General features: G+C 43.3%; 6 protein-coding genes across 7 annotated transcripts; 5 read left to right on the forward strand and 1 right to left on the reverse strand.

Annotated features, from left to right (window-relative positions):
• The first annotated feature begins 14,465 nt into the window (after positions 1-14,465).
• On the forward strand, positions 14,466-17,947 carry LOC122051669 (molybdate-anion transporter-like). 2 transcript variants are annotated; one of them, XM_042612890.1, is made up of 8 exons: positions 14,466-14,763; positions 14,929-15,073; positions 15,164-15,332; positions 16,189-16,459; positions 16,550-16,815; positions 16,896-17,111; positions 17,322-17,430; positions 17,573-17,947. In XM_042612890.1, the coding sequence occupies exons 1-8, from the start codon at positions 14,613-14,615 to the stop codon at positions 17,632-17,634; spliced, it is 1,389 nt and encodes a 462-aa protein (XP_042468824.1). In that variant the 5' UTR covers positions 14,466-14,612; the 3' UTR covers positions 17,635-17,947. The 2 variants fall into 2 exon arrangements, with proteins under 2 accessions (XP_042468824.1, XP_042468825.1); XM_042612891.1 differs by having other exon boundaries at positions 17,582-17,947.
• A 1,038-nt stretch (positions 17,948-18,985) lies between these two features.
• Positions 18,986-21,807, forward strand: LOC122051674 (protein LEAD-SENSITIVE 1-like). The gene is made up of 2 exons (XM_042612895.1): positions 18,986-19,244; positions 20,949-21,807. The coding sequence occupies exons 1-2, from the start codon at positions 19,085-19,087 to the stop codon at positions 21,665-21,667; spliced, it is 879 nt and encodes a 292-aa protein (XP_042468829.1). The 5' UTR covers positions 18,986-19,084; the 3' UTR covers positions 21,668-21,807.
• A 1,251-nt stretch (positions 21,808-23,058) lies between these two features.
• Positions 23,059-32,820, forward strand: LOC122051673. The gene is made up of 5 exons (XM_042612894.1): positions 23,059-23,407; positions 24,122-24,327; positions 25,396-25,494; positions 31,625-31,698; positions 32,320-32,820. The coding sequence occupies exons 1-5, from the start codon at positions 23,101-23,103 to the stop codon at positions 32,540-32,542; spliced, it is 909 nt and encodes a 302-aa protein (XP_042468828.1). The 5' UTR covers positions 23,059-23,100; the 3' UTR covers positions 32,543-32,820.
• A 24-nt stretch (positions 32,821-32,844) lies between these two features.
• On the reverse strand, positions 32,845-38,025 carry LOC122051671 (cell division protein FtsY homolog, chloroplastic-like). Its single transcript, XM_042612893.1, has 11 exons — positions 37,645-38,025; positions 37,470-37,574; positions 37,309-37,382; positions 37,151-37,209; positions 36,520-36,557; positions 35,977-36,097; positions 35,783-35,851; positions 35,623-35,705; positions 33,889-33,957; positions 33,285-33,347; positions 32,845-33,185 (listed from the first exon to the last, which is right to left on the reverse strand). The coding sequence occupies exons 1-11, from the start codon at positions 38,008-38,010 to the stop codon at positions 33,072-33,074; spliced, it is 1,161 nt and encodes a 386-aa protein (XP_042468827.1). The 5' UTR covers positions 38,011-38,025; the 3' UTR covers positions 32,845-33,071.
• A 97-nt stretch (positions 38,026-38,122) lies between these two features.
• LOC122051670 lies at positions 38,123-39,557 on the forward strand. The gene has a single exon (XM_042612892.1). The coding sequence runs from the start codon at positions 38,166-38,168 to the stop codon at positions 39,450-39,452; it is 1,287 nt and encodes a 428-aa protein (XP_042468826.1). The 5' UTR covers positions 38,123-38,165; the 3' UTR covers positions 39,453-39,557.
• Positions 39,558-46,381: 6,824 nt separating this feature from the next.
• Positions 46,382-47,762, forward strand: LOC122053649 (heat stress transcription factor B-2b-like). The gene is made up of 2 exons (XM_042615653.1): positions 46,382-46,764; positions 46,851-47,762. The coding sequence occupies exons 1-2, from the start codon at positions 46,528-46,530 to the stop codon at positions 47,538-47,540; spliced, it is 927 nt and encodes a 308-aa protein (XP_042471587.1). The 5' UTR covers positions 46,382-46,527; the 3' UTR covers positions 47,541-47,762.
• Positions 47,763-70,491: the final 22,729 nt, after the last annotated feature.

Below are 70,491 nucleotides of genomic sequence, written 5' to 3' on the forward strand. Positions count from 1 at the left end.
AAAGGGGGAGAATGGGAGAAAGTTCTATTCTGTTCAAGGAAGAACATTGGAAAACCTAAGTTAGGTTATCGGTTTAACCTAACTTGATTATGGTTTTGTCAAACATCAAAAAGAGGGAGATTGTTGGTGCAACCTTAGGTCAAGGTTGACCTGGTTGACCTGACTCGAGTTGACCTGACTCGAGTTGTATTTTGATGTTTGACGAGAATAGAAAAGTTCTATTCTGATGTTTGACAAGAATATTGGAAAACTTGGGAGGTTGTCGGTGCAACCCTTGGTCAAGGTTGACCTGGTTGACCCGACTTGAGTTGATCTATTTCGAGAAGTCCAAGCATGGAGCTTGGCACGGGAAAAGTCCAAGTATGGAGACTTGGCACGGGAAAGTCCAAGCAGGGAGCTTGGCGTGGGAAAAGTCCAAGCAGGGACTTGGCACGGAGAAGTCCAAGTATGGAAGCTTGGCATGTGGAAGTCGGAGAGGGCTTGGTAGCTCGTTCTCCGGACTGTGGTCAGAGAGGGTTCGGTAGCTCGTTTTCTGGACCTGATGGAGTCGGAGAGGGCTCGGTAGCTCGTTCTCCGGACTATGGTCAGAGAGGGCTCGGTAGCTCGTTCTCTGGACCGGATGTCGAAGTCGGAGAGGGCTCGGTAGCTCGTTCTCCGGACTAGGTCAGAGAGGGCTCGGTAGCTCGCTCTCTAGACCAGGAAGGCAGATAGAAAATCCTGGTGAGTGAAGCTAGGTGAAAGCCCTGGTGAGTGAAGCCAGGCAGATTGGAAATCCTAGTGAGTGAAGCCAAGTGAAAACCCTAGTGAGTGAAGCTAGGTGAAAGTCCTGGTGAGTGAAGCCGGGCAAGGAAAAATCCAGATGGATCAAGGTGTTGGTGCGGTTAGCACTAACGGTCTAACCCAGGTTTTGATGAATGACAAATCAGGTTAAGTTAGGTTCGTCGTTATCTAACACTCTGATCGAGTGTGCAGGATAAGTCCAGCTAGGTCGACGGGCTGACCGGATAGCTGGCGAGAAGTCTAAGCGGGTCGACGGGCTGACCGGACGCTTGGCGAGAAGTCCAGCTAGGTCGACGGGCTGACCGGATAGCTGGCGAGAAATCCAAGCGGGTCGACGGGCTGACCGGACGCTTGGCAAGAAGTCCAGCTAGGTCGACGGGCTGACCGAATAGCTGGCAAGAAGTCCAGACGGGTCGAAGGGCTGACCGGACGTCTGGCAGGTAAGTGAGGTAAGTCACTGGAGGGGAATGACTGCGAGGACGCGTTCCCTGGAAGGGAACATTAGGCGTCGATCCGGCTTAGAACCATTTCGGATGTCTAAGTCGAGATCGTGACTAGATTCCGATCTCGGAAAGACGGAATCTAAGTCATACTACTTGTGCTAATTCCTACTATGATAAAATGTGCTAACAATATGTTTTGCAGGATATATATTGCCTCGGACTAACTTTGTTTTGTAGGAAAAAGGAGATTTCTGGAACAAGGTGGTACGGGCGCCCGGAGGGGATCCGGGCGCCCGGAAGGCAAATTCTATCCAACCAAGTCGTCGCCACGTGGAGCATCTCGGTTTGAGCAGCTACGTCACATTCCAGGCGCCCGGAGCAGCATATAAAAGAAGCCCCAGGCAGGAGCTTCAGAATCAATAATTAATCTGAGAACTCTTCTACTGCTGGTCTTGCTGCTCGACGTTCAGTGCGACACCAACAACGCTCCGACAAAGTGCTCCTTCGGTTTTTATTTAATTTCCTTGTCGGTATTGCTTTATTTTCACTAGCATTTCCTGTATTCATTCTGTAATCATATTTCGACTTGTTAGTGATTGCCCAACGAAAGTGGTCAAGGACCACGGGCCTTCGAGTAGGAGTCGTCACAGGCTCCAAACAAAGTAAAAAATATTTGTGTCTATTTTACTTTTCTGCTGCGTTTATACTCTAAAATTTCTAATCGATATTCACCCCCCCCTCTATCGAATCTAACGGTCCTACACAAGGATGATCGGACATCTGGTGTTGAGAAGGTCAAGTAGGTCAAGGGAGTGACCGGATACTTGGCACGAAGAGAAAAGTCCAAGTGGGTCAAAGGGATTGACCGGACACTTGGTGGGGAGTCTTAGCAGGTCAAGGGAGTGACCGGATGCTAAGCATAATGTACCAACAGGTCAAGGTTGACCGGATGTTGGTGTGGGAGACTTGGGGGAAAAACCAAGCTCTGGATCGATCTGGGGACCGATCCAGTGATACGGCTGATCGGTCTGGTGACCGATCAGTAACCAAACAGAATGCTTCTGTGGATTATCTGATCGGTCTGAAGACCGATCAGGAAGCAAACAGAAGAGAAGAAGGAGAAAGGCTGATCGGTCCAGGGACCGATCAGGACATCGCCTGATCGGTCCAGCTAGCCTGATCGGTCCCCAAGACCGATCAGGGACAGTGTGGACCGATCAGGTTGGAGCCTGATCGGTCCAGGACTAGCCGCTGTGAGTAACAACGGCTAGATCTCGGTCTTCTGTGTCTTCTTCTGCCTTCACAGGTTTGCAGGTTCAGCTATATAAAGAGTCGAGCGACTCTACAGGGCCTTCTTCTTGCTTCTGCAAGTTCTTCGTGGTTGCTGCTGCGGGCTTTGCTGAGAGCATACGTCTTGAAGCGTCGCGTGGGCTACCCTGCTGCTGGCATCCGTGAAGCTGCTGCTTCATCAACGGATCTCCAGACGAGAAGGCAAGCTTGTTTGTTTTACATTCATATTGTCTTGTGCTTCTTTGTATTTTGTGTACTTCTATCTTGCTGTTTGCAAGAGTTATTGTGGCGAGGTTTCTCCACCCAGAAGGAGTTCATATTAGCCGGTTTTCCGGGGTCTCATCCACCGATGGATTGATAGGCTTCGTCCACCTTACGGACACGCCGAGGAGTAGGAGTTTCATCTCCGAACCTCGTTACATCGCTGTGCTTGAGGTTTGAATTCTCCATTTACGTTTCTGTTGTTATTTTTCCGCTGCGCTAACTTGATTTGTAGAAAGAAACGTAAATTTGGGGTCGGCTATTCACACCCTCCCTCTCTAGCCGCGACCGTCGATCCTAACAGTTGCTTCGTTCGGCGGTTAGTCCTCCTGAAGCGTCTTGGCTCTGATACCACTTGTAGGACCGTTGGGCCGGCTAGAAGGGGGGTTGAATAGCCTAAAAAAAATAAACAGAAAAGACCCTTCTCAAACTTTCAACAGAACACTTGCATAAAGTAAATTAGCAGTAAATAAAAAGCAGAAAGAAGTGGCTCACAACTTGACTTGGTTACAACCAAAGAGGTTGTTAATCCAAGGAATGAACGTGCACTAAAATATCTCCTTCAGGCGGAGAAGCCTCTTATAGCAGTGAAAGCACAAAAGACAGAAGCTAAATTAGAACAGAAGCGCACAAGTGTTTGGAATGTAAATTTCTGAGTTGATTAAAAGCTTCTGGACCAAGGCTATATTTATAGCCTTGGTCGGGGCGCCTGGAAGGGTTCCGGGCGCCCTGGGGGGGATAAATTTTATCCCCCAACGTTCAGATCGAGTTTTGACTCGATCTGGTGAAAATACTGGGTCCGAGCGGTTCCGGGCGCCCCGGAGCCCAAAGTCAACAGCCGTTGACTTTTTCGTCCGGGACCTCTTCTCTGGTTCAGTCTCGCCTCGGTCTGGTTCTTCTCCTCCGGATCCGCTCACTTGGGTGATCTCTGCCATCCGGAAAAGGGCTCACCCGAACCCAACTTCCGGTTTTCTCGAGCGGGCTTCCCTCCGGCTTCTCGTCCCTCAGAATCGCCGCGTGTTTCCTTCTCGTCTGCCGGCGTACTCATCCGCAGTCTTCGTCCCTCAGACTCACCGCGTGCCGTCCTTCTCGCTAGCTGCGTCTCTTGCTACCCGAGCAATCTTCCGCTCCGACTTTCGTCCCTCGGAACCACCGCACGCTTCCTTCTTGTCCACTGGGGTACTCTTCCGCAGCACCTCATCCCTCGGACTGCCGTCCTTCTCGCTAGCTGCGTCTTCCGCTCGACTACCTGTGTTCCTATGCTCCTGCACACTTAGACACAAGGTTAAATACACACAGGACCTAACTTAACTTGTTGATCACACCAAAACAACCTTGGGGTTCCAACAGCTCCCACCGCTGGCTCCGGGAGAGAAGCCTGAGCGGCCGACTCCTGTTGAGTCCCGCTTTCCCCTTCATGTGAGCCGACCGGCTCAATGCCGAGCGCCTCCATCTCTTTGGCCGCCGCGGCCTCGAGCGCCGCCGCCTTTATTTTTAAAATGCCAGCCATCACGGACTCCATGACGATGTCCACTACAAAGGAAAAAGGAGAAAATCAGTTAGCAATCAAAGTGAATGCACAAAGTAAAATTCTTACCAAAGCCGCTCTGAAGGGGGGTCCTGATCGGACTCAGATCGAATATATACATCACCCCTTCAGGCAACAACTTGTTGATGTCAAACCTCAGACCGGCCAGCATGTTTGCGGCATGAAGATAGTCTGGTCGGGTTTTGAACCTTTTGAGCTCTGGTGAGGTTGGTGGTTCGATCTGCCACTGCGTCCGGAAGGGAGCCCGCTCGGGCATACGAAGGTAGAAGTAGAATTCTTTCCAATGCTTATTGGAAGAAGGCAGTTTATTGAAGAAAACTAAACTAGGCCGAGCCTGGAACATATATGTGCCCGGCTCGGACTGCTTAGGGTAATAAAAATAATAGAAAACCTCCGGTCGGAGGGGGATATTGTGGGCTTTGAACAAAACGACCACGCCGCATAAAAGGCGGAAAGTGTTGGGGACTAGGCTTCCGAGCGGAACGCCGAAAAAGTTGCAAACCTCTACGATGAACAGATGGATGGGAAAATGCAGACCGGCGACAAACTGGTCGCGGAAGACACAGAAAGCTCCGTGCGGCGGTTTGTGTGGCCGAGCGGAGGGGGAAGGTAATATAAGTTCAAAATCAGAAGGGATTTCGAAATAGTCCATCAAAATATCGGCGTCGCGCCGATCGAAGCGCGACTCCAGGGTAGTATACCATGGGCCGAGGGTTTGGTCTTGAGGACCGATGTCTATTACATTTTCGACCGATGTCTATGAAGGCGATGTAAAAGGTCTATCATTTTAGATATCGGGTTAAAATCGGTGTAGTATCACTTAACGACATCGGGTGTAAAACCGATGTAATATTATATGTTAATAACACCAGTTTTGGCAGCAGTATACGACCGATGTAATATTAGTTAATGACACCGGTTTTGCAGCGGTGGAAAACCAATGTAATATCAGTATTGTTTAACGACACAAATTCGATTTCCGAAATAGTGAAAAACCAATATTATCACCAAGCAAATGATAAAATTAAGTTAATATTATTAATTCACTAAGAAAATCACAAATAAAAATGCACCGATGTATCTAAACACACCAAGTCAATATCTATATAACCAACACATAAATATTCTTCTTACAACATAAAAAGATAATATATATTGTGCAGATCAAGTCAGTATTCACAAATTACACATAACTATTCTTCCTGAGGGTGATAACTGATTGGTGATTCTTTGTAAAGGAGGCTTCCATCTTAAAGGAGCCACTGGAGGCTTTGGGAACTTTGCAACATCCTTCTTGGTTGTCCTCTCACCATTTAATTGATTCTCTAGTTCTCTTACCTGAATAAAATAAAACAAAATAATCTGTTATAAGGCATCTTAAAGGGTACCATGCCATTTGGTTAAACTCGCACCTTTGGTTCATCAGGAGGATCATATTGGCCAATCCAGTCCTATGGCCAATCAACAAGATGTGGCATTAAGATTAGACAATGTATGAATATAAAAGCAAAGTTTAACTTACCACAGCAGGAATATCAAGTCCACGAGCAGCAACATCAGTGCAGAGCAGTATATACCCTTTTCGGCTTTGCAGAACTCAAAGAATGTACTAGTTCATTTCTGTTGCTTCTGCTTTCCATGGGTATCGAGACAATCGACATGAATGTATCTGAGAAGCTCAAAATGGTACTTGACTGAATTGCATGAGGAGAAGAAGACCATTATCTTCTTCGAAAGGTTCCTCTTAAGAAAAGCATACAAGACCAGAAACCTTTTATTGCTAGGCATGACACAATAGCCCTACTGCAACCCTTCGACGGTCACCTGAGAAAGATGAATTCGTGTCAACCTTGCTATTGACGAAACAATCGAGTAAAAACAATGATAAAATAAATCTGGAGATTACCTTTGACCTTCCATCATTAACACCTACATATACAGGCTTTTCCTTAAATGACAAGTTCGCAAAATCCTCAACCTGCAATTTTTTTTTATAAGTTAAAGAAAATGAAAACCAAAATGATTATGAATAGTAGTTAGAAAGAAATAGAAACCTACTTAGTTTGGGTAGCTATAAATAGAGTAGTTTGCCTTGTCTGCGTATTAAGGAGTGAATGTGATAATTATAAAACATGATGCCGACTTTGCAACACTCCTGTAATAACTATAAACCGAAGGGAACTAAATAGCATACCTTTGGCAGCCGCTTAAATATTTGCTCCATGTCTTCCTCAAAGTTAGCCTCCAATATTCGATCGGCTTCATCGATTATAAGAAACTACATTTGGTGCACCAACACCCAAATATCTCAATGTCAAACAAAGGAACATATGAAAATAATTATTGATCTCGTGGTTAGGATTAAACATGCTAGTAAATAATCATTAGCATGGATATGTGATAAGATGAAACATGCAACTAGTTGAAGAACATAAGTAGAGCTCATTAAAGCAAAAAAGAAAAGAAACAACAGATCATTTAGTAAAAGGAACTCAATGAGTACTGAGGGCATTCAATGGAAAGATATACAATTTCAGTATAGTGATGCACGGTGTATAGTAGATTATTATGATTTTTCTTGGAAAATATAAAATAATTTATTCACACTATCTTCAAAAAGATTCTACTTATATTAACATAATAAATTTTCAAAAGAATAAAATGAAAGATTCTTCCTTCATTCTTAAACCTCATAAATCTAAGCAGCATGGAGGAGGCATGATTATAATTAAACTTCCACATAATCAATAGATGTGAATTCACATTCTGTGATCCGAATGCATTAACACTAATTTATTGAAAGGTTCATTAAACATGAGATTGAAAAGGAACATGAATTCTTCCAAAAAAAATAATACTCCAGCTCAAAGGAGGTGCAAAATGTGGGCTAGAGAGCACCTAGAATCTTGGCCTGCATATTCCTTGACCTCTTAGATATAACTACAATCTTGGTAAAAATTAAACAGAATCAAAGCAAAAGGAATAATATTTATCCAACTCCAAGGCATCAAAAGAAAATCAGAATATCAATAGAAGAAGTAACAAATAACATTTGATCTTCACATACTTCAGAACAAATACTATGACAAATTGCCAAATAAAAACAAATGTCACATAATTGCACAAATAAAATTGAAAAAGAAAACCACCATTTATACAGATAAGACATGTCAATTCCTCACCCAAGTAGAATCCTTTACCACACTTTACCTTAATATTAATAACCATTAAATTGATGAGATAATTGACCAAGATCCTGATACAGATAGTAAAGTGTAATAGCAAAGTGTATAAATACAACCTGATTTAGATTAGGAATACTAAGAGAATGACCAAAATATAGAGAAAATATCAGTGAAATTTGTAAGGTAATCGAGTATAGTATTTTAAGTTCTCTCTACAATCTATCTAAAACTTACAAAAATTATATTAGTAATTTCTTGTTATCAAAGAGGTTGAGATGAGACATGCATAAGACTTATAGAAAACTAGGTGTTATGCAACTTGTATTAGAACAATCTGCCAGCAATGTGTCCTATTCTTCTACAAAACAAAATTGTTATTATCTTCTCAGAAAATGGGATAATATCAAAGAGTACCAAAGAATTAACAAGAGATTAATAGAAGTGAACTGATAAGAGTTAAGACTACTGATTTACGAAGGAAAACATACTCATACAGAGGATCCAAATGCAGAAAAATAGGAATAAGCATTACAATAGAATTCTTACAAACATAGGAAAATAGGAACAATAATTAAAATTGAATTGTTAATCACATCAAAAGGTCCAAACCAATTCAAGTTTATCCAGTACTGCATATAATACAAATAATCATTTAAGTAATCTTCATCGTGAAATCTTTGTAAACATGAATTGCTAAAATTCAATAACCACCTAAATAAAACCAATAGGGAGGAGCTTTAAAAAAAAAGAAAATCTACCAAAACAAAGGAAAATATCTTTGTTTATGCAAAGTAGATACTTTTAATTCCACATTTCTTGCATGCTTGGTTGCTGTCATCTACTGGAAATTGACAAAGCAAAATCAATCAAATGAGAAGGTAAGCAGAAAATATTTTGTAGCAAATAGTTGCTTACATGATCAAGAAGTGGAGATATTGCACAAGCATTCACTGGATGTTCTATCACATACGTCTGCAGAGACAATGAAGACAAGAGGGTGATTTTCAGTCCAGGGAGGTGAGAGTATTTATGTAATTAGCATAGCACACTACAAACAGACAAGACGCTATGGTGTAATTTCTTATTTCACTTTTTTCTTATGAAGTTATAGTCAAAACACATGAATTTATGTTCAATATCCTTAAAAGCATAGCAAAAAATCTACTCCTGGACAAAGAACCCTAATTGTCCCTCCGAAAAAAATGAAGCCGAAGCAAAACCAATCAAAGATTTGCACCTCTGACCTAAGAAGCGAAGTCAAAACCAAGAATAAAAGTAAATACTAAAAAATATTAATAGATCTACACCATCACCTTAATTTAACAAGCTTTAAACCCCTCAAAAGAAAGTCTAGCCATCAAAACAACCAGCGCGAAGAAATTCCAACAAGGAACTCAAAAATCCCAACAGATCTAGCCCAGAGCCGACCGATTTCCTCCAAGAAAACACTAAGAAACAAGCTAAGCATACAAGGATCAACAAGGGATCACCTCTGCATTTGACGAGAGCCGCCATGAGTGCAGACGACGAAGGAGCAGCCCCGAGGAGCCAAATCCGAGCACCAGCAGCGAAAACAACAACGGAATCAAGACGATTTTCGAGGAAAAGGCCGCCGACGAATCAACGGAGAAACCAGAAAGCATGAGGAGAAGAAACCCTAAGAGATGGACCAACCCGCGAGAGGGCAAAGACGGAAGGGAGAGGAGAAGAGAAGGGGAAAGAGGATATGGATGTGGTCGTTTGGGAAAGCGGGGCATTCCGCAGACCTCACAAGGGAGGGAGTCGTGTGTTGATCCTGATCGGGAGAGGAAGGGGTGTCAATCTAGGAAGGGGAAGGACGACGCGATCTAGGAAGAGGAAGGTTTAGGTTTAGAGGGAAGAGTGAAGTGTTGTAAATTTTGGCTAAGTATTGGTGGAAAAATTAAATTATTTTATTTATCATAGACACCGGGTTTTAAAAACCGCTACTAAAATCGGTGTCTATTAACGAAAAAAAGGCGCTCATAGACATCGGCTAAAAAACCGATGTCTATGAGCGAAAATCTACGCTCATAGACATCGGTTTTTGGAAAAACTGGTGTAAAATACTCAAAGACATCGGTTTTTACTTAAAACCATTGTTGTTCCACCGATGTCTATGAGGGTTTTTCTTGTAGTGATTTAATATTTAATTTCCTTATAGTAACCCTAGGTTTAACCAAAAGGAACAATCGAATCACAAGATCGAAAAAAAATAAAAGAACACAAACTCGAATCACAAATTCGAAACCTAGAATCATATGCCTCTTGTGTTTGGTATTTCAAAATCTATACAAAGAAAACTAGTATGATGTGGAATAGAATTACTAGTTTACATTTCTTTGTAAGCAACAACCTCTTGATCTTCTATCGTATTCTTCTTCTTATCTCGGACGTCGTGTGGGCAACGATCTACCGAGACGAGAACCACCCAAGCTTCCTTCTTCTCCAAGTAAGTTTCGGCCACCACAAGAACTCCAAAAAAAGATGAGGTTCGGCCACCACCACCAAGCTCTAAGGGATGCTAGAAACAAAGCTTCCTATCTCTCCTTCTTCCTCTAACAAAATCCGGCCACCAACCAAAACCCTTAAGATGAAGATGTCGCCGGCCAAGGAAGAAGAATAGGAGATGGAGAGGAAGAGAGGGGCTGACCACCAACCAAGGAAGAGAGGAACCAAAGAAGATATCTTGTTATAAGGTGAGGCACCTCTACCCTCTCTTTTATACTCCTTGGTCTTGGAAAATAAGGAAAGTTTTATTAAACCTTCCTTATTCTTTTTGCCAATGAAAGGAAAGTTTAATAAAATTTCCTTTTAACCTATATATGGTTAGCCACCTTAATCCCTCCAAAAAAGGAAAGTTTTAAACACAAAACTACAACTTCTTAATTTGTTTCCGGAAATTTTTAAATTTTTAAATAAAAATTTCCTTCATGGTTGGTCATAAAAGGAAACTTTTATAAATTAAAATCTCTCTATTAAAACATGTGGATGATTTACAAAAAGGAAAGTTTTCTCTAAAATTAAAATCTTCCTTTCAATCTACAAATAAGGAAAGATATCAAATCTTTTCTTAATCTTTTGTAGAAACTATAAAAGGAAAGATTTAATTTTAAAACTATCTTTTAAATCAAAAGGATGGTTACAAAAAAGGAAAGTTTTCTCAAAAATTAAAATCTTCCTTTTAACTACAAATAAAGAAAGATATCAAACCTTTCACTTAATCTTTTGTAGAAAGCTATAAAAGGAAAGATTTAAATTTTAAACTCTCTTTTAAAACCATGGCTTCCACATAAGAAAGATTTTAAAAAATAAAATCCTTTTTAATTTAATGTGGTCGGCCACACCAAGCTTGGGTTCAAGCTAGGGTCGGCCACCTATTAAACCATCTCACCTTGGTTTGGTCGGCCCTAGCTTGGGCTCCAAGCTAGGCTTGGCCGACCACCTTAAGGTGGGTATGAGTGGGTATAAGACTTTATAAATAAGAAGCTACGATAGGCACCGAAAGAAGGAATTGATTTTGGTCTCCCGATGAAATTAAGCTTCCCGTGTTCGCCCTGAACACCCAACTTAATTTCATCAATAATAATTCATACCACTAAAGAATTATTATTGAACTACCGCACCAATCCCAAATTACATTTTGGGTTCCTTCTTATCATGAGTGTATTAGTCTCCCTGTGTTTAAGATATAGAATGTTCACTAATTAAATGAGTTACTGACAACTCACTTAATTAATATCTAGCTCCAAGAGTAGTACCACTCAACCTTATCATCATGTCGAACTAAATCCACCTGCAGAGTTTACATGAAAATCCTTATGAGCTCCTCTTGGGGACATCATCAACCTAGATTACTAGGACACAGTTTCCTTCTATAATCAACAACACACACTATAAATAATATCATTTCCCAACTTACCGGGTTTATTGATTTATCGAACTAAATCGGACCCTTTGATAAGTCAAAGAAATAAATACTAGATATATGTGCTTGTTATTATATCAGGATTAAGAGTACACACTTCCATAATAACAAAGGTTTAGTTCTTTTATTAAGTCAGTATAAAAAGAACTTACCTTAAATGGTCCAACTCAATACACTCTGAGTGTACTATTGTAATTTTATAGTCAAGATAAACTAATACCAAATTACACTACGACTATTCCAATGGTTTGTTCCTATCCATCTTAGTCGTGAGCAACTGTTTATAATTTATAAAGAATTGATAACATGATCTTTTGTGTGTGACACAACACACCATATTATCTACAATATAAATTAATTGAACAACTACACTTGACATATAAATGTAGACATTTTACCAATGTGATTCTTTATTTCAAAATAAGTTTATAAAAAGTTAGGTTTTTAGTATACACTCTAACACTGAGATCCACTGGTATATGCATAAACAGTGGATCACTTAGTGGTGTAGATCTGCGTACCGAGCATCAAGGTGGTTGGAGTTTCGTTGGCGGATCCAGAATCCCATACCAGCCCAAGGCTTGAGGATTCGCTCGAAGGAAAATAGTGTTTCGCCCGACCGTGAGTTGTAAATTCCTCACCCCTTTGATTTTAGTCGTGCATTTTTATACATGTGATTCTAGTGTGCTTGCTATAAGAATTTTCTTTGCATACAGGGGTTCCATCGCGCGGCAAGGGGCGTGACGATAAGGCAAAAGCAATTCCAACTCCCATTCCTAGATTAAAAGATATCTCAGGTTTTCTACCTGGGTTAAGCATTCACGTAGTTTTGGTCAGTGCAACCATAAACAAATTGTCATTCATATAAAAATTGCTTCTTGTTAAAACTAAGACAAGGAATTTATTTTGTCAATCAAATTATACATCCATTAGAGGTAGGGGTGTAAATGAACCAAGTCACTCGTGAGCTATTCGAAGCTCGATTCGATAAAAGCTTGTTTGAGCTCGTTTAACGAGGCTCGTTAAGATAAACAAACTAAGCTCAAGCTTCGTAATATTCGACTCGTTAGCTCGTGAACACATTCGTTAAACTCATTAAGTAACTTTAAAATAAAAAAATAATAGTTTTGATATTGAATTTATAGGTTTTACGATCTATTTATGAAAAATATATACAAATATATTAAATTTATTTATTAGAATAAAATTATAAATTTTAATAATATTATTATAATTTTCTCTAAATATATAATTTAATTTTTAATGAATATTTAAATTTATGATTTATATTTATTAAGCTCGTTTAGGCTCGATAAAAGCTTAAATAAGCTCGTGAGCTATGAATATATTCCTTAAATAAAGCTCGAGCTCGGCTCGATTATAAACGAGCCAAGTTCAAATATTCAAAAGTTCGACTCAGCTCGATTCGATTACATCCCTAATTAGAGGGTTGAATTGAATCTTGCACTATATATAATCACTGATATAGATACTGTAAGGTGATGAACGTAAAGAGGTGAATATGATAAACTAACTTTTCTAAAGAAAGGTGATGAACTTTAGCTAGGTCAAAGAGAATTTAGCTGTCCATTATCAACATAGAAGATTAGAGAAAATTCAAAAAATTATATTTAGAGTTCTTGCAAAGAATAGATCATCCAATTCATGATGTTCATTGTTCAAGCACTTGTAAATTAAAGTCAATAATTTCTTAAAGAAAATTAGCCAAATGATTGAAAATAATTATCTTGGATTTAAAGAGATCAAAATGGATGATACCATGCAATCACTTTTGATGTAGGCTCTCATAGTAGAAAAAAATATTTTGCGTCTTTCGAAACCTTCAGTTTAGCAAGCTTGGTTGACAAAGAATAATTCTCAGATTAAAAGTATGACTTCTCCTCAGTTTGAGGTAATCATTATATGTTTGTTTACTCAACTCAGTCCAATAGCCTAAAACTTAGCTTGAACAAGTATAACAAATTCTATTGGAAAAAGAAATCAATAACTATGTTAAGAATTCTTGAGGAATTTCTACTGATCACTTCTATTAAAAAGGACAAGTTTTTGAGCAGGATTTGAAGCAATAACAATAAATCAAACATTTAAGATCCAACTAGACTCGATCTGCACAACATACATGGGTCAAGCTCCATCGATCCAACGGTAGTGCCTCCACCAACCTCCTCCGTCACCTTGGAATCAAACGACGTTGACTTTTCTACTCCATCTTCCTTCCGCGGCGTCTCCTTTCAATTTCCGTCGATGAAACCTCATAATACTAGGGCTTCCACTACCGGCTGAGGGGAGGGACTACCGACGTCACCCCCGATGAATCCATTCCTACCTAAAATCTCATGTGGCAACCTCTCATATTTTAACTATTGCACTGCCCTGAACTCCTGAGTACTAACATGACTGTACTTATGGATGGCATTAATGTTTGAATTTGAAGAAGAGACGCAAACCATTTCAACCACTTCATTCTATTTCAAGCTTGCACTTTCCTAATGCGGACCGTGAGAGATGTTGAAACATGGCTAACATTTGGAGCTTAGGTTGTAGCCAAGTGATGTGTTGTTGCTATGTGGACTCTAAAGTCAAATTCAATAATAAAAGTCAAAAGGTATCTTTATTATTCTAGTAATGCGTGTTCTACCATTAAAATTCTCGAGCCCATTTACACTCACATGGAGTTTTGCCCACCCTCACTCTCTCCGCATTGGGATCATGGAATTGGAAGGAGGAAGGCTACCTAACTCACTCAGAGAAGAACCATTTTTGAAAAAATAAAATAATAATTTGACTAATACAAAAATGAAGAATATATATATAAAAAATAAAATAATAATTTGACTAATACAAAAATGAAGAATATATATATATATATATATTCTAAAACGAATGTAGTCTTTATTATTGACTCGTGGGTCTATTCAGTAATAATCGTTTTTATTTTATTTTAATAATTATTTATATATTTGTTTATCTGTTTATCTATTCCCACCACCGACGCGACGCCTATTTAGGAGCCGATCTCACATCGCTTCCACTCCCACTCCGCGTTCCCTGCGCTATTTCATCTTCGTTCTCTTCGCCTTCGTTGCTCTTCTTCTTCTTCCTCTTCTTCATCTTCGGGAGGCGTTGAACGCTCGGGAATGGAGGCTTTCTATTGGCTGCTCTTTGGCGGGCTCGCCGCGGTGGTGACCACCCTCGAGCTCAGAAAGACCACCCGCGATCGGGCCGCCACCTCCTCCGCCTTCAATTCCTTCAAGAACAACTACATCCTCGTCTACTCCTTCATGATGGGTGAGCGCACCTCCGCCTTCCTTTAGATCTTTTAGCACCCACGGCAATGTGCAGATCTGATCTGTTCCCATTGCCTTAGTGCCAGATCTCACTCTTCGTTCCCCGTGCTAGATTTTTCCATCACTTTTTTCAGCCATAATGATTTCTGTGTTTTTTTGGAGGTAGCTGGAGATTGGTTGCAGGGTCCCTACGTCTACTACCTCTACACTACATATGGGTACGGGAAGGGAGACATCGGCCGTCTCTTCATCGCCGGATTTGGATCTTCCATGTTGTTCGGTACAATTGTGGGATCTATGGCAGACAAACAGTGAGCGCTTCCCCAAATTGGTCCGATCTAGCGTTCCTTTCCGTTTGTGATGTGAGTTAATCTCGAAGTTTTTTGTGTTCAAAATTACAGGGGTCGGAAGAGAGCTTCAGTCACCTATTGTATCACCTACATTCTCAGCTGCATCACCAAACATTCTCCGCAATTCAAGGTCCTGATGCTAGGACGCGTATTGGGAGGGATCGCCACGTCCCTCCTGTTTTCTGCATTCGAGTCATGGCTTGTCGCAGAACACAACAAGGTTATTCGAAATCATTATTATTTTTTTATTTAGGAAATATGCTTGTCTTTTTGTCATTTTTTTAACAGAAACGCCTTTGTGTAAGCTGATGCTATTTGCATTTATCGGTTGGCAATAGGTTTATCTATGACTCCTTTATGATTGTGCTTCCTTATTTGGCTTGGATCGCCTGTTGTTTTGTTTGCTCTTTAGATCTGACATTGATACTCCCTATGACTTAGGGCACATGGAAGAGAATTACGAATCGTTGTCTGGAAGAATTTGTAGTTGTTACAGATTGTCAGGCACTTTCTAAATTCCCAGTCCGCTCTCTGTTCATGCACCTGTTTATTTTCAGACCTTCAATTTTACTTGTCTTGTTAGTCTACTTGTTTTCATAATAAGAGTCATCCAATCTGTACTAACGAGTCAATTTGTGGTTTGACTTTATATATCAGAGACCAAGTAAAATGGCTTGAATGACTTTGACAAAAGATTATGTGAAAGCACACCCAAAAAAAAATGTGAGGAAAGTTTGCTGAATGATTTCCTTTCAGAGGTTCAGACCATATTAAAGTTTGTTGGAAACATAAATCAAATGGCAAGAATTCTAACCTTCTACACGTTAAGATTTAGATATCAGTTAAAATCCAGCTTTATAGCTTGACAAAACCTGTGTGATTAAGAAAAGATTGTATAAATTGTCTATGATGTTGAACGTCTTTATGAAATTTAGGACCATCTCAAGGACAATAATAAATTGGTGCTTAATTAATAGGATATAAGTAAAATGTGTACATGCTAGAAGTTTTATATTTGGATAGCATGTGTCTTGATAACAAGTTTTGTTTCTCATACATTTCCTACAATGATACAGAGGGGTTTTGAACCACAATGGCTGTCCATAACTTTCTCCAAGGCCATATTTCTTGGCAATGGTCTAGTTGCCATTGTATCAGGGCTCTTTGCTAATTTACTGACAGATAACTTGGGTTTTGGACCTGTTGCTCCCTTCGATGCTGCTGCTTGCTTCCTCGCAATAGGCATGGCGATTATTTTATCAACATGGACCGAGAACTATGGAGATCCTTCTGAAAACAAAGATTTGCTCACCCAGTTTAAGGTCGCTGCATCAGCTATTTCTTCTGGTTAGTATTGTACTTCTTCACTGTTTAAAGGAAATATCAATCTAAAACCAAAAAAAAAATATCACATTGAGATCTTATGTGTCCTTGCAGATGAGAAAATTGCTTTGTTGGGTGCAATACAGTCGCTGTTTGAAGGATCCATGTATACTTTTGTCTTCCTTTGGACTCCTGCTTTGAGTCCAAATGATGAGGACATTCCTCATGGTTTCATTTTCGCCACTTTTATGTTGTCGTCAATGCTAGGTAGCTCCATAGCATCTCGGCTATTAGCCCGTGCAGTACCAAGAGTTGAATCTTACATGCAGCTTGTATTTGCTATAGCTGCAGTCACTCTTCTCCTACCAGTTGTTACAAATGTGTGTGCACTGCATTTTTGCTTCTACTCTCTTTTTTACTTGCATGGAGATGTTCTCATTTGATCTTTTGCTATCTGCAGTCCTTAATAGCACCATCAACAGTTAAAGGCGGGAGTATTTCTTTTAGTGGCTGTATTCAGCTCTTTGGATTCTGTACATTTGAAGCATGCGTTGGAATATTTTGGCCATCCATTATGAAAATGAGATCCCAGTACATTCCTGAGGAAGCTAGGAGTACAATCATGAATTTTTTCCGCATTCCGCTGAACATATTTGTGTGCATTGTTCTATACAATGTAAGTTTCCAATTCCAACTTGTCCCCAATTCTAGCGTATTCTCCATGCAAATTTGGTATTTGCACATCTTTTGTACCCTTCACTCCTATTTTTCAGTGGACAAAGTCTAGATAGATGAATATTTAATGTTCATCTGGCTCAACAACCAACTAAGCTTCTATGCCTATACTAGTATTCATCTGTATGATTGTTGAAATGCCATTTTGCAGGTTAGTGCATTTCCTATGACTGCCATGTTCGGCATGTGCTCTGCTTTCCTTTTCCTCGCCTCAATGCTACAGAGGAAGTTGATGAAGATTGCTGAAGCCCACAAATCAAGTAAGATAATTATCTTTGTATTTTGTATTCTGATCTTATGAACTTCATCCTAACAGCTTCCGGCGTTGGAGAATAGTTTCTGGCATGTAATTTTTCGCAACATGCTTTCCGTCAACCAAATCTTGACTAGTATTCTTCCCAGAGTCTCCAGACTGGACTTCCATGAAGGAAAGAGACGATGAAGCAGAGCCACTAAACATTTGATGAACTAGACAAGGTGATGTTCAAAACACAAAATCGTTGCATTCCTGGTGAGCAATAAGTTTGCTGCAATTCATCTCCTACGTGCAGTTATCAGAACTTCAGAAATGCAGGACTTCATATTGAGGTTTACTTTAGATTCTTAATTACAGTCGTCAAAACACTGTAAAGTTTTACGAGTATCTCTGTACCGCAGAAATTAGACGTTTCCAGAATTAGCCTCCTAATACATATCCTTTTGCTGCTTCATTTTGTAGCTTCTTACCATCAATATTGTACTTCTTCAGATTTACTAATTCATAATGATATTCCTATGTGTCATTTTCCACATCAGGAGATATTAAAGATGATTATGTGGTGTTTTCTACGCACTAATAACGCCACATCAAGACCATATAACGTTTAGGTTATCACAATAAAGCAAGTTACTTAAATCTCTCAGACTCCATATTAACTCGTTCATGCATACATCAATTTACAAGAATCGATTTCTACGTTAAGAAAAAGAAAAAACACATGGACGTAGGACCTCTTCGTATCGCAATTTTCCTCTTCTTCTTGTGCGTATTTGTCACTTCAACAACCTCAAGAAATGTTGTCAGATTAATACCCCAGCCAGATGAAGATTATTATAATCTGGAGTAACTATTTCTGCATTTTATTTTCTCATTTTTTTAAAATTAATTATTTTCTATTTTCTAATTGCTGATGATATATTTCTGAACAGTGAGTTTTTGGACTGGTTGCGACATATAATCTGGCTTAGCTGATGAAATTATTGTATCGCCTTAATTTGATTATATCAAGAAAAGAAATAAACATTCCACAATAAAATTATTCAAGGAATAAACATACCTATGCGTCTTAAGTAGTAACGCTAAGCATTTGGATTGTGATTTCTTCGAACCCTTGAGACTTTCTTCAAACTCTTCTCCTTCGCGAAGCACCATCTCTGCAGCCTCTTCTTCTTCGTCGTCAAATGTAGAGGCATCCGATAGCCAGGATGAAGAACTGCCGGAAAAGAGTGAGCTTGGCAAGGTTTCTCGCGGCTTTCCTATCGGTCTTGGAAGTCTCCCGCGGAGATATGATGGACCAGATGATTGGGAAGAGGAGGTGTGCGTAGGCGCCGTGGAGGACGCATCCGGGGTTAGAGCTAGCGCCGCGGTCGTGCTGCCAGTCGTAGGATGCCTGGATGAGTACGAAGCCCAACTTTGCTTTGACGGTTCGATTGGCATCAAAAGTCGTGACTATTGATGACGTGTAATTTAAAACATTTACATTTACATTTACATTTTAATTTTAACTTTATTTACCTGCCTCCATTGTTGATGACGCACTGCTCTGCTCGAGGAATCCCGTTATATAAAAAGGCGTTACGCGCCGACACGTTATCTGACGTCGGATCGGCCTTCAACGGCTCGTGATCCTTCAGTTTAGTGTCAGGTATGAAAGAATGGAGAACGGGGAAGAGCAGGGAGAGTGGGAATGTGCGAGAGAGAGGAAGACGGAGCGGAGCGAAATGGGTCTGCTGTCGAACAAGGTGGAAAGGGCGGAGATTAAACCCGGCGATCACATCTACACCTGGAGAGCGGTCTACACTTACGCCCACCACGGTGCGCCTACAATCTCCTTTCCATTCTTCGCATTTGTTTTGGATTGCGTTCTTCATTAATCGCCGTTGACGATTCTAGCGTTTGTGTTTGGGTTCGGCTCAATTTTCGCTAGTTTTCATCATGAAACTTTCGCGGTTATTATATCGATCATTGCTGGTTCGAGATCTCCCAGTCCACGCTTGATTTCTAGAGATCTAGCCATTGTGTTGTTGGAAGATAATTATGGGTTCGTATAATTGTAGTCGTTTTTTGGACTGGTTGATTTTTCTGCATTTTCAGGAGAAAACAAGGGAGTTATGGTGGCATTCTACAACTTAACCCCAAATTGATTGTGTCACTAACTGTGGTCTCTTCATCGTCTTTGTTTTATTGAATTTAACATATGATGGCATGCATTGCTAAGGTCGACTTCAATTACGATAAAGGATTCAAATTCTCCCAGTAAAAATATGTTGTTTCTAACAGCAAGAAAAATTCTTGCTCCAGTTTTCAATCTTTGAACTTTCTGATAATATATATGTAGTAGCTTGCCTGCTCCCTACTGTGTTTCTAATTGTTCAAATTTTTAATTGATTAGGTAAGTGGGATAAGATTTTAGTTGGATTTGATGTTTCTTTATTCTAAGTCTTCTACCTTTTATGGTTTGATTGCCTACCCAGGTGCTGCATGTAAGTTTAGACTCTTCCACATTCAGTGCAAATTCTACATGCAATTCTGTGCATAGATGAAAAGGACCTGCTTGTGTCCTATGCATTATAACTTGCAGTCTTGTACATATGCATTATTTATCAGAATATCTATCTTTTGTTAATTGTTACTTTCTTCTGTTATGCATGATTTCATCTATGCATTATAACTTGCAGTCTTGTACATATGCATAATCTTCTTCTTCTTCTTTTTTTTTCTTTTGTATTCCTTCAGTCTTACACTTCATGCATGTGCTGATGTGCGTGTAGATAAACTTCATAGATTGCCATAGTTGTAATTTTCTCTTCGTTTACCTCCATTAGTGAATTTTTTGGTTTCTGTTTTTGAGGCCCAGATAGATCCTTTTACTTCTTGGTTATCTAAATAGTCTATACCATGCAATTTGTAGAGCTGTTGATGGAAGAAGTCAAGAAGGCTAGGGTAATCATCATCTCTAGACAATGCTTTTCTTCTGGGGCCATCTCTTGTTGGGGGAAGCATTTTTTGCTTTTCGCAAGTGATGGTCTTTTTTAGCTGTCTTGGTTTCTGCTTCTATGATTATTCCTTTTTACTGTGGATTCCCTTCATGGTAAATAGTTTCTTTTGCTGCTCATGATAGTTTTGTCACCGTGTGGATGGAAACTGATCTAATTGAATTGCATTTTTAATTGCTGATAATATATCTATTAGTGACAACAACATAAATCTTTATTTGGATGTAAACACAAATTTGTTATGACAAACATCTCATAGAACTGGCCCACCTAATTGAAAAAGTTGAAGGCATTTTTTGTTTTGTTTTGTGCATTAATTTTAGACGCTTTCCTTTATATCAATGGCATAAATTCTCCTGAGGGTGAATTCTGTCTGATTCTTCTTCTTGACAGTTCTGAAAACTTCTTCACATTGCCAGGACAAATAAAAACTATACTTATATTTGGATTTTTATGTCCATTATTCATTAGGACACCTAGTATTGTAGATGGGCTGATGAACTAATTGAGTACATATATGCAGGCATTTATGTAGGCGGAAACAAGGTGGTTCATTTTACCCGCAAAAAAGACAATTCAAGGGCTATTGACTCATTTGACTCCTCTTCCATTTCTTCTAGCTCAAGCTCAGGAGTTCCTGCGGTATGCCCAACTTTTCCAGATTGTGGATTCCATCAACCCAATAGTGGGGTCGTCCTCTCCTGCTTGGATTGCTTTCTTGGCAACGGCTCCCTTTATTCCTTTGAATATGGAGTTCCAACCTCGGTTTTCCTTGCAAAGGTCCGGGGTGGCACATGCACCATTGCAGAATCTGATTCCCCAGATACCGTAATCAACAGAGCAATGCACTTGCTTCAAAATGGTTTTGGCAATTATGATGTCTTTGAGAACAACTGCGAAGACTTTGCTCTCTACTGCAAGACTGGCCTTCTATCCCTCGAAGAGCTTGGTAGCGGGAGAAGTGGGCAAGCATCATCCTTATTCGGTGTTCCTTTGTCCGCTTTATTATCAATGCCATTCAAGCTGTTGGCTGCAGGGCCTGTGGGGATGGCCACTGTCACTGCAGGGATGTATTGCGCAAACAGATACATCACAGACATAGGTGTTAGAAAGGATGTCGTAAAGGTTTCGATGGAAGACTTGGCTTCAAACATCAGTGTGCGACATTCCAGGGGCACAATCACAGAAAACTCTTCTGATGCTACCACAAATGCAGCATCTATCGAAGAAGAAAAAAGATAGGATAGACTACAATTACAATCCTAGCACAGTCCAGATTCTATTGTTTGCTTATCGAAGTCATTTGTAAGGAAATGTCCCGCCAAATAAATCTAAGTCGATATCTAAGTGATGTTTCTGAATTTAAACTATGAGTTTATAGATGTGTACCGTATGGTATAGTGAAAGATGCTCATTCAACTGGTGCATGGATTTTACGTCTGGAAGAATTACTTGTTAGAGCAAATTGATCATTACAAAATCCCAGTGTGATCGAGTGTTGAAATTGTCCTAAATATGGTCCATTTAATTATTTATTCTTTCAGTAGACAAAATGATTCATGATTTCTGCGATGAACTTGTCTTTCTCTTATGTTTTCCCTTTCTTTTCCATTTCATCTTGGAATAATCGAATAAATAAAGGTCAATAATGAGGGATTTGAGTTATGTTATAAAAGAATTATAATGTGATATAGGTGATACGGCAGAATTGAGAAGCTCTGAGTCAAAGTACTTCTTGGATGTTGGTGGCCAAGCGCTCCTCATCTTCTCCGTATCGAGTAGAAGTATTTTTACTCAAAGTTAACACAAAGTCAGTGAATGTTGGTTTAGTCCCAGTAAAGCTCCTCCGATACTTAAGATAACGAGAGTAAATGATTATAAGAGAGTTAGTCTATCATCAATTATGATTTTTCTTTTATAACTGTTACTATGTAACAACGTCCTTTATAACATTAATATTCTCCTTCTATAACAATTTTCCTTTATAACATTACCTTTCCATTTAGCAATAATCACCCAAAACCTTCGTCCATAATGACCATTGTCAATATCTTTTAGCTCTCATGACATAGTCAAATTGATTATCATATGAAATTATCCTTCAATGAGATGATTAACTTTGATTTCTTGATTTACTCCCTCCTAATAATATAGGGCATCAAATTTCACCTTTTTACATCATTATCAATATCTTATATTTCCCCTTAACCAAATCCAACCTATGCTTTTCTTTTCAAAGTAATATTTAGCTTTACGCCAGCCTCTTGAACACTTTCTGAATTTAAACATGTTTCCCGAGCACCTCATAATTCTGCTTCTATCTTCGACTCTCGAGTAGCTTCAAATTCTGAATATAATTCCTGAACAACTTCTGACTCCGCTTTCTGAGCTCCTTAACTCCAAACCTGATTTCCCAAATATTGAACAACTCGGACTTCATTTTAGAGTGCTACCTTACCAAGTCCAACACCAAATTCAATCTCGTTTAACCCAGCCGGTCCATCCCTAACTGCTGCAGAAGTGCATATTACGAAATTTTGAAATGCGTTCAAGTAGATATTCTATCCATTAGAATTGGCCGGCTCAATTTAGCGGTTCGGCTCGAGCTGGACCAACCCCGATAAAATGAGACCGGAGGAGGGCGCTGCGTTGGAATTGCAGACCGGAGCTCGGCCATGAGTCCTACGAATGAGCCGGAGGGCGGATCACGCCGGGAGGAGGCGGACTCGGGCTCCGCTCGTCCGCCTCTCCCGCCGGCGGCCGAGGTGGCTGTTGGGGAGCTAGTCTCCGCCTTGAACCGGCGGAGGGTCTATAGGGACGTGACGCTTGCTCTCCGCTGCGGCCTCCGCGATGCCGCGGCCGACTTCTCCTTCCTCCGGACCAGAGGCCTACGGAGCCTCCTCAAGTTCCTCGGATCCATCTCTAGCTCTGACGATGCCATCCGCCTCTTCTGCCATTCTCAGACCATCCCCGAACTGCGAGGTGTGCCCTTCGGATACGACTTTATGAATCGCGCTTATCTAGGGCATCCATTCGGATGCATTTCTGGTTTCAGATGCGACTAAAGATTTAGATTCGGGCCTTCTCATTTTTTGATTCCTAAAATTGTTATGGAAACCAGAGGTTTGCTTTTGAGGATCCGTAAATGGCCTATGCTTGATGTTACATGATATATTATAGTTAATGTGTGAATCCTGCTAAGTTTTGCTGAACCACAATATATATCTAGGGTTTCAAATTTTCACCTTGCTAATCCTTACTGGTCTGTCTGGACAAATCAAAATTGAGCAATCTCAGAAAATCTTTTTATGGAAATATTAACTTTGTCGGTGTTGTCACCATATGTGTATGTAAGATATAGCTAACTGTCATTTATTGTTGATATTCAATGTTATTTCTTGTTTTATGAGAAATACTATTGATAACCAGTTTTTCTTTTTTAGGGTTTAATTTTCTCAACAACTGACTTTACTGCAATTCTAATATAGCCACATATACTATTTAAACCATGTACTTTGCATATCCAATTTATCCACATATGTACTACAATTTTGTTGTAGTGATGACTGATGATCTCTATACTTGTATTTGTTTTGACTGAGAATAAATATAGGGGAAAAAGATCTTAGTATACAAAACATTGTTTTGAGTTGTATATTCTTTTATTTGTCTCACTTAAATCTTGTTTATATGCAGTGGTTCCTGTTCTCTTTCAGAATTCATTGCAGCAATCGAAGGACAACCCTGTGGTGATTTTGGACCATATATTTGGTGTGGAACCTTTGAAGATTGTTAGTCCTGCAACGGAATCTGAAATTGCTATCGCACTCAGAGTTCTGGAAGGTTGTTGTTTACTCCATAGTAGCAGTGCAGCTTTAGCCCACAAACACAAGGCAATTGAGGTACATGACTGCACACACGTTTATGTGAAAAAAAAGGGTCGTTCTTTGATGAAATCAAGAATATTTGTACATTGTAATTTCACAATTATGGTGGAATATATGTTAGACAGGCTATAATTTCTACATTGTCTTACATACAAGCTAGGTGTAATGCAGAAACATTTTTGGATTTAGTTGTATCTGTTACTTGTATGAACTATAAAGTCCTTTTTATTTCTTCTAACGATTTTGTGGTGCCTAGTTGCCTAGTTGTGGAACAGTTACTACCTCAACATTTATTGCTGTTTTATAGTTCCGGTAATCATGAATTTAATTGTGATTTTACTTTTGCAGTGCTCTATTGACTCATTTTCCATTGGCTAAGTGAATATGTAATTTAACATTTTAACATATCACGCTGTATGTATAAGTAAATACTTAATGGAGTATGCCTGTTCAACTGACATTAGGAACCATGCTGGCACAACTTATCCTAGTTTGCCATATCTCATATGTACAGTAGCCTGCATGATAGTTTGACAAATTTATTGAGGATCTCTTTGTATGAGCTGCAGTTTCTTCATGCCTCCTGAGGTTCCATTTTTTGCTTGCTTCTTTTTCTTTTAGATATGATGTGCTATGCATATGTTATGTCATGTATCTTTCCGAATTTGTAGTAACTAGACATTTTCTAAAATTTTTGTCCAAGATGTAAAGCCTTTGCATTTTGGCATACTTATTTTGCCTTTTAAGGATAAACTTGGTTTTTATACTCTAGAGTTTGCATATCTGTTTTCTGCACAATCATTTTTCATGTTTGAGCATTGTCTGGATTACATCCTCTATTACATGCAGCTTTAATGTACTTCAATGACCATTTCAATAGAATCATACTATTGTTGTTGGCTGAACTTAGGGGAACTTACCATATTTTCTACTGATTCCGTCTAACTGGACATATAAAATTCTACTTTTTAATAAGTACTAAACTTTTCTGCTTGTTGGAATATCTTATTTTCATTGTTGAAAATATTATAGAACTTGGTTAATCTTTTTTACTGTCAAAGACTAAAAACAATGTGACTGCAGGTGTTAGTTAACATACTTTCCACTAGAGGAACCATTGAGCAAGGGGCATGCTTGGATGCTTTAATAGCAGTACTGTTGGAATCTTCATCCAATCAGATGGTATGCTTTTTCGAAGTGTCATATTTGTTTGCTCTCTCTCTATGGACAATACTGATTGCAGATTGTCTTTTGATAATAGATATCATATGCGATGGAAATTTTAGTTGATGTGCTCTACCAAGTGTTGCATATCTGTTATTTCAGTATATGTATGCCACAACCAATTTTGTGCAGTAAAAACTAGTACTGTCAATGGAAGTTACCATTATTCTGTGTCCATATTCACTTTTTTAGATACATTGTTGTGAAGTTTATACTAGAAGTTGTTGACCAACCCACATACATTTAGACTGTGGTGTTTCATGTCCTTGGTTTCTCTGGTTATCTTATTCTCTTATTCTGTAGCTGGGATTGTTATTGTAATGATTTCCTAATGCTGCTTCATTACAAACTAAATTAGTTCTTCTGTGTTAATTTCCTTTGCACAATGGAATCTGGGTAGTCAGAATTATTATGTGTGCTTAAAATTTCCTACAGGATAATCTAGAAAGCAAATCAGCTGTTCTAGATATCAACACAGTCCTACAGAGCTAAATTATTAATTAACCAGTAACTAGTCCTCAAATTCAGAAGAACCATTAGTTCCTTTGATTAAATATACAGAGAGAAGTAACTGTCATTACCAATAGAATGCCCATTTAAACTCTCATGGTGTCTTTTGGTTCACGGATTGGAATAACAATTCCTAAGGAATTGAATAAAGAAGGAATAGAACAGGTATTTCTTAGTTTAGTTTATGCAATGGAATATATGTTTTACTTGAATTTCTATTTTTTGATTTGTAGGAATGATATAAGTAGTAGGCAAAGAAAACTTTCCACAATGCCAAAAGAAATCCCTACATGAAATATTTTATCCCCCGTCCCACATGCACTACCCATTAGCCCAATGGATCCCCCCGATTTGCTATGTTTGTTCATTCATTACACATGCTTTGGTGAATATAGCAAGAATAAGCATTCTTTGAAGAACGTAATAGAGAAGGAATAATTATTCTTTCTTTTGATCAGAGAATCACCATTCTATCAAATAGGAATAACTTTTCTCTAAGCTAATAAATATTTGAGTCTACATCTCTTTGAAGGTCTCAATAGATATGCAGTAACATATGTGATCCTGTCCGAAAATGGAGATGATGACAAGTTGGGGATGTGGCTTGAAGGTTGATGAAGCGAAGACTCCTCGTAGTCCTGCAACACAAAAGCGTTAGTGTCGGGCAGGGAAAAGGTTCCCGTCATTGGCCTGACATTGGCCTTTCGACGCTCAAGTCAGTCTCCGGTGATGTAGAAAAGTGAACTGTAGCTAAAACATGTAGAAAACGAAGTTGCGCATACCTCCGCCTTTAGGTGGGAACCTCCTTTTATAGTGTCATTATAGTGTTCGTGCACGCATCACAAAGCGTAGGCACGTTTTTGTAGGTGTCTTAGGAAAAGATAAGTCAAAAAGTGTCCCTAATACCATTCGTTAAGCAGTCGTGCAACTTTCTGATGTGACAGCCTGCAATCTTTTAAAGTATGATTTGCTTGCTGGACATGCTCTGTTGTCAGTGGCATAGATTTCCAAAAGGATATGACAAGATAGCTAGTGGGCCCACACTTGGCCGACTAGCCCCTGCTCGGCCAAGTAGTCCCAGCCGTGATGCAATGAATAGAGCTATTGCCCTGCTTTTCGTTCGGCCATATTGTTGTCGGGGGGCTGCCCTTTGTTCGACCGGACATGCTTCCTGCTCAGGGGTAGTGGTCCGGGGGAGTTGCTTCTTGGTAATTGCGGGCTTTCTCAGAGTGACCGTTCGAACACGATTTGGGCCGATCGGGTGGTCACGCCCAGTCGGATAGACAATGCCGCCGTTTGGCTTAATTGGTTTGCTTTATAGGCCTGGGCCTTTGACTGCTCTGACTTTGACCTCCACGTCCGTTGCTTTTCTTCTTCTTTGATCCACTGGTGGGGCCCCCCTTCATTTTCGCATCACAAGTCTTCTTCTCAAGTCTAGTCGAAGGAGACTGTAACTGACTGAACATTTAGTGTGACCCATCATTCTTTCTTCCCAACTAGCTGTGCTTGGGCTCAGAGCTGATGTTCAGTTGTGATGTCTACTTACAGACGTCGTTTGCCAGTTGACGTTTCTTGACTCAAGGGTTCATAGCCGCCGTTCGACTTTCGACATTCTTTGACTCAAGCGTTTATAGCCGTCGTTCGGCTTTCAAAGTTCTTTGACTTAAGGGTTTATAGTCATCGCTCGACTGTGATGTTCTCTGGCTCAAGGGTTTATAGTCTCCCCTCAATTATGGAGATACTTTGGTCCGAGACAGGTGGAGATAGTTCGACCTGGAACGGGGGAGAGGGAGGCTTTGATAACCTGGTCCGAGACCAGTGGACACTGCTCCACCTCGAATGGGGGAGATTGTGCCCTAATGTCAATGGAAGCGGAGCCCGTAGTAATATAAGGGAGCAGACCCCTTATCATGCATGATCATGGAATTGGGTTGACCAGTTGAAGATCTGACTTAATCCCTCGACTCCTGAATGTCCGTGGAGTCGCGAAGATAAATAGTGTCGATCCTTTGACTCCCTAATGTTTGCAGAGTCAAGGAGGGAATAATTTGAGCCTTGATTGTCAAAGAGAATGAAGCCCCTAGCAATGTGAGGGATCAAAGCCTGTACCATTCCGGGGAGCTGAATCCCTTTTCCTTGATTGGAGAGTTGTAGCGGATCCTACGGCCAGAAGGAAAAATATAGTATAATAATAAAAAAACTGACCTGCTGACTGGCTGAAGATCTGACTCGCTTTCTCGACTCCCGAATACTTTTGGAGTGAGAGGAGAATATAATGTGTTCGTTGAAATCCCTCGGGATCATGATGATGGCAAAGTTTTCCGGCATCGTTGTGTTCCAGTCCAGGTAAACTTCCCACATACGACATCAAATTTGATCTTGTCCAAAAACGAAAATGATGCAAGCTAGGGATGTGTCTTGAAGGTTGACAAAGCGAAGACTCCTTGCAGTCCTGCAACACAAAAGCGTTAGTGCCGGGCCGGGAAGAGGTTCCCGACGTTGACCCTTCGATGCTCAAGTCAGTTTCCGGTGATGTAGAAAAGTGGAGAACTGTAGCTAAAGTGTGTAGAAAATGAAGTTGCACATATCTCTGCCTGTAGGTGGGAACCTCCTTTTATAGTGTCACTGTAGTATTCGTGCAAGCATCTCAAAGCATAGACTCGCTTTCATAGGCATCCTAGGAAAAGACAATTCAAAAAGTATCCCTGACACCATTTCTTAAGCAGTCATACAACTCTATGATGTGATAGCCTGGAAGCTTCTAAAGTATGATTTGTCTGCTGGACATGCTCTGCTATCAGCAGCGGCATAGACTCTCAAAATGATATGACAAGATAGCTAGTGGGCCCACACTTGGCCGACCAGCCATTGCTCGACTAAGTAGTCCCAGCCGGGAAGTAATGGACAGAGCCATTGCCTCGCTTTCCGTTCGACCATATTGTTGTCGGAGGGCTGCCCTTTGTCCGACCGGACATGCCTCCTGCTCGGGGGTAGTGGTCTGGGAAGTTGCTACTTGGTTATTGGCCTTAATCGTGGGCTTTCCTATAGCGGCCATTCAAACACGATTTGGGCCGATCGGGTGGTTACACCCGGCCAGACAGACGATGTCGTTGCTCGGCTTAATTGGTTTACTTCATGGGCCTGAGCCTTTGACTGCTCTGACTTTGACCTCTACGTCCTTTACTTTTCTTCTACTTGACCCATTGGTGGGGCCCCCTTCATCCCTTTATCACAAGTCTTCCTCTCAAGTCTAGTCGAAGGAGGCTGCAAGTCCGATTGATTGGACATTTAGTGTGGCCCATCATTATTTCTTCCCAATCGGCTATGCTTGGGCTTAGAGCTATTGTTCAGATGTGATGTCTACCGCTCCGCGTTGACATTCCTTGACTCAAGGGTTTATAACTGTCGTTCGATTTTCGACATTCTTTGACTCGGGTTTATAGCCGTTGTTCGATTTTCGACGTTCTTTGACTCAAGGGTTTATAGCTGTCGTTCGACTTTTGACATCGCCGTTCGGCTTTTTACATTCTTTGACTTAAGAGTTTATAGTCGTCGTTCGACTTTCGACGTTCTTTGACTCAAGGGTTTATAGTTGTCATTCGACTTTCGATGTTCTTTGACTCAAGGATTTATAGTCGCCGTTCGACTTTCGATGTTCTTTGACTCAAGGGTTTATAGTCGCCTCTCGATTATGGAGATACTTTAGTCCGAGACTAGTGGAGATAGCTCGACCCCAAACGGGGGAGAGGGAGGCTTCGATAAGCTGGTCCGAGACTAGTGGAGACTGCTAGACCCCGAACGGGGGAGGTTAGGCCTTGATGTCTGTGGAAGTGGAGCCCGTAATAATATAAGGGAGTAGAGCCCTTATCATACATGATCATGGAATCGTGTCGACCAGCTGAAGATTTGACTTAATCTCTCGATTCCCCAATGCTCGTGGAGTCGGGGAGATAAATAGTGTCGATCCCTTAACTCCCTAATGTCCGCGGAGTGAAGGAAGGAATAATTTGAGCCCTGACCGTCAAAGAGAGCGAAGCCCCTAGCAAGATGAGGGATCAAAGCCTGTAGCATACGGTATCGGGGAGTTGGACCCCTATTCCTTAATCGGAGAGCTGTAGCAGATCCTACGGTCGGAAGAAAAAATATAGTATAATAATAAAAAAATTGACTGGCTGAGGATCTGACTCGGTTCATTGACTCCCGAATACCCGTAGAGTGAGGGCAGGATATAATGTGTTCGTCGAAATCCCCCGAGATCACGATGATGGCAAAGTTTTTCGGTATCATTCATCTTCATGCTCCAGATCAAGCAAACTTCCCATAGACAGTGCCAAATTTGATCCTATTCGAAAACGGAGATGATGACAAGCTGGGGATGTGGCTTAAAGGTTGACAAATCGAAGACTCCTCGCAGTCTTGCAACACAAAAGCATCAGTGCTAGGCCGGGAAGAGGTTCCCGGTGTTGGGCCTCCGACGCTCAATTTAGTCTCTGGTGATGTAGAAAAGTGGAGAACTGTAGCTAAAGTGTGTAGAAAATGAAGTTGCGCATACCTCCACCTATAGGTGGGAACCTCCTTTTATAGTGTCACTGTAGTATTCGTGCATGCATCTCAAACCGTAGGCACATTTTCGTAGGCATCTTAGGAAAAGACAATTCAAAAAGTGTTCCTGACACCATTTCTTAAGCAGCCATACAACTCTCTGATGTGATAGCCTGGAAGATTCTAAAGTAAGATTTGCCTGCTGGACATGCTTTGCTGTTAGCGGCACAAACTCTCAAAAGGATATGACAACCGACCAGTCGTTGCTCGGCCAAGTAGTCCCAGCCGGAACGTAATGAACAGAGCTATTGCCCTACTTTCCGTTCAGCCATATTGTTGTCGGAGGGTTGTCCTTTGTCTGACCAGACATGCCTCTCGCTCGGGGGTAGTGGTCTGGGGGAGTTGCTACTTGGCTATTAGCCTTAATCACGAGCTTTTCTAGAGCGGCCGTTCGGACACGATTTGGGCTGACTAGGTGGTCACACTCGGCCGGACAGACGATGCCGCCACTCAGCTTAATTAGTTTGCTTCATGGACCTGTGCCTTTGGGTGCTCTGACTTTAACCTCCATGCCCGTTGTTTTTCTTCTACTTTGGTCCACTGGTGGGGCCCCCTTTCATCCCTGCATCAATTTGGTTCTATCTTTACATTGTGTTATGCAGGTATATGATACATGTATGTATATATAATCATTGTTAAAAATAATATACTAAGAAGTTTATCAATAAATTTCTTGTCACATACAGGCAAAAATAGTCTCCATACAAAATATTAACAACCTTTAGCTCATCCTGTGCTTGCTTCTAGTGGCAATCATAGGTTTCAAGCATTATTTGTTGTTCAGTTTATCATGGTTTTATGTTCCAAAAGAAAACTGTGGTATGGTACTATGTAGTGATGATTTTTTTTATTGGTAATTACAGAAAAAGATGGCTACATATAATATGTTGGTTGAGTCTTATAATTTCTCTTTTGTCTAGCAATCTGCCAATTGATAAATAAACATCTCAGTTTGCTGATGAATTTTTTGGCTCAGGATTTTCGAGAATGTCATGGTATTGAGAAAGTCATCGATCTCATTAAAGATGAGCAAGTCGATGAAAGCATTAGGTCAGTTTGTTTGCAGCTTTTTTGATGCTTATTGTGCGTTCTCATTGAACTCTTGATATTTATTGCAGTTGCTCAGTTTCTGTGATTTTGTCTTAGTTAGAATGCCTTTTAATTGCCTGAAAGAAATGCAATAGCAGTTGATTAGTTCATGCCTGTAGCCTGTTATTTCAAAGCAAAAAAGCAAATAAAATCTCTTCCTAAAAATTCTCAAAGTCACTTTATTTCAGCTTGTTCTTCTGTTCCTAAGCCACTCTCCTTTTCCTCTTAGTTATGTTTCAGATTATGTATGATTCTAAGTTTTTATTGTGGTGTTTTGACATAACTGAGACAACAAGGGTTCAAGTTATTCAAAACTAAAAGATTTTCTAATGTAGTACTGATTAGTTGGTTACTAATTATGATTCTCAATTTCAACAATTAGTGAAAAATTGGAAGTAGAATAGAATTCAGAGGGAGAAACGACTGGATATGTGATGGATACTCTTCATCTACTTTACCATGGCTCTCTCACATTTCTGCATGGCCTTTCGCACTTGAATATTACAGCTGTGAAACCATGGTTGAATGAAATATCATGAATTCTGATTTCTATATAACTTAATGTGGCTTTGCTTTGGGCAGGTTGAAATGTGGAGAGTTTCTGCTTCTATTGGTTGGCTATGTGAATCGGAACGAAAATTCTCCATTGGCACACATACACGAGGATATGCAGCGAAACATAGGCGAGAAGTGTGCATCACTAGTGTGGGCGGCCAGCCAGTTTGGATCAACCCTAGACCCTGAACAAAGACAAACGGCTCTACATATTCAAGCGCGGAGGGTGGTAGAGTCCTTGGTGCTATAATAGTCTCATTCAGCGCAAAAATGTGATATTCATTCATAGTGAAACCTACTACTTTATTAGTTTAAGAAATCTAACGTAAGAAAGAAAAAAAAACATTTTTCCTTGTAGCTTTGTATTGTATTAGTTTAATTTGTGGTGGTGTTTCAGTTTTCGAGTTGTTTTGTTTGCAACTGATGCCACGGCTGTTTTAGGATTTGTAATATTCTAAGTTAAACACAGTCAAAGTATCAAGATTGATGTATGGCCATGTTTAATTGTGGATAGAAGAAGAGGATAAACTGAAAAGAAAGGAAGACTGGAGGTTTGAACAAGAGGAAAGAATGCTGAAGAGATCATTTTCCATCAAAATTACGTACAGACTTTTATACACGCATTACAGTTTTTAATGAATGAAAAATATGTTTCAAATATCTAGGTTTAATGTTGCTAGAACAGGGAGTCAACTGTACATGTCTCATCACATCAAGAAAGCTTTGTGCCATCATCAGAAAAAACTGCACAAGATGTTTCCAGGATAATGCCTCCAAAGTCAAGAGAAAATGGCATTAACGAAGGCCTCAGCATCAAATGGTTGGAGGTCATCAACTCCTTCGCCAACACCGACGAACTTGACAGGGATACCGAGTTCCTCCACCACACTGACCTGCAATTGGAAAACAGTGTCAAGCGGCTACAACACCAATTTTGACTGCCAATGGATTCATGAAATAACAAAGGGATGATCATGGATGAGCAATCGTACCACGCATCCACCTCGAGCGGAACCATCCAGCTTCGTTAGTACTAATCCAGTGACGCCAACAACCTGCATTCAGTTATAAGTATGGAGATTCTATTCGCTTATGGAGCATTTATATTTGGGGAGGCAAGAAGCATAATATGTTTGCCACGCACTGCAAGAAATAGAGTTGTAACTATGATCTAAGCGACTACCAATGTGTTTAACTACAACAGATTTCTTCCAACACATAAGAATGCTTAACCTGTATATCATTGTCGTCAATTACAACAGTTTGTCTTAGTCTGTCTATCTTCCTTTTCTCTCCCATTTTCCTTTTTTACATTCTGAGATGTTTGCTCATACAAAAAGGCCGGATAGGATGAGGGTCTGCCACTTCAATAATAATAGATTGATCCCTAAGCCATATTCTAGCTAATAAAAATGGATGAGCAATAAACCACATGAATCGAAAACCCAAGTGTGCCACTATGTTATGTTATAGTACTAACGCAATACAGAAATTTTTTGGTAGTTTAAATGCATTAAATGACTTATTCAATTGAGAAATTTCACTAAAACAAACAAATCACATGTGAACTCGAAAAATAGCTTCAAAGAGAGTTACTTCATTAAATTCTCTCGCCTGGGGCAGCATGTTCAAACCAGTGGTTCCATCAAGAACAAGCAGTATCTCCTGATAATGCAGCAGACAGAAAAAAAAAATATCAAACAAGGAAAAAGAATAACCAAGAGACATCCTACGTCCAATGCATTTTTTTCAAGATTAAATATAGATTGAAAATAATGACCAGACAAACTGAGTTGTTTTGCCAGAAACCAAACTAGAAAGAAGATTGTTTTCTAAACCCAAATTTTTTAACAGGAGAGGGTTGAGGACAGTTGTGCTCTGTCAAACGTTAAGTACAAGAAATTCATTGCGTTGCATCAAAGTAATATGACATTCCTTTGCTTACAAATGAACTCCTGAGAGTGGTTGAGTAATATGTAGCCGTACAAAGGTTGGAAATGGATGCTTTCACCCAAGATTATCTAAATGAGTCATTCTGCAGAGTTTGTCTATGTTCGATTACTAGTGAACTGAAGACACCTAGAGTCCACTGTTTCAGTGATAGTTGCAGTCGAGCATATACTTGATATAGTTGTGTAGTTTATAGCAGAACATTTTTAATGTCCCCGATAGTTCTTTCTACATGAATATCAATGCTACAATTTCTATATAGTTCGATGTTAGCATTTACTACATCTCTTCAGTGGTTGTTAGCATTTACTAACTCTCCAGTGACTCATCAAGAAACACCAATCAACATGATACATATTATTATTTATAGTTGGTGCATAGTTGAGTAGAGTGATGAAAGGATAATGTTTGAAGATTCTTCAGTCTGTCTAGGTTTTACCAGGAATTCTCCATGGCTAGTTTGAACAAATACAATAATGATTGTTCATTACTCTGGAAATAAATTAAATGATTGTTTGCTATGGTTGGACTTTGCATATATGATTAACCTAGATGTTTTAAATTAGTATCTCTTTGGATAACAGGTTCTTAATTTACTCAGATGAAGGAAAACAATGAACTCTCAGGTGCTAAAAGATGACTACCATGAAGTCTTTCGGGAGACATAAAGTTGAAACAATTTCTAGTGTGATCGTGTTAGGAATCCAAAACCAGAGATATAAATGACTTGAATTTAGATAGCAAGATGGAGGGTGCAGCATTAAAAGTTGGCTTCATTTACCAATTGATATAACTAACATTTTAATAAGGTTTATTACATGCCTTCTTGTTTCTTCTGCAGTATGGTTTATGAGAAATCAAAATCCTATCTATGTTCAGATTTCTGCATGTCTCATGTTAGCCTAGTTCATTATAAAGCTTGATATGTCAAGGCATGACAAAATGGAACAAAAGCTGATTTTTGGCTGTCGCAAATGTAGTGAACTAATCCACCAACCTCTGAAGCTCTGTACAGTCATCATACCCCACCCACAAGCTATACCAAGCATTATTTTCATGTATGAAGCAGAATAATTCTTTATACTAGTCCATCATGCTAAGATGATGATTTATGCATTGTCATTTTGATGAGGCTCTTGCTACAATGGAAGCATATCAGGACACTGATATATATCACAAAAGTGGGCTCAAACAGATGTAAAGAATAAGATATGCTCTTTTTTTTGTCCTCTCAAAAGAGCATCTCAAATCATACCAATAGATCAATTATGAAAAGATGTAGAAAGACATCGTGCATTGTCATAAAAAATAGCCTGTCTAACCAACATTGTAAATAGGTTATTAAGTTATGAAAAGGTCAGTAGTGAAGTTTGGTCATACATTTGGAGCACCTGGAATGACTTTGGCAACAGCTTTCTTGCATGACACCAACTCCTCCATCAGACTGTAGTTTGTATGAAGACCTGAAAGACTTGAGTTGTGTTAGCATGTAAAAATTGCTAGAGTATATAAATTTAAAGGGCAGATAAATGTCACATACGTCCGGACGTATCACACAAGATCACATCATAGCCTTGCTGTTTGCCCTTTTTCACTGCCTTTGAAAGGACTACGTAGGAAATACGATTAGAGGACACACATGTAAGCATTACCAGGACAATATGGAAAGAATATAACAAAAAATTTTGGTGAACTTGAAATCTGATGTATGGAAAAGATACAACACAAATAAACCTGATGGGGCCTTCACTTTATCATCATCAGCCACAACTATTTCTGATTGCGTTCTCTCAGCCCATACTTCCAGTTGTTCACTAGCTGCTGCTCTATATGTATCACCTGCTGCCAATAAAACCTGAAATAAATGGATCTCTTGAATCATTTAACAAACTAGTTATCATTTCGAATGTAACAATCACAAGGTAAATTTCCAGTTTTCTAATGAAAATCCTGTAGGAAGTGGCAATAGACAATCTTCTTCTCAAAGGAGCTGCTGATTAACAGAATAGCTCACATAAAGCAAGCTAGAATGTGAGTGCCTGTGCGGACCATGTTAGTGTTCCTACTGCCTTTGGTGATGCTTCAAAGATGAAAATAATATACAGCAAAACCACATATTTTTTTTGCGAAATTATCAGAAAGTGGTTTGAGAGAGTAGTCAAGTTGGTGGTAACTGTAGCTATACCAATGAGAGTGTTGCCACGAAGGTCACTAACAATGTAAAGTACCTCACTTTAAATTAATAAGCACCAAGGATACACACAAAAAGAGCTATACCTTTACCCCTTCATTTTTCAATCTATGAGCAAGTTTTCCTGAAAAAATTTAAAACAAAATAACTCAGAATGTGACACAAGTCCAAGAGTTTACATGCTCAAACCAAAAGGGCAAAATAATATTTTTTTGCATATTATTCAGAATTAATCCAAAAAAAATCCAATATCATTGAATATTAATTATGAGTATCTGACAGAAAAAGTAATAACTTAGTGAACACACAATGAGATGGAAGAGGAAGCACTGTGAACTCCTTTTTATCTAGATTTTGATTAGCTACTAATTTATAACTATTTCACCACAATAGGAACAGCTCTTCCCTTATCAATCAGCAACCAATTCATCTCTATACATGAATTACATGTCTAGTTGCAATCAATACAGGAGCATAATGAGAGGTAGAATTAACTCCAAAATTCAAACACAAATAGATGAGTTGAAAAGAACTTTGCTAAAAAGATTTTGCAATCACTGTTACATCTTACAAGTAAATCCTACACAAAAAATAAACCTGAGTAACTTGGGTAAAGTACCTAGCCTAAGGATGAAAAGAATACACTCCGCTACTTTCTTTAAGGTGAAAGCATAAACGGAAAATGTGCAAGTGAACATACAAGATCAAAATGATTACCAAGAGACGTTGTCTTTCCACCTCCATTAACACCAACAATCATAATCACTGCAGGTTTTCTGGTTGCACATGGAAATCAAAGGCTTTGCAATTGAGTCCAGCTTGGACGAAAGACCAATTGGATAAAAATACATGAAGAATAATTCAAAGTCTAGAACCTAAATCCCAGCTGAAGCTCTGTCTTACTGCCCTTGCTTGTCAACAACTGGAGCACGCTCGTCTTCAAAGCCTCCTAGATATTTGTTAATGAGCATTAACTTAGGCAGTTACTGAAGGGGAAAAACCTACAAGGAAGATGCTGAAGCAAGAAAAAGTTCACCTTTATCTCACTTCCAGACTTCAGCTTCCCCGCTAGTATATCTTCCCGAAGGCTGTCCACGATCTTGAACGAAATTTTCGGGCCGAAATCAGACACTAAAAGTGCCTACAAGAAAAATTCGAATGAAAATCAAAGTCAACTCTTCCCACTGCATGATCATCCTTTTTTTAGCCACCTCTTCGAGCTCATCCAGAACTCGGTCGGTGTCGGCGAGGTTCCAGTAGAGGAGGAGCTCATCCACAACGGAGAGGCTCTCACGCGTCTTGGAGAATCCTGAGAAGAGCTTATCAACATCGCTCTTGGCCTTCTCCTTGATGAGGCGACCCAGCCGGGTGAAGAACCCAGTTTGCCCGGCGGCGCACCGAAACCGAGCTGCCGAAGAGACTCCCCTGGAAACGAAGACAGAAAAGGACGCCGCTGAAGCAGGAGAAGAGAGACGAGGCGAATGCGAGAGGAAGGAGATGGCAAGCCGCGACGAAGCGACGACGGCCATCGTCTCTACCGCTGTTAACGCTGCTCTTCTTATCCCCTCCCTCTCCATTTTAATATATATTAAAAATGCATTTATAAATTAACATCCCATTTTAAAATAATTATAAAATTTCTCAAACCGGTCCAGCACATTGAGCACGGTGAACCGGTTCGGCTATTTCATTACGGATCCCTTCTCGACTCGGATCTGACTCCAAGGGCACAATGCTTTCCTCCCCTTCCCACCACCTACTCCTCCTCGCCGTCGCCTCCGCCGCTGTCTCCCTCCTCTGCGCCTTTCTCCGTCTCCCATCCCTCGTCCTCTACGGCATCCACACCTACATCCACCCGGACAGCACCGGCGCTGACGGCCCTCGTGCCGTCCTCCGTCGCCCCTCCGCCGCCGATCTACCTCCCGAGCCCAAGCGCCGTTCCCGTTCCTCTTCTGCACAGAATCGTCTTCCTGGATTCGACGATGCCAATGCCCAGTTGCTTCGTCTTCGCCTCTCCGACTCCCAGCTCCGATCTCGTCTCTTCTTCCCCTCTTTCCATACCGCTTTTATTTCGTCCGCTGTTTCTCTAACCAACCTTACTCTCCTTAGCGTTCTCCGCCCCAGTGATCCCTCCTTTGCTGTCTCGATCGCTGCCTCCGCCGCGGCCCTCACCACTGCTCATCTCTTCCTCCTCCTTTCCAGGATCTTCCTTGAGAGATCCGCCTCGAAGAGGTCCGAGAAGGAACTGAGCTTCATCTCTGGAATCTTAGGCTTTGTTTCCGCCCTAGTCATTGTCTTTGTCTTCTCTCCCTCCGTCTTTGACATCGATCTGGGCGGGGATGACGCTGGAGCCGCAAAGACAATCACTTCGGTCTTCGCCGGAGCCCTCGCTTGGCTTCTCTTTCTCCCGTCGACTAGGGCGGCCCGAGCGTTCTGGCTTGCCACAGATCAGCTCCGGTGGAATCTCGCTGTCGTCTCGTGCGGCTCCATCAACAAGTCTCTCCTTTACTTCTCCGTTCTGGCTGGCTTCGCTGCGCCGCTTCTCTGGGTGTCGCCAATGGCGATTGTGCTGGCCGGCGGCGAGATCAGATCTGTGGGATTTAGGAAGTTCAGAGTTTGGGCTCTCCTTGCTTCTGCTGTGTTGCAGCTTATGGTCCTCCGCCCCAATATTCAAATGTACCTCAACGAGGCTGTTATCTGCTGGTACCAGCGGTTGCATGCAAGCCGTGTACCGGACACGGATTATGGGAGGGCGAAGGTGTTCCTTCAAAATCACTACCTCTGCCTAGTAGTCCTCCAGTTCCTTGCACCACCGACCATAGTTCTTCTGTTGCTTGGATTGTCCCAGGTAAAAGGCGACTTGTTTAGTGGCCTACTTTTGGTGGGTAATCTTTTACATTGCTCCGATCTAGTAAAAGACGTAGCTTTATTCTTAGCATGGTGGACTATGCTTGTTTCTTCAATCCTGACGTTGTCTAACCTTGCTTTATACCGTTGCGGTTTCTTGTTTGTATCCTAATGTACCATTTTTTTTTCTTTGAGCATTTCTTCCACAGGCATCTGAATACATTAATTATTGTTTTTTACCAATGCAAAAGGGATTGGCTATCTTGTTTTGATTCAAGAGATTGTTTTTCTTGTTTGTTTGGTCAATGATTTTTTTTTTTTCTGTTATTCATGCGATACTCAAACTTTGATGATTCCAACATAGTGTTCTTCACCATGTTCAGAATTTAATAGCACATAACTACTTCATATCCCATAAGAAAGCTAAAAAGCTCAATTATTTGTGTTTTTCAGCTATAAAAGCAAGAATCCAATGGTTACATACACTTACAGCTGTTGATATTTCATTAGTGTTTGCTCTGGAGGAAATAAGAGAGAGAATGGAGATGTTTTAGTTAGATTTATTGGATATACAAGGAAACTCAGAAATTTCTTGGAGAACTTTTTCATTTCATGTGAATCACACATGGGGGATTTGAATATTTGATGATCGTTGTCCATGCATATATTATCCTCTTTGCTCTCAATTGTAGCATAAGGTAGGTGATAATCTCACCCCGAGAGCCCCTTCAAGCCTTCCATATGCGATTTGGAAAGATGATAAATCATGGGGGTTTCTACCGGCACATTGACATTTTGCATGAGATCAGATGAACTGTGATACATTTTGTGGAATTGAACTCATAACTTATTACAACGACGCCACTTAGCCCTTAATCTTCTCAAAAAAAATTAATCAAATTGGGTAACGGGATTTGAACCGTGGGTACCTGAGTGACAATTTGAATATTGCATCATAACCTCGGGACAAGTCTAAGATCCCTTAACCTTCTCAATTATGGCAAAAGGCGAATACGCTCGTCCCCAGTGATCCCGTCAACCCATCTCAGGGCTAACATGGAGGAAGTAAATCACGGACGGCTACTAGCATTTGAAATAGTGATTAGCACATAAGGGAGATATTTACCTCGGTTTTGTCGAGATTTGAATCCCAGATCTCATTGTGACAACACTTCATGCGTTAGCCACTAGACCCATCCAAGGGGACAAAACTAAGGTAGGGTGAATTTTTTAACGTGACTGGGCCCACTGCTCCGCGGCCCCATACCCCAGAAATCCCCGAAGGGATTTTTTGGGGAGCCTCAGTACCACGTATCCGACGGATAAAGAGTTGATAAGAGGGTTCGAACGCGGCACCTCAGTCAACAGTGCCCAAAATAGGGACTTAAATTAATAAGAGTATGCACAGGTGGGGGCTCGAACCTGACATCTCAGTCAATGGGTAACAACGTCATAATCAGAACACCCCTAGTTTGATTGTAAACTAAGGTAGGGTAAACAGATAAAGAGTTGATAAGAGGGCTCGAACGCGGTGTAGGACCGTTGCGGCCGGCTAGAAGGGGGGTTGGATAACTTGTAAAATCAAAACGAACAATCCTTCTCGAACTCTTAAACTAACACTTGCATAAGGTAAATTAGAAGTAAATAAAAAAGCAAAAAGAAGAGGCTCACAACTTGACTTGGTTACAACCAAGGAGGTTGTTAATCCAAGGAATGAACGTGCACTAAAATATCTCATTCAGGCGGAGAAGCCTCTTACAGCAGTGAAAGCATAAAAGACAGAAGCTAAACTAGAACAGAATCGCATAAGTGTTTGGAATGTAAATCTCTGAGTTGATTCAAAGCTTCTGGACCAAGGCTATATTTATAGCCTTGGTCGGGGCGCTTGGAAGGGTTCTGGGCGCCCTGGGGGAATAAATTTTAGCCCCCAATGTTCAGATCGAGTCAAAGCTCGATCCGGTCAGAAACTGACTCCCGGGCGCCCGGAAGGGTTCCGGGCGCCCCGGGCTTGTCCGGGCGCCCCGGACTGGTTCGGGCGCCCCGGGCGCCTCGGACAGTTCCGGGCGCCCCGGATGCTGAGTCAACTCTGGTTGACTTTCGTCCAGGTCCTCTGCTCCGGATCCGCTTGATTGGGTGATCTCTGCTATCCGGAATATGGCTCACCTGAACCCAAGTTCCGGTCTTCTCGAGCGGGCTTCCCTCCGGTTTCTCGTCCCTCAGAATCGATGCGTGTTTCCTTCTCATCCGTCGGCGTACTCATCCGCAGTCTTCGTCCCTCGGACGCACCGCGTGTCGTCCTTCTCGCTAGCTGCGTCTCTTGCTCCCCGAGTAATCTTCCGCTCCGACTTTCGTCCCTCGGAACCACTGCACGTTTCCTTCTCGTCCGCCGGTGTACTCTTCCGCAGCACCTCGTCCCTCGGACTGTCGTCCTTCACGCTATCTGCGTCTTCCACTCGACTACCTGTGCTCCTAAGCTCCTGCACACTTAGACACAAGGTTAGAAACACACAGGACCTAACTTAACTTGTTGATCACACCCAAATAACCTTGGGATTTCAATATGCGGCACCTCAGTCAAGAGTGCCCAAAATAGACACTTAAATTGATAAGAGCATGCACAGATGAGGGCTCGAACCTGACATTTCAGTCAATAAGTAACAATGTCATAACCAGAGCACCCCTAATTCGATTGTTCCCTTAACCTTCTCAAGGGTCATACTAATGTGGTTCTTTCAATTTCAACAGTAGCAGGTGTGGCTCCTTCAATTAATTATTAATTTCACTGTGCCATGATTTTGTTGGTATTACTCTGGCTTAGTAAGTGGGATAACTAAGAAACAGATCTAAAGCTAAAGATAGTAGCATTGGATTATACATTCTTTAGGAGGATTTTTATTATTAGAATAAAAAAATAATATTATCGAACAATTGGTTTATTGAATTTGTTTGAATAAATTAAAATAATATTTTAATTTGATTTTATTTTAATTTATTGTTATTTTTAAATTAATTTTAATTTAATTTATTTTAATTTTAATTTAATTTAATTTAAATTTAATTTGATTTTAATTTAATTTAATTTGAATTTAATTTTAATTTTAATTTAATTTAATTTAATTTGAATCTAATTTTATTATTATTATTTTTCTTCTAGCTCCCCCTGGATCATAGCTTCGATATGGTCTCTCGAGGTAATGTATTTGATCCTTAGGGATCCAATATTATCCAAGTTCAACTTGATTGATCAGGTTGGACTTGGGGATCCATGTTTGGATCATTTTTCTATTTGTTCTTTGTATAAGTGATAAATATGACTTATATTTCTTTTTCGATTTGAATCTTAGTCCAGTTCTATTGTAGATTGCCTTTTGTGTTCCAAGAATTAGGTCCAGATTCTTGGAACCCAAAAAGAATCGTTCTAATGTTTTCTCCAGATCCTTGACCTGAGTTTTCAGGCTGGAATTCTCTTCCTCAAGTTTTTGGACTTGAGTCGAGTTTCCAGTCTGAACTAGTTCAGTCAAAGATTCGGAGTTAGTCACTTCTTTAAGGACAACTACTTCCTTTAGAAGTGACTTAATTCTTAGATTAGATTTAGCTAATTTTCGTAACAAGTAATTGACTAGATTATTTAGTCGAGGGATACTTACAGAGGGATCGGGCCCTTCGGAAACGAATACGGATCTGTGGCTTCTTTCCGATTCTGCTTCCGACTCGCTCTCGCTCTCGGACACATCGATCTGGTCTCGGACCATTAGGGCAAGAAAGCTCGTCTGTTCGAGCTCGTCGTCGGTATCCTCTTTTGAAGATTCTTCAAAGGTTGCTTTTAGTACCTTCTTCTTCCTTTGTTTCTTTGCATCCTTCTAATTGGGGCAGTTGGCCTTGATGTGCCCCTTCTGGTTGCACCCATAACAGATCACCTCAAAATTGACCTTTGAGCTGGGTTGAACCTCCTTTGATTGTACGACTTTCTTTAGGTCTTTCTTGTTGAATCTCTTCTTTTTCTTGTAGAGCTTCTTTACAAGATTCACGAGTTCGGAGGTCAATTCGTCGTCTTCATCGTCTGAGTCGGGTTCGGCTTCCGATTCAGGTTCAGTTCTTCGCCGTGATCTTGGTTCGCGTGTTCGACTGGTACCTGCAACTAAAGCAATACCTTTCTCGATTGACTGTGTATTAGTCTGCTTATGAAGTTCAAATTCAGAAAATAATTCATCTAATCTAATGGAAGTTAAATCCTTGGAGACTTTGTAGGCATCTACCATCGATGCCCACAATGTGCTCCTCGGAAAAGCATTAAGTGCGTACCTTATAATGTCCCTATTCTCGACCTTTTGCCCGATAGCGTGGAGGGAGTTGAGGATGTCTTGAATCCGTGCATGGAGTTGAAATGCTGTTTCTCCTTCCTGCATTTTCAAATTATATAATTTATTGAACAAAAGATCTCTCTTGCTTACCTTGGTGTCGGAGGTGTCCTCGTGGAATTCGATCAGCTTCTCCCAAAGCTCTTTTGCGCTGGAGAATGGTCCAACTCTGTTGAGTTCCTTCTTGGTCAATCCGCATTGGAGGGTACAGGTCGCTCTGGCATCAGCTTCCACCTTCTTGATTAGGGTCGGTTCCCATTTTTCTTAGGGTGTCGGCTTGCCGTCTTCGTCGGATGACAGTTGTAGTCCAGTCTTGAGAATCATCCACGTATTGAACTGTGTCTTGAGAAAGGTTTCCATTCGCCCCTTCCAATATCCGAAGTCTTCTCCGGAGAAAAGTGGGGGGCGAACGGTGCTGAAACCTTCTTATTGGGCCATTAGCGATATGCAAAACAACGACAAAATAGAAATGTCCCAAGACTAGGTCTTGGATTAGCAGTGTGGGAAGTAAAGTTAAGAGATAGCGAACTCGAGTGGTGTTGCACCAGTCTCGAGCAAAAATCGATTCGAAAAAATTAATTAGAATATAACTATTAAGCTAATTCTAATTGACTCCATAAAATTGAAAATACCACGAAAAAATTACGTGATTGGTGGTTGCACAGATCAATGCGACCCCGCTCTGATACCAATTGTTGGATCGAAAGTGTTAGAGGAGGGGGGGGTGAATAGTGCTTGTGGCTATTTCGTTCGATTAAAATGTATCGAGTAAAACACAGCGGAAATTAAACACAAACACATGCTAACACAAGTTGGTTACTTGGTTCGGAGCCTGTGGCGACTCCTACTCCAAGGCTCACACTCGTTGAGCGTTTACGTTGGGCAACAACTATAATCACGAAAAGTATTACAAACTAAGTACAATTATTAACTGAAATAAACTTTATACCGACAACAACTAGATTGAAACTGAAGCTCCGGGTCGTCGGGATGTCGCTATAGCACTTTTGGGTCGTCTCGTTAGCAGCTTGTGGCGTAAGATTTGCTCGGAAGGTGTTGTTCTAAGCTGCTGCTCGAGGTCCCCTTTTAAACAGTATTGGAGGCGCCTCCAAGCCTGTCCGAGGCGCCTCCAGGCCGCTGAATCGCACGCGTGGATCATCTCTAATATGGTCTCACCTTATCCGATTGAAGGGGCCTCCAAGCTGCTCCAAGGCGCCTCCAACGCCTGGTCCAAGGCGCCTCCAGCTTCCCCCGATGTGCCTCCAGCTTCTCTGGACAGCTGGCTTCGGCTAGCATCCGAGGCGCCTCCACGCCCCATGGAGGCGCCTCGGACACTGTTCATCCGAGGCTAAGTGTGCTCCTTTGATCCTGCAAAATGTGTTAGTCCCAAACACAATCTCTGCAAAACAAAGTTAGCACAGAAACAATATGATAGATATACTTGACAGTCGTCGAACTGTCCGGGTGTGACTTCGGATTTCCAACCAAAAACCCTAGGTCGACCCGACGCCTACTGTTCCCTCTACGGGGAACGCGTCCTCACCTACTCCACTCAAGAGATTTACCTGATGCCAGTGCGATCCTCCAGATCGACTGGACTTTTGCTTAGCGTTCAAATTCGAAGCTTCCGGACTTTCTACTGGACTTTCGCTTCCCGGCTGGTCCAGTCTTTCACCTAGTTCGTGACACCAGGACTTTCCACCTAGGGTTACCCCCTAAGACTTTTGCCTGAAGCTCTCGATCCGTCAAGACTTTCCGCATAGGGTTACCATCTCCTATGACCTAGGGTTACCACCCCCTAGGGTTTTCCACCTGCCTAACCACAGCTAGGACTTTCCTGAAACACTCAATTAAGTGCATTAGATCACAAAACAACTTAACTTTGAATTTCTTTGCCATTATCAAAACAATGATCGATCGTCGGATGCTTCCCGCACCAACACGCGACACCTCAGTCAACAGTGCCCAAAATAGGCACTTAAATTGATAAGACCATGCGCAGATGAGAGCTCGAACTGACATCTCAGTCAATAAGTAATATCGTCATAACTAGAGCACCCCTAATTCGATTCTTCCCTTAACCTTCTCAATTGGTGGCAAAAGACAAATACGCTCGCCCCTAGCACCCCCGTCAACCCGTCCCAGGGCCAACACAGAGGAGGTAAATCACGGACGGCTACTAGCCTTTGGAATAATGACTAACACATAAGAAAGATATTTACCTTGACTTTATCGATATTCGAATCCAGACCTCATTGGTCATACTAACATGGTTCTTTCCATTTTAATAGTAGCAGGTGTGGCTCCTTCAATTAATTTATTAATTTCACTGTGCCATGATTTTGTTGGTATTTCTCTGGCTTAGTAAGTGGGATAACTAAGAAACATATCTAAAGCTAAAGTGAGCAGAATCGGATTTTACATTCTTTAGGAGGATTTTTATTATTAGAATAAAAAAAATAATATTATCGAACAATTGGTTTGTTGAATTTGTTTGAATAAATTAAAATAATATTTTAAATTATGGATAAATATTTTTTGTTTCAATTTAGACCGGGTCATCGGACAGCCCAGCCCACGGGCCAACAGACGGCAGGGAACAACGATACAAGAAGATCTACCGACAATATCTCCGCCACGCTATTGAACCACGACCAACCACGTATACTTATGGGCCCTGTCGGACCCTGCCGAACCTTCTGGACAAGTAAAGATCCCTTCGAAGCTTCTCGCCCTAATTCACTTTTTAAAAATCATCCAGCGCCGTCGCGCTGGAATCTTCTCCCTCGCGCCGCTCCTATTTCTTCCCCGTTGTCCGAGGCTTTGTTATCGCTCGCCGTTCGAATCTTCTAGAAGCTTTGAAGCCCCCTTCCTTCCCTCCTCCCCCGCATGCATTGGGCGGCGTCGGAGATCGTCCCTGATGGGCAACAGCGGTCGCTGCCGACGCCCTTCCTGACGAAGACGTACCAGTTGGTCGACGATCCGACGGTGGACGACGTGATATCGTGGAGCAACGACGGCACGACGTTCATCGTCTGGCGGCCGGCGGACTTCTCCCGCGATCTCCTCCCCAAATACTTCAAGCACAATAACTTCTCCAGCTTCGTCCGCCAACTCAACACCTATGTGCGCCCGCGCCCTGTTCTTCTAGATTCGTTTGCTGGGATTCGTAATTTAGGAAGTTTTAATGCGATTTCTGAACATTTTCGCAGGGATTCCGCAAGGTCGTACCCGAACGATGGGAGTTCGCGAACGATTGCTTCCGGAGAGGCGAAAAGAGCCTCCTTTGTGACATCCAGCGGAGGAAGAACGCGATGCCGGTGACTTCGTCGTCCACCGCCGGCGTCGTGGCCGTCTCGGCGACGAGTCGGACCTTGTCGCCGATGAATTCGGGGGAGGAACAGGTTGTGTCGTCGAACTCCTCCGGGCCGGCCCCGCCAGCGGCGGACTTGACGGAGGAGAACAAACGATTGCGGAAGGAGAACGAACGACTCTCCCGCGAGTTGGCCCAGATGCGGAAAATATGTGACGAGATCGCGGGGCTGGTGTCGAGTTACGCGTCGAAGGGACAGGACAGCGACAGAGAAACGGCGGAGTTGGAGGAGCTCGCCGCGGCGACACTGCTGGAGTTGATGCCGATGGCGCCGGCGTGTGACAAAAAAAGGGTAGAGGAGCGGCCCGTGAAGCCGGAGGAAGAGGTGGAGTCCGCGAGTGCCGAGGCGGCTTCATCGTCTCCGAGGAAAAACCTGAAGTTGTTCGGGGTGTCGATAGGGATAAAGCGATATTCAGAGGACGATGACGACAGCGCTCCACCGAAGGATGAGTCAACGGAGGAGTTGCCGGATGCGGTCCTCTACCGCCCTCGGCCGAAACGGAGGGGATGCAGCGGGTCGTACTCGTAAGGGTTCGGCCAGTTCGGCGACGTCAGGTACGACGAGGGTGCACGTGAATTTGGAAGGCGTTGATCACGTGCTTCGGATGACACCTATGAAATTAGGTGACGATTTATATCATATTACTATAATAATAATAATAATAATAATAATAATATTATTATTATTATTATTTTCATGTTTTGGACATAAAAAATGTATATTAGACGTTTTCTTGTACAATAGTTCTTACCAGCTGATTAATTGCTGTTCCTAGATCCAGCATTATCAATACTTCAATCGTCGTAGTTTTTTCGATAATTTGGTGCCATTTAGGGATGACAGGTTGCTACAATTTATCATCTATTTATGTCTAATTGTGGGATTATTTTTTATGAGAAGTATAAGGAAAGAATATTTACTCTTTTCCATTTATTATTTTATATACAAAATAAAAATAATATAAATTTATTTTTTAATTATTAATAAAATTTGTAAAATTTTATAATCTTAAATTATTTATAATATACTATAAAATAAGAAAGTAATATAAGTTGTATGTATTCAATAAATATTTAATATATTTTATTATGACATTTACAATATACAAGATTTGTGGCTAAATTTAGAAAATTACTAAATTATTTTTTAGTGTGAAAAAAATATTAATATAATTTTATTTTAGATTTTAAAATCTACCTTCTTCGTAAAATTATAAGATATATGAGCTATCTTTATAATGAATAATGATCTGACGGTTAGAACAAGGGACCCCCATTCTGAGGGGTCAATGTTACGCGGGAGTCAAAAGGCCAAGTGACCGTTCGGAGAAGGAGGGGCCGACCTCCCGGCCGGCCGACCGGTGAATAGCCGATGGCAAAAGTCGCCCCGACAGAAGTCGGGGTTCCGACGCTCAATTGAACAGTAGCAAAGAGCCGAGCGGAAGGTCTAAGAGAAGGTGACACTGCTAAACAGTCCCTACATGGCACCCTACCGAAAATATCCCCGGCATATCGATGCCAACGGCAGGCCGGACGGGATGTGAGTGCCGTCCGGCCAGCGCTTAAGATGAGGGTTGGCCGGATGGACTCCCCGTCCAGCCGGCTTGTCGGACGCCCTGGCCTGTGATCGGTAGAGAGGGACAAGAACATCTTATGACAGCTGTCAAGTCCTATGACTAGGTCATGCTCTAAGTCTGACAACGGGGTGTTCTGTTGTCCCATCGAAGACGTGCTTGGACTGTAGCAGTATGGCGTCAGATAAGCTTTCTGACAGACACATACCGAGGTATGGGCTGCGGACACGTATGCGCCTAGGTGGACGTGCAGGAGCTCTTTCACCGCTCTATATAAAGAGCCTCATACTTCGCCGGAGGTACGCGTGAGACACCTTTGGAGCCATCATTTTCACTACTTGCTTGGCACCATTACGATTGCTCGCTGGACCCGACTTCTATGCAGGTTCACCGGAGGTTCGTGCAACCAATCGAAGATCCACGCCAGGAGCCGGCATGCCCGTCTTCCCAGATTCGGACATGATCAAATTGGCGCCGTCTGGGGGAACGCTTCGAACGGAAACAATGGACGAGGCGGGCGACAACACACGGTGACGCTTTCCACGGAGGAACTCGACGCTGATCGAGTTGAGGGCCGCCAAGCTTGTGGAGCAAAAAGCAACAAATGAAAAGCAACCTCAAGATCGGTGGCCGAGCGAAGCACCTCAAGCCACCGTTGCATTCCACCGGCCCTATTCCGCACCCCAAACCGCACCCACTCATAGAGATCGGGATCTTCTTCGGATGAAATGCCGAGACGAGATGACAGAAAAAGAAACCGAGCGGACTCATCGCCCGGCGGATTAATCGCCAATTTTCGGAGGCTATTCTACGAGGCTCTGCCCAAGCACTACGTGCCTCCGACGATCGGCGAATACAATGGAACCACCGATCCGGATGATCATTTGGGCAAGTTTGATAACACGGCAACCTCGATCAATACACGATGGGGTGAAGTGTCGGTTTTCCTCACCACCCTATCCGGATCTGCCAACGATGGTTTCGAGGCTACCTGGACGGATCCATCACAAGCTTCAAGGACTTCGAACGGCCTTCCTCCACCACCGCAAGCGGCGCTATCAAAACCAAATAGTCCTGTTTCGCCATCAAACAAGAAGCCCGTGAATCGCTCCGAGCTTACATCTAGCGGTTCAACAAAGTGGCCATGGATATTCCAACGGCCACCTCGGAGACCATGATGAATGCCTTTACACAGGGCCTCGTGGATGGGGATTTCTTCCGATCGCTCATTCGGAAGCCGGCCCGAGACTACGACCACATGCTACACCGGGCCAACGAATACATCAACGTGGAGGAAGCGCAAGCGGCCAGGAAGAAAGAAACTCCAACCGAGCGGGCTCCTCATGCTGAGCGGAAACAGCACGCCGCTCATCAGCCGCCCAGAGGACCGAGGGCCGAAGCAATCCGCTCCCCCCATGCCAGGTCTCACGTGCAAGAGGTAGCGGCCGCCCGACCCAAGCCAAAGAAGAAGTGGACCCCGATGTTCTGCTCCTTCCACCGGACGGATACACATAACACAAGGGATTGTCGAAGTCTTCCCTTCGTGGCTCACCCCGTGCCTCGGAATGGCGGCCGACGGTCTCCCTCAGTCGACAGGCAACAAAGAACTCATGAAGCCGATCGGACGCGAGCTGATATGCGACAGCAACAGACTCCCGATCGGCATCGCTCCCCAAGGCAGGAGAATCGCCGAACGTCCAGAGAACGGTCTCGACCATCCGCTCGGGAGGAAGAAAATAGAAGTAATACTTCTCGAGGCGAGATCAACATTATCGCTGGCGGGCCGACCGGAGGAGACTCCAACCAAGCAAGAAAGGCGAGCGTCCGGCAGCTCCAGATCCATACAGTCGGCTGTAGCCAAGAGCGGGCGAGTGGACCCGAAATCAGTTTTGGGCCTAGGGACTTGAAGGAGTTGAAGTGCCCCACGACGATGCTCTGCTCATCAAAGCGGTAATAGCCAACTACACTATTCACCGCATTTTTGTTGACACAGGAAGCTCGGTCAACATAATATTCAAAAAGGCGTTCGATCAACTACAAATTGACTGCGCCGAGTCACGCCTATGACAACCCCCCACGGGTTTACGGAAATGAAGTCCTCTGGTCGGACAAATCCGGATGGCTATTTCATCGAGAAGAGCCGCCGTAAGGACGCAGACAAAGAAACTTCGTGGTGGTCGACTCTCCCTTATCATACAACGTCATTTTGGGACGACCGGCCACGAAGTTCCGGCAAGTCTCCACCTTCCACCGTAAGATCAAGTTCCCCGTCAAGACAAAGTGGGAGAAGCACGGAGAGGCCGCTCGGCGATGTTACGTCGAAATGGTCCGAAGCTCCGCTCGGAAGTCGCCACGGATCGAGGTGAATGCTATAACTGAAAAGCCTCCCTCTTTAGTTTACGAAGAAAAAGAGGAAGTGCAAATACACCCGACCCGATCGGAGGCCACGACATTCATCGCGTCCGATCTAGAGGCAAATCAGAAAGAGGAGGTGATCCAATGCCTCAGAAGAAACCATGATGTCTTCGTCTGGTCGACACATGAGCTGCCCGGAATTTCACCAAGTATTGCGCAACATGAGCTCCACGTCCGACCGGACGCTCGGCCAGTAAAGCAGAGAAAAAGAGATTTCAGCGCCGAGCAGAACGCCATTATCCAGGCGGAGGTGGAGAAGCTTCTGGAAGCCGGCCATATACGCGAGGTGCAGTTCCCCAGCTGGCTGGCGAACGTAGTATTAGTCTCCAAGCCGGGCAACAAGTGGAGAGTATGCATAGATTTTCGGGATCTCAACAAAGCCTGCCCGAAAGACTTTTATCCTCTGCCCCGGATAGATCAGCTAGTGGACTCTACGGCCGGCTGCGAATTAATATGTATGCTCGACGCTTACCAAGGCTATCATCAAGTGCCGCTCACCCGTGAAGATCGAGAAAAAGTCAGCTTCGTGACGGCCGACGGCACCTATTGCTATAATATGATGCCGTTCGGATTGAAGAATGCGGGAGCCACATATCAGCGCTTGATGAATAAAGTATTCAGAGAGCAGATCGGGCGAAATCTGGAAGTGTACGTGGACGGCATTCTCATCAAGTCCGTCCGAGCGGCCGATCTCCTCAAAGACATGGAGGAAACCTTCCGAACGCTACGCAAATATGGAGTCAAGCTAAATCCCCAGAAGTGCCTGTTCGGAGCAAAAGGAGGGCGTTTCTTGGGGTACATAGTGACCGAGCGGGGCATCAAAGCAAATCCCAGCAAGGTGAAAGCTCTACAAGACATGCCGTCTCCAAGAAATACAAGGGAAGTGCAGCGTTTGACCGGTCGGATAACTGCTCTGTCCAGATTCATCTCCAAAACCGCCGACCGGAGCCTTCCTTTTTTCAAAATCTTGTGCAAGGCCAATAAGTTTCATTGGGACGAAGAATGTGATCGGACGTTCGAAGATTTGAAGGCATATCTGAGCTCTCTCCCGGTATTAGCCAAGCCGACTGCGGGTGAGTCACTTTATATGTACTTGTCTTCAACCGAGCAAGCAATTGGCTCGGCACTAGTGAGGGCGAGCGGAGAAGAGCCTGTGTATTTCCTTAGTCATATTTTAAAAGATGCTGAATCTCGCTACACTAGGCTCGAGAAGCTGGCTTTCGCTCTGGTCCTCGCCGCTCGGCGCCTTCATCCATACTTCCTAGCGCATACCATCATTGTTAAAACCAATAGCTCGCTCGGACGTGTATTACTAAATCCAGAAGCGTCCGGGCGGCTCATCAAATGGACGACGGATTTAAGTGAATTTGACATCCAGTACCAACCCCGCTCGGCAATCAAGGCGCAGTCCTTGGCAGATTTTGTGACCGAGGTGCAGAATTCAGAGCCAGAAGCTATGTGGAAAATATTTGTGGACGGATCATCCACTCGGCTCGGAAGCGGGATTGGAATACTGTTGCTCTCCCCTCAAGAAGAAAAGATGCACTTATCCGTCCGGCTGGATTATAAAGCTACAAACAACGAAGCATAGTATGAGGCCCTCATAGCCGGCTTGCAGGCAGCACGGCATGTGGGTGCCGGTCGGGTAACGCTTCATTCGGATTCCCAGTTGGCTGCTCAGCAGCTCTCTGGTACCTTCGAAATCAACAGTGTTCGGCTCAAGCCTTTGAGAGGCTTAAGGCTAATTTTATAGAAGTCATTGTCCAGAAGATACCTAGAGCAGAAAATCAAGCGGCCGATGAGTTAGCCAAACTCGCAAGCTCAATAATGTCGATCGCCATTCAGCAGCCAATTGAACAAGTATTGTTGGTGGCACACGTCGACCGTATGGAAGGCCTTACATTTCTGAGCGACTGGAGGACACCCATCACGGAGTTTCTGCGCTCGGGCGCCACACCGTCCGATCAGAATGAAGCCCAGCTGCTAAGGAGGAGAGTCGGCCGGTTCACACTCATTGGCGATCAGCTTTACAAGAAGACTTTCTCACGCCCGCTGTTGAAATGCGTGAGCTCGGAGGACTCGGCTTACATCCTCCAAGAAGTACATCAAGGATCATGCGGAGGACATCCGGGCGGATGATCGCTGGCTAAGAAGATCCTGTTGGTTGGGTACTTTTGGCCAACCTTACAAGCAGACGTCGCTCGGACCGTGTCGACGTGCCTTTCTTGCCAGAAGTACCATAACTTCTACCACCGACCGGCAAAGGAAATGAAGGCATCAACAGTCTCATGTCCGTTCAATCAGTGGGGAATGGATATCGTTGGTCCATTTCCTATGGCGACCGGACAGCGGAAATTTCTGCTAGTGGCGGTCGATTATTTTTCCAATTGGGTGGAGGCCGAGCCGCTAGCCAGGATCACCGAACAGATGGTCAGCATCCCTCGCCGACTGATTTCCGACAACGGTCGGCAGTTCACCGGAAAGTTGCTCGAAGATTGGTGCCAAAGCTATGGCATCGAGCAACACTTCACGTCCGTAGCATACCCCCAAAGCAATGGTCAAGCTGAAGTAGCTAATCTGGAAATTCTTCGTATTCTGCGTGCTCGGCTCGACCATTTGGGAGGAAGTTGGGTGGATGAAGTGCCGGACGTCTTATGGGCCATCCGAACGACTTCAAAGGAAGGGACGGGCGTCACGCCTTTCCACCTGGTGTATGGCGGTGAAGCAGTTATTCCTGTGGAAGTTGGCGTCGAGTCCGCTCGGATCCAGAGTTATGATGACAACAACGCCGAGCGGAGGAACATGGAGCTGGATTTGGTCAAAGAAGAGAGAGACAAGGCATCTGTCCGGCTGATGGCGTACCGTCAAAGGATAAAGCAAAACTACAACCGCCGCGTAATCCCCAGATCATTCCAGGTCGGTGACCTTGTCGGCAAGCTGGAAGCTCCCTGGGCGGGCCCCTTCAAGGTTATCGAAAAGCTCCGCTCGGGCGCTTACTATTTGGAGGATGAAGAAGGACGGCAGCTGGATCGGCCATGGAGCGCGAATCATCTCCAGCCTTATCGAGCTGGATGAGAGGTGCACCGATGCAACTCATTTTTGTGTATATACTAGTCGCCTATGTCCTTGTAATGCAGGAAGCAAAAATGATTCCAAGGATGGCTAGTGTGTCCGCCGAGCGGCTGTATTAAAAGTAGCCTTAAAGGCCGTCGAGCTCCGACGTTAAATATCGAGAGACGAGCCGGCGTCTATAAACATCCGAGCGGAAGACCGTCGAGCTCCGACGTTAAATATCGAGAGACGAGCCGGCGTCTATAAACGTCCGAGCGGAAGACCGCCGAGCTCCGACGTTAAATATCGAGAGACGAGCCGACGTCTATAAACGTCCGAGCGGAAGACCGTCGAGCTCCGACGTTAAATATCGAGAGACGAGCCGGCGTCTATAAACGTCCGAGCGGAAGACCGTCGAGCTCCGACGTTAAATATCGAGAGACGAGCCGGCGTCTATAAACGTCCGAGCGGAAGACCGTCGAGCTCCGACGTTAAATATCGAGAGACGAGCCGGCGTCTATAAACGTCCGAGCGGAAGACCATCGAGCTCCGACGTTAAATATCGAGAGACGAGCCGGCGTCTATAAACGTCCGAGCGGAAGACCGTCGAGCTCCGACGTTAAATATCGAGAGACGAGCCGCCGTCTATAAACGTCCGAGCGGAAGACCGTCGAGCTCCGACGTTAAATATCGAGAGACGAGCCGGCGTCTATAAACGTCCGAGCGGAAGACCGTTGAGCTCCGACGTTAAATATCGAGAGACGAACCGACGTCTATAAACGTCCGAGCGGAAGACCATCGAGCTCCGACGTTAAATATCGAGAGATGAGCCGGCGTCTATAAACGTCCGAGCGGAAGACCGTCGAGCTCCGACGTTAAATATCGAGAGACGAGTCGGCGTCTATAAACGTCCAAGCGGAAGACCGTCGAGCTCCGACGTTAAATATCGAGAGACGACAGGGCCTGTTCTTTAAGGCCAACATACGACCGAGCGGCTCGCTTAGCAAAAATATATGGAAAACCCCCTTTGAGGTAAGGTGCAAAACAAAAGATGGTTAATAGGAATTCAAGAGGTGAGCACGTGAACGAGTGACGTTCGCGCGCCGAGCGGCTATGCAGTCGCATGACGAAAGACATTTTTTGAAGACAATCGGCTTGAGCTCATATTAGAGTATGAAGCCGAGCAGAGGAGTTTTAAAGAACACTTTAAACATGACGAAAGAAAAATTTCTTGCCAAAACAAAAGTTGCAGAAACGGAAAGATGATCTATTTACGCCAAACGCTGGGCAAACAAAAGAAGTTATAGCAAAAATAAATTTTGCCGAACGGCGAAGATACAAAAAAGTTGATAAAATACATTCCTCACGCGTCAAAATCAAAAAGAGCATCAGGAATGATGCCCATCACGGTAGCCAGATCCTCTGGGGGAATGGTCAGCTCGGTGGGAAGGTGACCTTTGGTCTTCAAGTAATCCACCGCCGCCTTAATCTCCTCTTCGAAAGTGAGGGAAGTCTTGTCGGTGAATTTTTCTCCGAAGTCATCCGAGCGGACAAATGCCTTCCTCACTTTGTCAGAGCGAGCCGACTCCCCCTCCTGATACTCTTTGAGCGCGGCTTGGGAAGCATCGTTGGCAGCACGGAGATCCTTTAAATCCCCTTCAAATTTAAGCCGATCGGCCGAACGGCTCTCCTTCTCGGTGGCCAGAAGGGCATCCAGATCCTTGACGCGTTGCTCTAGCCCTCTGATCTCCACCTTCATTAGGTCCATGTTGTCGATGGCCTTGCGCTTCCGAGTGGTCGCCGTCTTGATTTCTTTATCCCGTTGTTTGACCACAGCTTCAAGCCGAGCGACCTCGCTCGCCAGATCGGAAGCACGTCTCCGTTCGGCTTCCAAAAGCTTTTTGCTCTTCTCCAAAGTAGCCGTGGATTGCCCTTGGTTTACCTTCGAAAGTTTAAGTTTTTTCATTTCTTCGTCCAGCTCAGCCAGCCGATTGCTGACTGCGATCTGCTCTACCCAACTCTGCGAATGAAGGCATTTAAGTTAAAAACTAAAATAAAAAATATCAGTAAAGCAGAAAGGCATACCCCGGTCGCCTGCTGCAGGTTACTGTCCCCTAGCTAACTGGGGGACATAAGCGCGATGCGTACGCGCGCGTCTTCCCAAACTTTGGCGAGCGGACCGGTGAGGGTGATCTGCTATTCGGGAACCGATGGCCGATCGACGGCCAATAAGTATTCCTCCGAGGGAAATCTGAGGACCGTTTTAATCACCCTCGGGCCGCTCGAGTCATCTTGAGACGCAGCAGCATGGCCAGAGGACTCGCCGATCGGGACCGGACGGTCGCCCAGTCGCCTAAGACGACTTATAGTCTGAGTGGTGGAAGGTTGAGCCTTAGCGATGGTAGGCGGCAAGTCAAGCTGAGTCGGAGTGTGCTCCGAGGAGACAGCCTCAAAAACCACATGAGCATCATCGCTCCGCTCGGAAAGCTGCTCCCCTGGTGGAGGTTGTTGATCGGCTTGCTCTAGCCGACGGCGTTTACGAGTCACCAAAGGTGCCTCGTCAGCCGATCGGCCCTCCTCCTCGGCCTGGACAGATGTGATATGGGCCGCGGCCTCGTCAGTGGAGACGCGGACGGCCGAAGCTTCGAGAGCAACTTGAGTTCCCTCGCTCCCTTCAGTTGTCGAGCCGGCCAAAACCAAACCCCGTTCGACTACCTCTTTGTCCTTCACCGCCTCAATATTGGCGGCTTTCAGCTTGAGCTTTTCGGTTGCCTTAGCACGCCACATAACTTCAGCTGCAGAAACAAAGAATAAATCAGTTAGAACAAAAGAAAAAGGGGGGGGGGATAAGAATCGCTTACTCATGCTACAAGGCAGATCGGCTTGGATGGGAGACAAGCCGAATATATACATTACTCCAGGAAGGAGCAACTTGTCGATATCGTAACGTTGGCCGACCAGCTGGTTGGCCGCATGAAGATACGCCGGATGGCTCTTGAATTTGCCAAGACCCGGTTGATTCGGCACCGCCGTCTGCCACTTCGTTCGGAAGGCCGACCGCTCGGGGAGACGCATAAAAAAGAAATGCTCCTTCCAATGCTTATTGGAGCTCGGCATGTTGGTAAATAGGACGAAACCTGACCTAGATTGAAATATGAAGGTCCCCCACTCGGATTGTTTTGGGTAGAAGAAATAGTGGAAGATTTGGGGGTCTAAGGGGATATCGTTCAATTTGAAAAGGACTATCACCCCGCTCAGCAACCTAATCGAGTTCGGGACTAATTGGCCGAGCGGGAGGCGAAAGTGGTTGCATATTTGGAGGAAAGCGCAGCCCGGCCAAAAATTGATCACGGAAGAAGCAAACAGTGCCGGGCGGCGGATCATTAGGCCGATCGGAAGGACTAGCCACAACTATCTCATGGTCAGCCGGAACTTCGTACGTTCGAATAAGACGCAGTGCGTCTTCTTCATCGAATTGGCTCTCCATAGTCGTATACCAGAGACCAGGAGCGCCGATTGTAGGCGTAGAAGTACTCGCCATGGTCGAAACAGAAGAGATATTGACAGAAAAACTAGAAGAAAATGCCGACAGAATGAAAAAGAAAGCAATACAAGAGGAGGGAGGCTGAAAAGGAGGGCTTACGGGTGCTAGAAAGATCGAGGAAAGGAAGAAGATGGCGAGCGCACCAAACAGGCAGGGAATGAGGATCGCCGGAGCAGAGAGAGCAGCGTGAGGGCGAAGTCGATGAAACAAGAAGGCGGCGGAGAGAAGTGGCCGCGAGATTTATAACGTTAGCGTCGAACGGCCATGGCCGTCCGATTCAGGTCACGAAGAACGAGGTCATCATCCAGCCATGCATTTCAAACGGCTGCTGTCCCATCGGAGGTAACGCCACCGCCATACGCTGACAAGAGCAGGGTCACCACGTGTCAGCAAGACACAGGTCGCATTTAATGAGCGCACCTTACCGTGCGCGGCGCACGTGATTGACAGTCAGGGAAAGGATTTGATAGGAATTTCAAGGGAATACAAGGCACGAGCAAGACACCGCCGACCGGATGTGCATCTCTATGCCTAGCCGAGCGGACTAGTATAGCGGTCGTTATCCAGTCAGTCAGACTTCGCCTCCCTCGACTAGACTTGAGGGGGAGGCAAGTGATCCGGCGGTTAGAACAAGGGACCCCCATTCTGAGGGGTCAATGCCACGCGGGAGTCAAAAGGCCAGATGGCCGATCGGAGAAGGAGGGGCCGACCTCCCGGTCGGCCGACTGGTGAATAGCCGATGGCAAAAGTCGCCCCGACAGAAGTCGGGGTTCCGACGCTCAATTGAACAATAGCAAAGAGCCGAGCGGAAGGCCTAAGAGAAGGTGACACTGCTAAACAGTCCCTACATGGCACCCTACCGAAAATATCCCCAGCATATCGATGCCAACGGCAGGCCGGACTGGATGTGAGTGTCGTCCGGCCAGCGCTTAAGATGAGGGCTGGCCGGATGGACTCCCCGTCCAGCCGGCTTGCCGGACGCCCTGGCCTGTGATCGGTAGAAAGGGACAAGAACATCTTATGACAGCTGTCAAGTCCTATGACTAGGCCATGCTCCAAGTCTGACAATGGGGTGTTCTGTTGTCCCATCGAAGACGTGCTTGGACTGTAGCAGTATGACGTCAGGTAAGCTTTCTGACAGACACATACTGAGGTATGGGCTGCAGACACGTATGCGCCTCGGTGGACGTGCAGGAGCTCTTTCACCGCTCTATATAAAGAGCCTCATATTTCGCCGGAGGTACGCGTGAGACACCTTTGGAGCCATCTTTTTCACTACTTGCTTACCTGACTTGAGCGTCGGAGGGTCGACGCCGGGAACCCCTTCCCGGGCCGACTTCTGTGCAGGTTCGCCGGAGGTTCGTGCAACCAATCGAAGATCCACGTCAGCAGCCGGGGAGCGCCACGTGCCCAGCGTCCGTTGATTCAGCATTCGGACAGGATCAAATAAATTATTTTTTAGTGTGAAAAAAATATTAATATAATTTTATTTTAGATTTTAAAATCTACCTTCTTCGTAAAATAATAAGATATATGAGTCATCTTTATAATGAATAATATTTATGGACAATACTCAAATAAAATTTATACATTATATTTATCAATAAAGTTATTATTATCCTCGGAGGGTGTTATGGTTAGGCTTTTCATGAGAGACTAGGTATATAGAATTCGAGATTCAATTACGGTATGCTATGGGAGAACTCAACTATAACGTATCGTGAGAAATTTTTCCCTCAACCAGTAACATATTCGAGAACATTGATGTGTGTAGATTATATATACTTTTATGCATGTTTTGACGCACATTCACATACTTTGAGCATGCTTTATTTATACATTTTCATACTTCCAGTTTTCCTTTTAGCATATTTACTCTCTTTGTTCGGAGATCTATTTTTGTGCATTTTTTTTACATAGGAGTCGAATTTGGTGAAGGATGCATGTTTGAGGCCAAAACTTCAAGCGAAGCGAGGGAGGAAGGCATTGCACTTGAACTTCACACGACCCTGCCATGGGGGTTTGCCCAGGCTGTGAGGAGATCCTTGACCGTGTAGCTACAACAGGAAAGGAAGACGGCTTGGTTGTGTAAACCTCACACGACCGTGCCAAGATTTGAAGCTAAATGGAGCCAAGCCGTGTACACCACACAACCATGTAAGATTTTCAGAGACCAGGGAAGCCCTGGCCGTGTATACCACACGATAGTGCAGGATTTTCAGTGAGCAAGAGGGCTCTGACCATGTACACTACACGGCCGTGGCAGGTTTCCAGAGGCAGAAGCAGTCCAGGCCGTGTAGATCTACACGACCATGCATGGGGGTCATGGAAGATGCATGTCATGACCGTGTAAGGTTGGCAGAGAAGGGAATGACTTTGGCCGTGTGAACCTCACACGACCGTGCCTTGGGGCCGTGTGGCGCCCAAACCTTAGCTCTATATAAAGTCTCCCACATGTTTTAAGAAGGGATCTTCTCCCTTTTGGGAGAAAACAAGATTTGGGGCGTTCCTTGCCATTCTTGGAGGGATTTTCGGCGATCTAAGGGCGGATCTTCACCGAATCGACTCCGGGAAAGCAAGGATTGGATCCGAAGACGTTCTTCTTTGCAGATAAGTTTTCTTTCTCTCTTTTCTTGGATTTGAGGGGATTAAGAATGCTTGTAATCTTCTTTTCTTCGAGTTTCTTTCCTTGTTTTATGAAGTAGATTTCTTGTTCTAGGATGGAGGGAGTAATTGTAAGGATGATTTGATGTAAAACTCTTGTGGATGTGCCAATTTTCTATTTCTATGATTTTGCCCTGTTTGTATTCATTCTATTTTGTATGGATTGTTGTGATTAGGGCTTAATTACCGTGCTTGATTGGATGTTTGGATATCTTGTGGATCTTGTAGAGAGAAAGCTTGTTTAATATATAAAAATAGTAAAAAATTTACTCTGTTTAACTTTAAGCACCCCCTGAAATCTAGCAAAAAGAAACTTAGCTAATTTTTAAGAGTTGAAAATGATTTAGCTTTTGAAAAAAAACTTAGCTAAACTTAGCTTTTTCCAAAAAAAACCCTTAGCTAAATTTTAGTTTTGAAAATAATTGTTTTGAAAAACACTTAGCTAAAGTAAAAACACTTTATTAAATACTTAGCTTTCAAAAAAGAAATTTTGACAAAATCTTGCTTTAAAAAAAACTTGGTTATGTACTTAGCTTAAAAAATATTTCGATAAAAAAAATTTAGTTAAGTACTCAGCTTAAAAAGAATTTTGATAAAAACTTAGTTAAGTACTTAACTTAAAAAAAATTTTGATAAAAGCTTTAGTTAAATACTTTAGCTTTATAAAGGTTTTGATAAGAACTGAGTTAAAAGTACTTTCTTTAAAAACTTATTCAAAAATATTTGAACTTGCTTTTTCAAATAAGATTTATTTTCAAAAATAGTTAAACAAGAAAATTGAACTTCCTTTTTTTAAAAAAGAAACATTGAAGTCTTAAAAAAGAATGCTTTAATAAAACAAAAATTAATGCCTTAACCTTCATTTCACTCCCACTTAATTAATGCCAAAAATTTAATTAAGTGATTTCAGTTTGGGAATCCTAGAGTCCAAACATATAAATTAAAAACATAAAAGTTATTATTTATTTTCCTGATTTTCCATCTCACCCATTTTAGGTTATCAAGCATGTTCAGTTTTATGAGTTTATGCGAGATAGAGTTAAGTTAATCTTGAAGTTGAGTTTATCTATGATGATATTGAAGACTATTTAAAAAAAAAATTAAATTAAATTTGGATTTCAATTGAATTTTGAATTTCATAATATTTAATTTTGAATTTTAAATTTTAAAATATAAGTTTAATTAGATTTAAACATTTGACAATACTTAAAATTTTGAAGATTTTAAAAATATATTGAAAATTAATTAAGTTTGTAATTATAAACTTACATATTAATTATGAATTAAAAATTAATTATCATTTAAAAATAATTAAGATTTTAAATATCTAAGAATTAATAATTTGAAATTTAATTATGATTTGAAAATTAATAATCAAATAATTAAGAATTTTGGAATTCATTATGATTTTAAAATTAATTAAATTTTAAGATTAATTACAATTTTGAAATTAATTATGAAATTAAGTAAGATTTTGAAATTAATTATGATTTTAAAATTAATTATGATTTTGTAAATAAGTAAGATTTTGAAATTAATTATGATTTTGTAAATAATTATGATTTTATAAATAATTATGATTTTAAAATTAATTATGATTTTGTAAATAATTATGATTTTAAAATTAATTATGATTTTATAAATAATATTTTGAAATTAAAATTAATTAAGATTTTGAAATTAATTAGAATTTGAAATTAAGATTTCAAAATTAATTAAGTTAACTTAATTGAATTAATTTTAATTAATTTGGATATGATTAACTACTTTATATTTTAAAACTAGATCCATCTCACTCTTTTCTAGATTTTTAATCAGGAAACCTTGATAGTTTTATGAGTTGATTAATTTAATCTTAAATTCAAATCTAAGGATTGATCAACATTTGAGTTAGATCAAGGTTTAACAGTTAGCCAATTAAATATTTAATTCAATAATTGGCTTCCAGGCTGTAGCGAGGCACTAGACCTTCTTGAGTATTGGATCATCAACCATTTCTAGATAAAGTCTTTTAAAGAAATTTAATATTTAATTTTCTTCCTGAAAATCCTAGGTTTAATTAATCAAGTGTAGATCAAGCTTAAGTTCTTATCTACTCTAGTCTAAGCATACATAATAAGAGCAGTAAATCAAGCATCAAACAAATCTATTTAATGATAAAAATAGTCTTTTTATTTGCTCCCCCTAGATCATAGCCTTTGATCCTGTCCGAACGCTGAGTCGATGGACACTGGGCACGTGACGCTCTTCCAAGTGATGATGTGGATCTCTGACCGGCTATATGGATCTCCGGCGAACCTGCAAAGAAGTCGGGCCGGGAAGGGGTTCCCGGCGACGACCCTCCGACACTCAAGTCAGGCAAGAGGAAAATGATGAAATAGCTCCAAAGATCAGAGATCGCGTACCTCCGGCGAAGTCTGAGGGCTCTTATATAGAGCTGTGGGGAGGCTTGTGCACACCTACCGAGGTGTACACGTGTCCTGTACCATACCTTAGTATGGGCTTGCCAGAGGAGCATGCCTGATACCATACTGCTACAGTCTGAGCACCTCTCTGATGGGACAGCAGAACCTTCCGTCGTACGATTCTGCGTATGGCCTGGTCGTCGAATATGCCTGCTGTCAGAAGATGATGTTCCCCAATGTCCCCTTGTCCTTGTCTCCTTTTTCCCCCGAGCCGAGCGTTCAGCCATTCGGCTGGCACATCACTTCCGACCGGCATAGGTATCCGTCCGACCGAGAAGACTCCCGGTCGTGTGCTCAACTGAGAGTGTTCCTTCATAGTATTACCGATTTATGCCTCGGCTGAGCGGGCTACCCGCTCGGCCCGGCGACCCTGTTCACCATGAGCGTCGGAAACTCGACTCCCCGTCGAGTTGTCTTTGATTCCGCCCGGACCCGTTCGGCCGGTCGACCCAAACCTTCTCCGGTCGGGCGAACCTCATGTTGACCCTTTTGACTTTTGACCTCTACGTGTCATTGACTCCCCTCAAAGGGGGTCCCCCGTCCTTACTGCAGGATCACTTGTCTCCCCTTCAAGTCTAGTCGAAGGAGGCGATTAGTCCGACTGACTGGACCGCTAGTTACGCCGAGCAGCGTCTCCATGAAACTATCCTCCGCTTGACCCCCACGGGGGGTAGCTATGGCGTCAGTCAACGCCAACATTCATCGGATCTCTTCGAAATTTGCATCAATCTTCGACATTAAGGTCGGGCATGCGCTCTGTGCCTCGTGAAGGCGCTCATTAAATGCACTCCAGTGGCCGAATGCCACGTGGCGCTGCTGTCGTCATCGTACGGCGGCGGCGTCGCGGGCGATGAGACCGAGGCGGTTTGAAATGGACGGCCCGATGCGTGCTTTGGTTCCCGTGACCTGCATCCGACGGTGGAGGCCGCTCGGGCTCAACCCTATAAAGCCTTCACCTTCTCCCCCTCCTTGCCGCATTTGTGCTTTCGCGTGCCCAGAAGCTTTCCTTGTCGTTCCTGCTCCGATGATCTTGTTGCTGCTTCTTTCGGCGACCTCTCACACTCTTCCTTCGATCTTCGTCTGCTTCTTTGTAAGGTCCTTACCCCTTCTCTGTCATCCTCGTGTTTTTTGCCGAGTCCTCGCTCTCTGGTTGCTGTGTTGTTTGTCGTCTTCTTCTTTCTATCATTTGCCTCTCCTCGCCTTTTGTGGTTTCGCCCGTTCGGACAATGGCTAGTTCTTCTCAGCCTCAAGACCCAGCCCTCGGCCCATGGTATACCACCATGGAATCTCGCTTCGATCGGCGCGACGCCGATATTCTGATGGACAATTTTGACATCCCCTCTGATTTTGAACTTATCTTACCCTCACCCTCCGCTCGGCCACACAAACCACCGCGCAGAGCTTTCTGTGTTTTCCGTGACCAGTTCATAGCCGGTCTGCGCTTTCCAATCCATCCCTTTATCGTAGAAGTTTGTAATTTTTTCGGCATTCCGCTCGGAAGCTTAGTCCCTAACACTTTCCGTCTTCTATGCGGCGTTGTTGTCTTGTTCAAAATCCACAACCTTCCCCTCCGACCGGAGGTTTTCTACTATTTTTATTATCCTAAACAGTCCGAGCTGGGTACTTACATGTTCCAGGCTCGGCCCAGTTTAGTCTTCTTTAATAAATTGCCCTCTTCCAATAAATATTGGAAAGAGTATTACTTCTATCTCCGTCTCCCCGAATGGGTCTCTTTCCGGACCCAGTGGCAGGTCGGACCGCCAATCTCCCCTGAGCTAAAGAGGTTCAAGACCCGACCGGACTATCTTCACGCTGCCAACATGCTAACCGGTCTGAAGTTCGATATCAACAAGTTCTTACCCGAAGGGGTGATGTACATATTTGGCCTGAGTCCGATCCGGACTCCTCTCCCGAGCGGCTTCGGTAAGAATTTTACTTGTGCATTCGCCTTGATTGCTAACTGATTTTCTCCTTTTTCCTTTGCAGCGGACATTTTCATGGAGTCCGTGATGGCCGAAATTTTGAAGAGGAAAGCGGCGGCGCTCGAGGCCGCAGCTGCCAAGGAGATAGAGGCGCTTGGCATTGAGCCGGTCGGCTCACACGAAGGGGAGAGCGGGACTCACGAGGAGTCGGCCGCTCAAGCCTCCGCCCGGGATGTGGCCAGAGGCGCCACCCCTATCAGGGGGCTAACTGTCCATGAGGAAGGCTCTGCTCAGGAGGAAGAGCGCCCTCTCCGACAAAAGAGGCGCCGAACGGAGACATCACTTCGCTCGGCCACTTTCGCGGTCCAGCCGTCCGAACGGACCACCGCTGATTCTCACGGCAAAGTCCCAGTGGTTGACGCGATTTCGTCCGATCGGACCCCATCCCAGCTGGATGCGTCCGCGGACCCCCTCGAGGCCATTCTTGTCAGCGCCCTTCCGCCCGCTCCCCGCCAAGTCCAACGTTCGGCCATTTTGTCCCAGTTTTCTGCGCCAGCCTTCGATCCTTCCCCAGCTTCCGCTCAGACGACTCCCGGTCGGCACTGTACCATCAGGATCTCCCTACATCTCCCCACCGAAGAGTTGATGCCCGAGTCCGATCGGCCAACCGCGACCGAGCACATGATCATCATGAAGGGGCCACTAGCGGAGATGTGGGCCGACGCTTGGGCACGTGTCGCGATGATTCTGCTCAGCAATCTGGCCAATAGCCATATGCAGCAGGCCACTGGGGTAAGCGTGTTTTCTCAAGTCCTTTCCGCATTCTTTCCAATCGGCTATTAACAATCTTGCTTATGTCAGAGATGGGTGGAGGAGATCGCTGTCTCCAATCGTCTGGCCATGGTGGACGAGGAGCTAAAGAGGTTAAGGAGTTCGGGCGGCGCGCCCTCTCAGGGTCCTTTATACGCCGAGCTGCAGAAAGAGCTCAAGAAGACCCAAGCTCTGTTGGTGGCTGAGCCAAAGAAGACGACCGACCAAGCCCATACTCTGGCCGAACTTGAACGACAGGTCAAATCATTGGACCGTAAAATAAGTCTGGCCACCGATCGGAAGAAAACGGCTATCACCGATCTGGAGAAGAAGAACGTCGAGGCCCGGGGCCTGGAGCAACGAGTCAAAGAGCTGATGGAGCAGCTGGACGGCGAGAAGGCGAGCCGCTCGACCGAGGCGATTAAACATAAAGATGAATTGAAGACATTGCAGGAGTCTCTCGAAGCTTCCTAAATTGCCTTCAAGGAATATCACGAGGCGGAACCCGGCCGAGTCGCAGCCCTGAGGCTGAAGCACATCCGCTCGACCGAATTTTCAGAAAAAGTATGCGAGCGGATGTATAATGCCTTTGAGCTGGCCATCACCACCACAACGGACTACCTGAAGTCCAAGGCTCAGCTCCCTGACTCCGCCAGCATCCCGGCCCAAGACTATGTGGCGCTCCTCAACACCATCCCAAAGGACCTTTATGATTTCTTGGAATGAAGGCATTTTGTAATTCGGCCGTTCGGCCAAAACTTCCTTTTTTTGTAATTCGGCTGCTCGGCCTTGATTTTTCTAATTTCAATGAAAAATTTATCTTTGTACAACTTTGTTTTTACTTTGCATGCTTGTGAGTGATTGGTCGGGGCCTATGACACACAACTCGACCAACTAGGCCTCCCGAGCGGGCGTAGGTGGCATACGACTTGTCACTACTTTCCCTTGCCACTTATCGTCAAGCGTCTTTCATTCCGGCCGGGGGGTTTATAGTCGCCGGTTCGACTCTCGATATTTAACGTCGGAGCTCGACGGTCTTCTGGTCGGAAGGTTTATAGTCGCCGGTACGACTCTCGATATTTAACGTCGGAGCTCGACGGTCTTCCGACCGGAGGGTTTATAGTTGCCGGTCCGACTCTCGATATTTAACGTCGGAGCTCGACGGTCTTCCGACCGGAGGGTTTATAGTCGCCGGTACGACTCTCGATATTTAACGTCGGAGCTCGACGGTCTTCCGGCCGGAGGGTTTATAGTCGCCGGTACGACTCTCGATATTTAACGTCGGAGCTCGACGGTCTTCCGACCGGAGGGTTTATAGTCGCCGGTTCAACTCTCGATATTTAACGTCGGAGCTCGACGGTCTTCCGGCCGGCGGGTTTATAGTCGCCGGTTCGACTCTCGATATTTAATGTCGGAGCTCGATGGTATTCCGACCGGAGGGTTTATAGTCGCCAGTCCGACTCTCGATATTTAACGTCGGAGATCGACGATCTTCCGACCGGAGGGTTTATAGTCGCCGGTCCGACTCTCGATATTTAACGTCGGAGCTCGACGGTCTTCCGGCCGGAGGGTTTATAGTCGCCGGTACGACTCTCGATATTTAACGTCGGAGCTCAACGGTCTTCCGGCCGGAGGATTTATAGTCGCCGGTACGACTCTCGATATTTAACGTCGGAGCTCGACGGTCTTCCGGCCGGAGGGTTTATAGTTGCCAGCATGACTCTCGATATTTAACGTCGGAGCTCGACGGTCTTCAAGGCTAATTTCAACATGGATGATATATGCCCTGCCGAGCGGCGTTCGGCGAATAATGCCAAATGTGTTTTATCACTTTGCTGCCTACACAGGCGACCAAGACATACATAAAATGAATTACGTCAGCGCACCTCTCACCTACAAAGAAGTCGTGCTTCCCCTTGAATGCCGACCGGATCTTTATCTTGGCCCCATGTTGAGATATTCTCCGGTCGGAACTCTGCTATCGCTCGGCCTCTTGACGCGGACGTCGCATGTTGCTCCAGTCGCTCGGCTTGCGCCTTTTGTTTCTGTTGCTCCACGAGCTTAGCTGCTCTTGCCTCGATTAGAGCGTCGAGCTCCTCCTGGGAGAGCATCACGGTATGAGGTCGTCCAACTTTGTCCATCGCTTCCGCTCCGATGCAGGTGCGTTCCCACAGACGGCGCCAATTTGATCCTGTCCGAACGCTGAGTCGATGGACGCTGGGCACGTGGCGCTCTTCCAGGTGATCATGTGGATCTCTGACCGGCCGTATGGATCTCCGACGAACCTGCAAAGAAGTCGGCCCGGGAAGGGGTTCCCGACGACGACCCTCCGACGCTCAAGTCAGGCAAGAGGAAAATGATGAAGTGGATCCAAAGATCAGAGATCGCGTACCTCCGGCGAAGTCTGAGGGCTCTTATATAGAGCTGTGGGGAGGCTTGTGCACACCTACTGAGGTGTACACGTGTCCTGTACCATACCTTAGTATGGGCTTGCCAGAGGAGCATGCCTGATACCATACTGCTACAGTCTGAGCACCTCTCTGATGGGACAGCAGAACCTTCCGTCGTACGATTCTGCGTATGGCCTGGTCGTCGAATATGCCTGCTGTTAGAAGATGATGTTCCCCAATGTCCCCTTGTCCTTGTCTCCTTTTTTCCCCGAGCCGAGCGTTCAGCCGCTCGGCTGGCACATCACTTCCGACCGACATAGGTATCCGTCCGACCGAGAAGACTCCCGGTCGCGTGCTCGACTGAGAGTGTTCCTTCACAGTATTACCGATTTACGCCTTGGCTGAGAGGGCTGCCCGCTCGGCCCGGCGACCCTGTTCACCATGAGCGTCAGAAACTCGACTCCCCGTCAAGTTGTCTTTGATTCCGCCCGGACCCGTTCGGCCGGTCGACCCAACCCTTCTCCGGTCGGCCGGACCTCATGCTGACCCTTTTGACTTTTGACCTCTACGTGTCATTGACTCCCCTCAAAGGGGGTCCCCCGTCCTTACTGCCGGATCAGCCTCGATAAGGTCTATCAGGGTAATGTATTTGATCCTTGGGGATTCAATATTGATTGAGTCCAACTTGATTAATCAGATTGGACTTGGGGGCCTATGCTTGGACTAAGTTTCTATTTAATCGAATTACTAATGATAAGTTTGATCTAAATCTTTGTTTGGCCTTGTATCCAAGTCCAGTTCGGTTGCATACAACCCTTTGTTTTCCAAAAATCAGTTCAAAATTCTTGGAACCCACGGTGAACTGTTCCAATGTATCCTTAAGTCCTTTAACTTGAGTTTTCAAATTATAATTTTCTTCCTCAAGTTGTTGGACTTGGGTTGAACTTCCATTTTGAATTAGCTCAGTCAAAGGACTTAGGTTAGTCTCCTTCTTAAGGAATGTTACCTCCTTTTGGAGTGACTTGACTCGGAGGTTGGATTTTATCAATTTTCTTAATAAATATGAAACTAAATTTTGTAATTCATCAATTTTAGTACCCGAAATTAGGGAACTTACAATATTGTTTGGCCCTTCAGAAATGAATACGGATCTGTGGCTTCTTTCGGTCTTGGTTTCCAATTTGGCTCCGATTTCTGATTCAGACTTTGTTTCGGCAATGTATGCTTGTACTGGTAGGGCAAGGAAGCTTGCTTGCTCATGTTCTTCATCGGAATATTCAGAGGACTCGGACCACGTTGCTTTCAAGGCCTTCCTTCTTTGTTGCTTCTGGTTCGGACACTCCGACTTGTAGTGCCCCTTCTGGTTGCAGCCGTAGTAGGTAACTCCAGACTTGGCCTTCGTGTTCAATTGAGTCACCTTCTTCTTTTTACACATTTTTCGTACCAGTTTTATGAGCTCGGTTGTAATTTTGTCGTCCTTGTCTTCTGAGTCCAATTCATCTTCGGACTTGGGTTCGGTTCTACGCTTTGCTTTTGATTCCCGCATTCTGCTTGTTCTTGCAATCAAAGCAATACCTTTCTCGGTCCGAGTAGTATTAGTTTGTTCATGAAGTTCAAATTCAGAAAAAAGCTCGTCTAGTCTAACTAAAGAAATGTCCTTGGATACTTTGTAAGCATCTACCATTGATGCCCACAAGGTATTCCTCGGAAATGTATTGAGCGCATACCTGATGATGTCGCGATTCTCTACCTTCTGTCCAATTGCGTGAAGGCCATTGAGGAGGTCATGAATTCGTGCATGAAGTTGGCTTGCCGATTCATCCTCTTGTATTTTTATATTGTAAAGTTTATTTAATATCAAATCACGTTTGCTTACCTTGGTATCTGAGGTTCCCTCGTGCAGCTCGATCAACTTCTCCCATAGTTATTTCTCCCTTTTAAAGGGGTCAACCCGATTCAATTCTTCTTTGGTTAAGCCGCATTAGAGAGTGCATGTTGTTTTGGCGTCAACCTCAATTTTCTTCATCAAGGTTGTGTCCCAGTTCTGGCATGATACTGTCTTTCCAACGCCGTCGAGTGGGAGTTCGAGATCAGTTTGGATGATTATCCACATCTTGACTTGCGTCTTGAGGTGGTACTCCATTCGACTCTTCTAGTAACTGAAGTATTCGCCAGAGAAGAGGGGAGGGCATGCAGTGTTATACCCTTCTTGGTGTGCCATTAAAGAGGAATCTCGCACAAAAAAAAATAATAACAAATGTTCCAAGACTTGGTCTTGGATTAGTAGTGCGAGAGAAAAATAAAAATAGCAATTCACTAATTTTGAGAAAATAAAATAAAATAATAAAAAAATTAATAAAAAATAGTATTTTAAATTTTGTTAAGTACGATATTTTGACAATACTAACAAATGGTGAAAAGATGAAAATAAATTTTTTAAAAATAGTTTTGGAGGGAAAAAATGAAAGACGTACAGTTTTAAACACAAATGATATCTATTTTCCTTTAAAAAAAGGAACCCCCTTGCTCAATTGGTGGTTTCACCAATTCAGAGCGAACCTTGCTCTGATAACAATTATAGGATCGTAAAGCACTAGAGGGGGGTGAATAGCACTCGTGGCTAATTTGTTCGTTTTGAGTAAATA

This window comes from Zingiber officinale, chromosome 3A (genome assembly GCF_018446385.1).
Source record: "Zingiber officinale cultivar Zhangliang chromosome 3A, Zo_v1.1, whole genome shotgun sequence".
NCBI classification, from domain to species: Eukaryota; Viridiplantae; Streptophyta; class Magnoliopsida; order Zingiberales; family Zingiberaceae; genus Zingiber; species Zingiber officinale.

Coding starts and splice junctions, on each gene's coding strand:
- LOC122051674 (XM_042612895.1), top strand. CDS start 19,085: ATGGAGAACGGGGAAGAGCAGGGAGAGTGGGAATGTGCGAGAGAGAGG. Junction 19,245..20,948: donor CTACACTTACGCCCACCACG/GTGCGCCTACAA, acceptor ACATATATGCAG/GCATTTATGTAGGCGGAAAC.
- LOC122051673 (XM_042612894.1), top strand. CDS start 23,101: ATGAGTCCTACGAATGAGCCGGAGGGCGGATCACGCCGGGAGGAGGCG. Junction 23,408..24,121: donor GACCATCCCCGAACTGCGAG/GTGTGCCCTTCG, acceptor GTTTATATGCAG/TGGTTCCTGTTCTCTTTCAG. Junction 24,328..25,395: donor ACAAACACAAGGCAATTGAG/GTACATGACTGC, acceptor ATGTGACTGCAG/GTGTTAGTTAACATACTTTC.
- LOC122051669 (XM_042612890.1), top strand. CDS start 14,613: ATGGAGGCTTTCTATTGGCTGCTCTTTGGCGGGCTCGCCGCGGTGGTG. Junction 16,816..16,895: donor TCCTACCAGTTGTTACAAAT/GTGTGTGCACTG, acceptor TGCTATCTGCAG/TCCTTAATAGCACCATCAAC. Junction 17,431..17,572: donor TGCTGAAGCCCACAAATCAA/GTAAGATAATTA, acceptor TATTCTTCCCAG/AGTCTCCAGACTGGACTTCC.
- LOC122051670 (XM_042612892.1), top strand. CDS start 38,166: ATGCTTTCCTCCCCTTCCCACCACCTACTCCTCCTCGCCGTCGCCTCC.
- LOC122053649 (XM_042615653.1), top strand. CDS start 46,528: ATGCATTGGGCGGCGTCGGAGATCGTCCCTGATGGGCAACAGCGGTCG. Junction 46,765..46,850: donor TCCGCCAACTCAACACCTAT/GTGCGCCCGCGC, acceptor ACATTTTCGCAG/GGATTCCGCAAGGTCGTACC.
- LOC122051671 (XM_042612893.1), bottom strand. CDS start 38,010: ATGGAGAGGGAGGGGATAAGAAGAGCAGCGTTAACAGCGGTAGAGACG. Junction 37,575..37,644: donor TTCTGGATGAGCTCGAAGAG/GTGGCTAAAAAA, acceptor TTTTTCTTGTAG/GCACTTTTAGTGTCTGATTT. Junction 35,852..35,976: donor TAAAGTGAAGGCCCCATCAG/GTTTATTTGTGT, acceptor TTTCCTACGTAG/TCCTTTCAAAGGCAGTGAAA.